Source organism: Macrotis lagotis, chromosome 5, assembly GCF_037893015.1.
Source record: "Macrotis lagotis isolate mMagLag1 chromosome 5, bilby.v1.9.chrom.fasta, whole genome shotgun sequence".
NCBI classification, from domain to species: domain Eukaryota; kingdom Metazoa; phylum Chordata; class Mammalia; order Peramelemorphia; family Peramelidae; genus Macrotis; species Macrotis lagotis.
The window spans coordinates 198789490-198850437 of record NC_133662.1 but is presented as its reverse complement, the minus strand read 5'-3'; the positions used below and the strand labels follow the sequence as shown (position 1 = coordinate 198850437).

At 34.1% G+C, this 60948-nt stretch overlaps 1 long non-coding RNA gene across 1 annotated transcript; it reads right to left on the bottom strand.

The window, feature by feature from the left end:
- Positions 1-18346: 18346 nt before the first annotated feature.
- LOC141490008 (uncharacterized) lies at positions 18347-32273 on the bottom strand. Its single transcript, XR_012469051.1, has 4 exons — positions 32232-32273; positions 22260-22310; positions 18763-18888; positions 18347-18579 (listed from the first exon to the last, which is right to left on the bottom strand). It is a non-coding gene; the product is annotated as an uncharacterized LOC141490008 (long non-coding RNA).
- Between the last annotated feature and the right edge of the window lie 28675 nt (positions 32274-60948).

Sequence of the window (60948 nt, the reverse complement as noted above, 5' to 3'; positions counted from 1 at the left end):
TTAGGTCCACATATCATCCTACTTGAAGTAGTGAAATAGACTCCTAATTGGTCTCTTTGCCTCAAGTCTCTTCCTTTTCCAATTTATCCTCCGCACACTTGCTAAAGTGATATTCCCAAAGTTCAGATATGACCATGTGATACCTTATATACTAAACTCCAAAGGCTTCCTATTGCCCCTGGAAAGAAGCATAAATTCTACTACTTAACATTTTAAACCCATCACATTTAAGAGCTCTCAATTGATAATTGTCAAAGGAAATGAATAAATATTTTTCAGAGAAAGAAATCCAAGCTCTCAATAACCCAAAGAAAAAAATGCTCTAAATCACTAATAATTAGAGAAATGTAAAATTTAAAAATTTCTTATATATTACATCACAATCATTATTTGACAAATATAGCAGAAAGGAAACTGATAATTGCAACATGAACATGGGTGAAAAGGTACTTTAATTCATTGCTAGCAGAACTGTAACTACTTCATCCATTTTGAAAAGCAGTTTAGAACTATTTCCAGAAAGCTGTAAGACTCAGTCTACTCTTTGATCCAACAAAACTGTAACTGGGTCTGTAATCCACAACAATCAAGGAAAGATGCAAATGATTTAAATACAAAAATATTCAAAGCACCTTTTTATTTTTGGTAGCAAAGAATTTGATTATCAGTATACTTATCACTGTAGAGAAAATCATGAATCCCTAGAATATTAGATTTGTAAATACCCACATTATTAATTTATAGAAAAATGAACAATAATAATTGCTTTATGTTTACTTATTTTAGAGAATATTTGAAAGTTTTGAAACTTCTTGTAGAGTCATTTGAATTTTCATATTTTCAACCTTCTTATATTGACCTTCAGCACAGGCTAAAGTTTGGTAACAAGATTTATATCACCAATATTTGAACTAAACTTCCACAATTCTTCTGCTTACTTTATAGAAAATATAACCTCTTCTTTGACACCTTAGACTATTTGATGTATTGTATTGAAATATGACTGCATTAGTTCGATTCTGGCATGTTAGAATTTCCCTGTTGATAAAGGGAGATAAAGATAAGAAAATACAGAGAACAAGATAAAAAGACTCTTTAAGATATGAGTATGACTGCATATTTGCTGCTACAGAAAAAAAGGCATGTAGATATGAATTTTTCATTCAGAGCCACGTTGAGGTATATGACCCCTTTGTACAAGATTTTTATGTAGTCCCTAGATTACTGAAGAAAAATTCTGTTTCCTTGTAGCACACAATGATAACACAGGCACAGATACACAAGTTTAGGCCTAGCTTGATCTAATATCCCTATTTTCCTTGAATTCCAACCTGAAAGAATTTTACACTTAGGAGAAATATCATATTCTAGCTGTCAAATGAAAAATGAACTGCAGAGGCTCTCATATGAATATGAGCTTTATATTGGGAGCTAGATGCAATCATTCCTGTTTGAGATCACTTCCTTCCACATTTTCTTTATAAAATAATACTTTTATCTAGCAAAAGCCAAAACTCATAGATCTGAAACCTAATTGAGACTCACATTTCATGATGCTTTGTGACTTTAACAAGCAACCCCAAAAGGTAATATACCCATTTATTAGCTTGGTTAGACATTATGCCAATAAGCTCTAAAATACAAGAAATTTGCCTTAAAAAGGCATTTACCAGTATAGAAACAAGTTGGTCAAAAGAATAAACTTTTATTTAAAAAAAAGACAGTACAGGTTTGGTAATAAGGACACAACTTAAAGTTAGAGAACAATGACCTTTCTCCTCCTGTAAATATGCTGGTGGAAAGAGCCATTCTCATTAGACAAAACAATAGGAAGAGACCATAATGAGCACAGAGGGTTCATTTCCCTCAGGTAACATCTTTTAGTGGTACTTGCGACTTGACTAACAAGGCATGCTGATTTACGTTTCCTAATATTTCTTCCCCTTCCTTGGTTTTCACCAGAGTGTACTGTTGGGGCCATTTTTCCTTAAATTTTAATTTGCTCTCTGATGTATGAGCTCGTTTTCCTGTTGAAGGAATAGAATACTGCCCACAATACAATGAAAATGAAAACTTCAATCATGACTCCAGGTTATTGGGGGGAAATAAATGACAAGCTTTTTAATCCATAGGTGTATTGAAATATGTCTAGTTGCTAAGTTATTTAACATTTTATTCACTATTACTATTTTTAATGTTTCTTTCCCCTACATTTAGTTCTTTTCTCTGTGATTTTTTTTAAATGAATGATTTTATTTTTATTTGGTATTTAAGGCACATAAATTTGGCATTTAGAGAACATAATGTTTATACAGTATTTGGAAAATCAAAATTTATTGCTGGAGAATGGTTAGTTTAATTTAAACTATGATTATTTTCATTTGAGAAGAGCTGATATTTCAAATGTATTGCTCTCTTATTGCAGATTGTTATGGATATATTAAGTTAAATTTTATAATATAGATTATATATATTCCTCTAAAATAAAGATGGTTCTTTTGAAATGCTCAAATATAGAATTCCAGATTTAACCTCCACTGATAAAATATTTGTGAAAACATCTTGTTTATAATATGTAATATGAAGTTTTTCAGAAAGCATATTTATTACTTGTAGAAGCTGTGACCTATTCTATCTTGGAAAAAATGAAACAAAACTCTTGGTAGGTTAGAAACAGGATCCAGAAATCTTTAACAACAAATTTGGTTTTCGGTTTAATTTTAAAATCTTTGTTTTAATAGTAAGGAATTTTAATTTGAAAGTAAATATTAGGGGGGTGTCTTAAAAAGGTGGTATTGTCATTGTAGGGAAGATAGGTAGTGCTGGGTTGGAAGTCAAGAAGACTCATCTACCTAACTTCAAATAATCCTGTTTGCCTCAGTTCCTCATCTGCAAAATAAGTTGAAGGAAGGAAGGACAAGAAAATGACAAATATTTCATTGTCTTTGTCAGGTAAATCCCCAATTGGAATCATTTGTACATGACAGAAATGACTGACAATGAGTGACATTGTGTCAGAAATTAGAAATCATGAGTTTTACTCTTTTCTCTGCTACTTAACTAACAATTCAACTATGATTGTCCTTTAATCTTAATTTTTTTTCATCTGTTAAAAGGAAGACTTGGTCTATATTATTTCTTTTTTTTCCTTCTTTATTTTTTTATTTACACATTACTAAAATATTCTTGTTTAAGATTAAATATAATACCCCTTCCCCCATAAAAATATAAAACCTCATGAGAAATAAAGTAAAAGAAAGAGAAAAAAATGTGTTTCAGTCTGTTCTGATACCATCAGCTCTGTCTCAGATGGATCACATTCTTTATCATAAGTCCATCATAGAAGTTACTTTCATATTTTTCCAGAGTTGTTATTGCTGTTGCTGATTGTAATTCTCTCCATCCATTCCTCTCCACTACCATCTATTATATTTTCTCTCTCCTTTTACTCTGTCTCTCTTCTAAAATATGCTGTAGGGTAGCTGAGTGGACAGAGCACTGGCCTTGGGGCTAAGAGGCCCCAAGCCCACATTTGGTCTATATTATTTCTTTTTTGTTTTTAGGTTTTTCTTCTAGGCAATAGGGTTAGGTGGCTTGCCCAAGGCCACACAGCTAGGTAATTATTAACTGTCTGAGCCCGGATTTGAACTCAGATACACCTGACTCCAGGGCCGGTGCTCTATCCCCCATGCCACCTAGCCGCCCCAGTTTATATTATTTCAAAGGTCTACTTTATCTCTAATAATTGTATGAGCAAACGTTGCCATATTTGATACTATTGATTCAGTAAAAGAAAAGTTTAACAACAAACAGTATTTAAGTGAATTGTGCTATAACAAGCTTAAATTGTAGAAATCAAGAAAGGAAGAAAAGGCATTCTATTCTCATAGAAGAGAATTTAAATTGGCTTGAAATCTAGACATTATATAGTTCAAACTTCAATGCATAGTAAGAGTTCTTTGACTTCTGCATGGCTATGATCAGATTTGGATACAAAACAAATTTCATTATTTCAGGCATCTTTGAATTTGTTAGTATGAATATTGAGAGGTATCATTGAGAGTTGCTCTGAATAGCAAATCTATCCCCCTGAAGCCAACATGTTGCTAAAGATGTCATAATTTTTTTCAAGCCATTGCATTTTCAAGTTTAAAAATCTATTTGTCAATATAGTGCAATGATATTTATATGAATATTAGTAAATTTAGCAATATTACTACCATGGCCCACTTTATCCTTGCCTATAGAGTTTATTGAAAACTGGGGAAGAAAGAGCAGTGAAAACACTGTTGCAAAGAATCAGGGAATTTAAATCAATCTTTTTCTAATTTATGCTGTTTATCTTATTTTGTCTGACTTTGAGCTGTTCACCAGATCAAATCTCTGTTTTCTACTCTTTGTGCTAGTTAATATTTCCTACCCTTTGTCCTGTGAATATTTATTTTCTCCAATGGGGAGTGAAGAGGAACTGCTTCCAATTATTCCTCATTCCCTTTTCTAAAACAAATTTATCCTTAATTAAGTAAAGGATTATATAAGCTGATTAATTTTAAATTCATTGTATATCCATTGCATTGCATATCAACCACTGAAGTGCACAAAAATCTTATGCTTTTCAACAATGCCTTAAAATAATATAAAAAGAATGGGTGCCTCAGAATTACCACTATAAAACAAAGAATATATTTTATAGTCTAAATGACTCAAGCTCTACCTTCTTAAGGCACTTTAACAACTAAAGTTCCATTTAAAGAAGTCAAAGCACAATTCTGAAGGAGTGTTGTGACACAGGTTTTACCTTTCCACCCATGCAGAAAATTAGCCCTAATATGTTTTAAGAAGCATCAAAATTATCTAAGAATAATCAAGTTATGAATAAAAAATACAGCATGACTCTAGATTGATATTTGTCTTTCTTTAAGAAGAAATTCAAGCTTAATTTGACTTATGGTTCTACTTTATATTGAAACAAACCCTTATTTTCTTTTCCATTTTTGTAATGAGTATCATTACAAACTGCCCTACAAATTCCAACTCCTTTGTTTCAGCCATGATACTTCAACCTTTCTGATGACTCAACATTATTTTTTTTCTTAGCTCTTGGAACTAAAATGTTTGACCTCAGTTTTGAAAATAAAATAGTTAAAATAAATGAAATTTTCATTATTTACAATGTATAGTTCTATGCTCACCATACAATGGAATCATTATTATTTTTTGAACATAAATTTCCTTATATTCTTCATAATTACTTTTGATTCCAACCTTGATTACTGTAGCATCAGATCAGGATTAGGTATATTTCAATAGTTTTTACTGGATAAAATTAGCATCTCGGTCATTGTGTTATTTGCTATGAGAAATAAATAGAAATGCACGTATAGTTAGTTTCAAAGAGCATATAAAAGGTTGATCTTCTATCTTCCTTATATGAATTAGAAAGTTTTTTATTTTTGTGTTTTTTTCTTCTCCTAAATAATGCTTCATTTCCTCCCTTTTTAGTACATGATGTAATACACTCCTTCCATTAATGGATGCTTCAAGTTGCACACATATCCAGGGATGTCTTGGACTTGATGTGGTGTTTGGGTCATCTGAGTGTCACCAGTTGAATTTCTGGTTGGATTGGTATATATTGCAGGACAGTTGATCAAAGGATAAATTGAGATTTTAAGAGCTATGACATATAGAATGTGAACCCATCTGAGTCAAAGAAGAGAAAGGGAAGGAGGAGGAAACAAATGGTCAAATGTCTTTGGATGTGTTCTTTCTGTCTGTTTGCCCTTCTCCATCTCATTTTGTTTTATTTGCACACAGCCTCTACTAAAATGTCTCCATCTGGGGCTAGCAGAAAGTGCTTCTTAGCCACATTTAAATCAAGATTATTAATACTAAAATGCTTTGTAAAATATTGGAGCATTACCTCTTTCATGCTAGTAAGTAGCAATCATCTTATAGGTACATCCATCAGAGACATAACAATGAACCTGACATCACTACCTCAGTATTCACACACTTGCCAAGCCAACACAATCTTTGTCTCCTCTTGTTATAATACTTTGAAGATTCAGCAATGTGGAAAGGATAAGCAGACTTTTACTCTTTAAGAACTAAATGTTTGAGAAAAGTTAGCATAAGCAAATTGACATCAGATTTTTTTGCTGTTTCCTTAACCAGTCAGAGTTTTAAGTCATAAGTTTAACTTATCAAACAGAGAAATTAGAATTAGAAAATATATAAAGAGGGGCGGCTAGGTAGCGTAGTGGATAAAGCACTGGCCTTGGAGTCAGGAGTACCTGGGTTCAAATTCGGTCTCAGACACTTAATAATTACCTAGCTATGTGGCCTTGGGCAAGCCACTTAACCCAATTTGCCTTGCAAAAAAAAAAAAACCTAAAAAAGAAAAAGAAAATATATAAGGAAACATGCTTTGGCTCAATATAAATAAGAGTACCCTAATAAATGGCTATTAACTCTAAAGAATATTCATATGACATACTCAGTTTTCCAATTATGCTTTAACTGAATATGTTCAAGTAGAAAGTTAAATACACATGTATACATAATATACATTTTTAACCTGTATACATTTTGTATTGCATAAATATTATTTACATATGTGTGTATATATGTATATGTTTACATATGCATATATATCACGAAGTTCTACTCTACAAAATCCTGAAATGTGGTCATCTATATGTTGACATTTATATACATATAAGTCTGCACACATGTATACATGTATTTACATGTATATAATTCAATGACTGGAATAGTGTAAATAGACTAGTTAAGTAAATCAATATTTCACTGAAAATATGATAAGCAGGTCATATAGGAAGGATTTTTTTTTTTGCAAGGCAATGGGGTTAAGTGATTTGTCCAGGATCACATAGCTAGGTAATTATTAAGTGTCTGAGGTCAAATTTGAACTCAGGTCCTCCTGGCTCCAGGGCCAATGCTCTATCCACTGTGCCACCTAGCTGCCCTAGGGAGTATTTTGCAATAGATATTCCAGTCCTCTAACTGACCATATCCAATAAAATCCATTAGGATTTGTAAAATTCCTTTGGTAAACTAATCACCTACTTAGAGAGAAACTACATATTCCCATGTCTGCCTTTTCTGCTTTCACCTCCTAATAATTTGAGTATGTTTTAGAATTAAATAAGGCACTAGAAATCATCTATTTCAATTCCATTATTTATTATATAAGGAAAATGAGACATATTGATTAGGTTAGTGTCCAAAACTAGTCTTTACTATCACAGCTAGAACTTAATCCAAGATCATTTAACTCCAAATCCAGGATTCTTGTCACTGTCATCTCTTTAAGATCGAAGTGTTCCTTAACTTACCAGGCACAGTATTGATTTCATTGTTTTTTTAAAGATGCTTTCAAGAATCAATCTGAATATTGTCAAATGTTAATAATGATCCTATTGCAGCCCCCTCTTCTTTCACTTAATTTTCCCCAATCTTTTTTTCTTCTTTTTTTTTAGGTCTTTGCAAGGCAAATGGCATTAAGTGGCTTGCCAAAGGTCACACAGCTAGGTAATTATTAAATGTCTGAGGTCGGATCTGAACTCCAAGTACTCCTGACTTCAGAGCCAGTGCTCTGTCCACTGTGCCACCTAGCTGCTGCCCCTCCAACCTCTTTTCAAAAGGGACTGTTTTCAACTCATTGAACTATTTATCATATATAATACAGTAGTTATTAACATTTTTTGGATGTGTTTATTCTACCTCCGTTTTTCTGTCAATTTGTTCTTCTCCATTTCATTTTGCTTTATTTACCCACAGATTCTACTTAAAATCCTATTTGATATCTCATCATCATTACCTGAGTACAGTCTTGGGTTCTAAAATTCTATAGCAGCAAAACATACCCTCTGCATATTCTTGTCAATTTGGAAGAAGACCTAGTGATGAATAATCACTGAGGTAGCTAGGTAACATAGCAGACAGAGTACTGGATCTGGGATCAGGAAGATGTGTGTTAAAAATCTTGCTTTAAACACTTCTCAACTGAATGACCCTGGGTAAGTCATTTAGTCTCCAGTTTGTTTAACTCTAAAATATAGCTATTAATAGTGCCTGTCTAAAAGAGTTGTCATGAGGAACACACAATGCATTTTTTCTTTTTTCTTTTTTGCAAGGCAATGGAGTTAAATGACTTTCCCAAGGTCACACAGTTAGGTAATTATTATGTCTAAATTGAACTTAGGTCCATCTGACTCCAGGGCTGGTGCTCTAATTCACTGTGTATCTAACTTCCCCCTACACAATTCATTTTTAAAACACTGTGCAGTATATGGTGCAGAGTAGGTTCTTAATAAATGGATTTTCCTTCCCCTATCATATAAATTAGCTTAAAACTCAGCATCACCAGAATGTAGGACACAGAGAATTATAAAGCTCTTCTACTGAGTTTTAAAAAGATATATCAGTGGGTAAATACTTATTCTTATCAATGAAATAATAAAAAGTTTGTAATATAAAAAAGTCAATGTCCTTATCTATATTGAACTTTTCTTATAAAAAATCTTTTGTATTTCAAGGTTCCTTTCTAGTTTATTATTTCTGATGTTGAAAGTCTTTCTAGCTATTTTACTAAACTTCTTGAATTTCTGCTCTGGCTGTAAGTAGAAGCAGAAAATTTAAAATTTCTTGTTCTAATCCTCAAACAGATGACTTTTGAATACCTTTATGGGCAAATATAGTGTTTCTATAAAGTGAGTAATGTAAGAATTAGAAGAAAGTTTTGTAACACATATATAATAAACAGAGAGCAACTCAATAGTCAAGTAAGTCCTAACATCATATTTATTTCTTTGACAACTAGGTGAACTATTTAAAACTTTTCATTACTCATAGGGTATGTTGTTCCATAGAGAGAATACCAAGAACCACTGCTGATGGAGAATGAAATTACCAGGAATTTGGAGGATTAGTGTTCTACCCTCTAGTCCTCCAAAGGAGAAAAGCAATTGAGTCGATAAGATAGAGTATCCCAAACCTGAGTCATTCTTCATATTGGTAAGATTTCTGATGATCAATTTATCCCCAGGGAAGAAGGAGCGAAATATTGTCCTAGAGAGACTAAACCAAACAAAGATGCTTAGAAATAATGGGATAATAATATGGAATAAAAATAATAGTACTCATTCATAGACTTTTAGATTTGATTGACAAAAAGGAAATCAAAGCTAAGAAAAATTAGTAATTTGCTCAAGATCTTAAGCTTATTTGATTTGAATTTAGATTTTTTTAAAATTCAAGATTGCAAAGTGAGCCAACGGAAAAGGAGATCAATATTAAAAAGTGCCAATTCTCTGCTAAGTCCAACGGAGAATCACCAAATAAATGAAGCAGAGTCAAGACTAAATCCCAGGTTTATTTCCAATTTCCAATCTACTGCTTTTTCATTAAGCTAAACTACTTCTCTTGTTTCTTCTAAGTGTTATATGAATAAATGAATCGGCATTTAAGAAAATCTTAGTCTTAAAAATGGATATATATAATGGTAGGAAGACTCACTCCATGTACTGTCTCCTACAGAAAACTTTTCCTCTACCCTTTAGTTCCTAATGCTCTCTTCCTAAAGAAATTAGCTTGCATTTATTAATTAATCTATGTAACTCTTGTATTTCCTTGGAAGAATGTAATCTCCTTGACAGGATACTTAGCATTTAGTCTTTCTATTATCAGAATCTACTGATGCTTGATACAATCAATCAACAAGCATTCACTTACCAGAGGACATATACAATACTAACTGATGAGGATATAAAGAAAAATAAAAAATGCATTTCTTACCCACAGGAAGCTTTAGATTCAAATGTAGGTCAATGTATGTATATATATAAAATATAAATTATAAAGGGAAAGATATTAGCTGTTGGGGAAATTAAGAAAGTCCTATTGTATAAGGTGGAATGGAAAGGTCCAAGAGTCCAAGATGGCTAGATTGTAGACTGTTTAACATATTTAGTTATTTAATAAAAAATTTAATATAATGCCATTATTATTATTAATTATTAAAAGCATGTATGTTTCTTTTTCCAAAAGTCTTTGGGAATTCCTATATCTTACAATGGGATACCTTGAAGGAAATTAAGAATAAATCTATTCTGGAACCCCCCCCTTCCCCTTCCCCCCCCCCCCTTGACCACTTAATCAAGGAAACAAACCCAGAGAGACTCTAAGTTGTACAGACCACATAGTTAATGAGAGGCAATCACTAGAACTTGTATCTCTTTTAATTCCCAGAATACTAGTGTTCCTTATGGCTCCTGACCTCTCCTCACAGAGATTTAAACGTAAACTTCATTTTTTTTTAATTCAAGTTCTCAAAGTGAGCCAATGGAAAAGAAAATTAATATTTTGAAGAGTCGATTCTCTGCTAAGTCCTATGGAGAATCTCCAAATAAATGAACTACATAATCATAATTTAAGATTTCTTCAGGAGAATTGGGACCAGAAATGCAACAGCAAAAATTCTGCTTCTCAACCTCCATCGGTAACTTGTTATGTGGAGAAAGATGTGAGTAACAGGGAACAGTAGGTGAAAGGAAGAATCTATGTTACTGGGCTCCTCTAGTCAGACCCTACCAGGTTTCTTCTTATCACTACCTGACTGGTTCTGGTATCAGATTTTTTGCTGTTTGTGGTGAAATCTCCTGAGAGTCAGACCCAGGGTTCTTTGCATTTCAACTTGAGCCTAAGCCATTCAAGCATATGTTTTTCCTCATGCATATTTGATGGAATTTAAAATTAAAACACCCTTCCAGTGGTCAGTTGGCAGCAGTTTAGAGACCATTGCACTAGATGACATGAACACAAGGGGCTTAATTTCTGTAAGAGAAGAGAGAAAGGATGGGAGAAATCCATATATTATCTTAGCTTTCACTATAATTAGTGAAATAGTCTTCCTTATCCTAACTCCCCTGATGTTAAATTTATAGAAACAGTGCCAAATTCAGTCTGCAGGTTTCTTATTAATAAGAGAATTGTTCATCTTTCAGATTTTTTTGCATAATTCTATTCATTGGGCATTTAAAGCTTATGATGTCCCTTTAACTCCCTGGAGAAAATGCATCACATAAAATAATAATAAAACAATAATACACTTGAGGATAACAGTGTTTCTATGCACTCATACTGTGAGCATCATGGCCATCTTTCCACACAGGTTGCCTATAAATGAGACCTCTGGCTGTGACAGGGAAATTCAGATAGAAAGAGGAGTAAAAGGAAGATAATCATCTTGATTATAAAAGAAAACTATTTCTAGGGAAAAGGAAGCTGGGGTGTTAAATACTTTCCTGCAGTAAACTGCTCAGTCAGTAACTCTTTCAAAGTACCAGATGGCAAATTACCTATTTTGGGGCACTAAATGATACCTTGATATCTTGAAAAAAAATTAACAGGTAACTAGTTTACTCCCAGAACATTTTATTCCCTATGGGTCAACATAAGATTGTGCCCAATTAAGTAGTGGCAGGCAGAATTTGGCCTAGAAAGAGGAGCTTAAAGGTCTAGAATTATATATAGTGGCAATATTGAAGCTAGTCCCTTATGTCTAGTGATGGTAGGGCTCCTCTCTGTGGCTAAGCCTTTCATTATCGGCAGAGTTATTGCATTTCCCTCAGTGACCAAAAAATAAAAGTTCACCATTAGGGAAACGAATAGATTGGCACAATATTTTTTTTTATTTGCCTGAATTCTATCAACTATTTCTGGGTTTTACCTAAAATGCTCCAAGGACTTTGCATTATGATTTCATGGAATCACTAAAAGAGGAAATGCTATTAGAGAACTAGGTGAGCAAACATCATTCTTGTCTCTACAAACATTTTCTTAGTTCTTTTAGCTTAATAGTTTAAGAATGCATTACAACAGCTTTGGAGTTAAATGTGTAAGCAGGAAATAGTAGTAGATTTTATATTTTTAAATGTTTATTTCTTCAAAAATAAAGGGGTCATTTTGTTTTGGTCTGATTGTTGTGAAGGCACATTTCTAAAACAGACAATTAAACTGGCAATCAAATTAATGATTTTTTTTTTCTTTCAGGATGGTAGGCTTTAAAGAATATGGCATGTTTGTGGTTTTCGAAAAAAACAAATGAGAGGTTTCTTTTTTCCTTCTTGAGAAAGTATTTTAGAATTCTATAAATTCAATTCAAAGGGCTATATTTTTAAGATATTGCTCATAAGCAATAGTCTACAATATGTAACAATAATAATCCCTCACATGATATAAAGCACCCGCTCTTTCTCTCTCTCTCTCTCTCTTTCTCTTTCTCTCTGTTTCTTTCTCTCTCTCTGTCTTTCTTTCCCTCTCTTGTCACCTGCTCTCTTGGTCTCTGTCTCTGTTCCTCTGTCTCTGACTCCTTGTATCTCTATCTGTCTTTCACTATCTTTCTGACTGTGTATGTTTCTCTCTCTCTCTCTCCAGTTATCTTGGATTTATTTTTTAACCTGCTTTTGGAAAATAGATTCATAAGATTCAAGATGAGATCATCTAGTTTCATCCTACAGACAAGAAAACTGAAGTTCAGGGAGGGGATGTGACTTGGGTGAGGTAACATTAGCAATGAATATTACAGAATTTGGTTCAACATTCTCTATTTCCAAGTTCATATTAACAACAGCAACAAGAACAACACTTTTCTTGATTGGATGTTGAGGCACAGTCACAAAATAGTGAGATGTCTATAAATAAAAGGGAAATGGATAGAACTAAGTTCTTTGCAGTCTACAAATATCCTATTGTCTAATCCAAAATCTTCTTAAGATGATAACCTTTCTAAATGCTTGTACAAAGCTATCATACTTCTTCCCCCCACAAATCTTCTCTGGGACTATGTGAAAAACGACTAAAGTTTTGTATGTGGAAATAAAATGAAATTTAGCAATATATAGCAATAGCAACTCATCTGGGAAAAATATACATCTCTCTCTCTCTCTTTTTTAGGTTTTTTTGTAAGGAAAATGGGGTTAAGTGGCTTGCCCAAGGCCACACAGCTAGGTAATTATTAAGTGTCTGAGATACATCTCTCTTTTTGTTGAAGAGAATGGTGATGTGGATTTTTGAAAATGAATGTTTTTGGATCATTAAAAATGAATTATTTGTGGGTTATTTGTGTTAGTTCATTTTTTTCTCTTTGTTATGAAATAGTCTGATGCGGTAGTTAGAGAGTTGAAAAGCTTTCAATAAGCTTTGAGTTTCTCTCTGGAAATTTGTTATTGCATGAAATAATAGATCTGGTAAAAAAAATGTCAAGCATGTTGTGTCTCATTTTTAGGATTTACCTCTACATATAAATGTTTTTAAATGGATAGATGAATAGTTAAAAAGATTAAATCTTTAGAGGATATAGAGAAAGGGGCTGAACTTTCTGAATATACATTCTGAATCATTTCTGAATCATACTCCTGAATATCCTTTCTGAATATATTTTTTGCTGGTCCCTTATCCACTGAGTCTTCCAGTGCAAAAATATTTTTGTCTTTCAGACCTGTGATTTCATTGCTGAAGGTAACTCTAAAAACCTATTCTTAGGGAGTTTCCTGGTAAAGTGAGAGGAAAAGTTAATTGTCCAAGGTTACTGGCATATGGCCATGATGAGAGATTTGAATGAAGGTATGCCTAAGTACTGGATTAATTTTCTATTTGTTGTATCATACTAGTTCTCATAATAATGAATAAAAACATTCACATCAGCAAGACCAACTAGTTCATCAACTGTGTCTGATAGCATTTGCTGTATTACATCCTATTTCTTCATTGAAAGGAAAGAGGTACATTTTCCTATATATTTTTCTGGGACTAAGTTTGGTGGTTATAGTGATATAATGTTCACTTTCATTTCATTATTATTTCCATCTTCATTGCAATCATCATGTGTATTTGTTTTTTCCTGGCTATGAGTACTTCATCCATTCTGTCATTCTTTCAAATTACTGATTTAATTCATTTATATTTATGATTATTAGGTTCAGGATTTTCCGTTTTGTATTGATTTTGTTCACTTCTTTTTGAAGATAACATTTTGACCTCATGACCACTATTATTAATGCTAACTCTATTTTTATCCTTTTCCATTAGACTAACCCATTATTTATGACATGCCTAAAGTACTTGAATTTAGTTAAATTGTTATTTAATGTTACTTCAATTTCCCTATCTTTCTGTTTATTCATTAATTAATTCTCTCACCTCTCATTTTCTTATAAACCCCCTAAAATCTGTTTCCCAATCTTATCATTCAATTGAAATTGCAGTATTTGACGCTAATAACCATCCTTTTCTGTGTATTATTTTGTCTCTGTTTTCATGATTGATCTCTACAGTTTTCTTACTTTACCTTCTCATTTTCTTTTGCTAGATTTTCATCTATGTTATGACCACTTAGAGTGGTATTCCCCAAGGCTTTGTCCTGAATTCTCCTCTCTCTTCTTTTTTTTGCTGCCTCCCTTCTGGGATCTTTTCTACTCTCAGTAGTATTAAATTATCATCTCCAAGTGCATGATTCCCAAAATTGTTAATTCAGCCCAAATCTGTCTCCTAAGTTCTATCACCAGTGACCCATTGGATAGTTCAAACTGGATGATCCATAAATGTCTCAAAATCAAAATATCCAAAACAGAACTCAGTGGATTTTTCATTCAAATCCCTCTCCCTCTTTCAACCTCTTTTATTACTATCAAAGGCACCACTAAATTTCTAATCACTAGGTTTCCAATGTTGATGGCATACTTCATTGTTCTTCCTTGCTCACTTCAAATATTCAATTAGTTGCTAAATCTTATATATATATATATATTTATAATATATATATATATATCCTCTTTTTCATATAAACACCACTCTCAATCAATTTCTCATAATCTCTGGATGATTAAAAGTGCTCCAATTGATCTCTCAGGCTTATGGTTCTTGCCACTCCATTACTACTGTATAACTGATCCACACACTGTTCCAATAAACTGCCTTACTTTTTTTTCCCCTCAAGAATAACACTCCTCTTCCCAGGTCAATGCCATTATACTAGATGTTTTACATAACTAGAATATTCTGCCTCCTATTTCTTTTAAAATTCAATTCTTGTGTAGTTTTTTGAAGGCGACTTTTCCCAGTCCCCCAGGCACTTGTGCCATCTTCTGTAATGTTACCTCCTTTTATCAATGATCTTATATTCTGATATATTTATGTTATTTCTCCCATTAGAATGTTAGCTCCTTGTAGGTAGGAACTAGCATTTTAATTTATATCCCAATGCTTAATACAGTACCCGGCATATACTAAAATTTTAAAAAATGCTCAATGACTGATAGATGAATTAAAGGATCTCTGGGATTTTTGAACCTTCTTTTTTACAACCCAGATAATCATGTACTTTATTCTTCCAATTCCTTGGCTTAAATATAATTCTTTTGTGGCTTATTTTGTTGACTTTATTTATTTGCTACACATCCTTATTTTTATCCCAGTCTAAATTGCATCTTTGCTTTGAGGGCAGAGTTTCTGGATTACTGTTTTGAGTTCTCTTTTTCCATCTCATTCTTAGTACTTATGTACCTCTCACCACATCCTTTCCTTCCCTAGTTATTTATCTATCTCTTTTTAGTTTATATTTTGGTTTTCGTGGGGCCATTTTCTGCTCTGCCTTACTCTCAGAAATAGCAATTCATTAAGAAGTAATGTGAAATAGAAGCAGTGTAGTTTAGTGATGTTCATTATATATCTCAGGTTGTGAAGCTAAGATGTCCTCTTTTCCCTTGGACAAGACTGTTAGCCTATTTCTTCTATATTTATTCTTCCCTAACCATATTCTTCATGTGTCATTTCTCATTGGCTATCTTTTATTTTCTTCTCCAGATTTTCTTTCAGGTTTACAACTTTGAGTTCCAAACATTTCATTTTATTTCTATTCAAAGCCTGTTTCTATGATGAGATTCTTACCCTAAGTTCTCTGGACTGGTTTTTTTAAATGCTGATTTGAGACCTCTGATTTCTGAATATTTTCTATGCATATATATATATATATATATATATCATATAGAGTTCTGTTATCTATCCTCCATATTTTCTATTATCCTATTATTGGTATTCACACCACCATCATTCCAGTCATTTAGGTTCCCAAATCTGGCATCATGCTCATCTTCTCATTTGCACTCATCTCACATTGCCAATCTATTGAAAAATCTTACCATTTTTACCCTTATGACATCTCTAGTATATTTTTCTCTTCATTATCACAACCATCATCTTTATCCTCACTACCTCTTGCCTATGCTTTTGTAACCACTTTATGTTTTCCTGTTTCAATGTTCCTTCCTGTTTCATTTTTCTCCACCTCTAATTTATCCTCCACTCACAGTGATGTCACTCTACACCACTCCTTTAACTCCATAAACTTTAACTGTTTCCCTGTTACTTACAGGATCAAGATAAAATACTCTGACATTTGCCCCTTTCAACCTATTAATTTTCCTGCCTTTCTAGTGTTAAATTTTCTTTTCTTTTTATAGATTATTGTCCAGAGCCATCAATATCCTAGTTCTTCCTATAGGATGCTTCATCTATTGACCTCATGCCTTTGCACTTGTTCCCAGTGCCTTTAATTTTCTTCCTCCTCTCCTCTACCACTGAGTTTCCTTGGCTTTCTTCAAAAGTCAGCCTCACCCCCCAAAAATACTCATTGTTATATTTCTAGCTCAAAGCAACTTTAAGTTCAAGTCTTGAAGGATCTTATGGCTATTCAGACTATCATGTGGGGAATCCTGGTAGTGGCTGAGAGCTATTCATAACTGAAACTAATTCTGCAGAAAGGGCAAGCATGTATCATATATGAAAATTATCATGAATATAGTTATTTCACAGCTTTTTGGTAAACTGTTTAGTCTTCAATTACTTTGGGCATCTGTAGTTTGCTCTCTTCCTATCAATATCTAGTTTTATGTTAGTTCCACAAATGCCTCTTCCTTTATTTTTGCTTTGTATTTTGCTATCACTCTTCTGGCAACTGACTCTCCTGTTGCATATGATTTTTGAGTCTTATGTTCGGGTCTTCATTAATTTACACTTAATTACTATGGATTTTTCCATCTCAACTTTTCCAGCCCAATTAACATTGCTCCCTCTGTATCTAAACTACCATTATGGAGGAATCTTGGAAAAGTCCCTAGTAGATTTACTCCTGGTTTTACTCTAGGAGGGACCTATAAAAAGTTAGAGACCACAGACTGAATGGAAGGAAAAGATCTGACTTTAGAGGTTTTAGGATGGGGATATTTGGGTTAAATATTTTTAATGGATATTATTTAAGTTAAACTGCTCTGAAGACTTTTTAATATTTTCTTGTTGCAGTAACTCAAAAATTTTCCAATATTTTATGTTGGTCAAAATTCAGAATATTTTAAAATATATTTATTTCCATCTGAAACATAACTTCAACTCATGTTTCTTCTGGCAGTTCTAAACCAATATAGGTTCCAAGCTTTTTCATGTAAATTTTCTATTTAGATAAATCCCTACAAGCTACAATAAACCTCCACATTCAAATTCCTTGCTAGATTTTTCCACATAACAATAATGCCACATTTCAATAAAGGTTTTTTTTTTTTTAGGTTTTTGCAAGGCAAATGGGGTTAAGTGGCTTGCCCAAGGCCACACAGCTAGGTCATTATTAAGTGTATGAGACTGGATTTGAACCCAGGTACTCCTGACTCCAGGGCCAGTGCTTTATTCACTGCCACCTAGCTGCTCTTCAATAAAGTTTGACAAAGCACATTCCTCTCAGCTAATCTACGAAGGAGCTAATGTAAATAGAATTATCCCCATTTGGAAGGTAGCTGGTGGTACAGTGGAGAGAGCACTAAGTATAGAGACAAGAAGACTTGAGGCCAAATATGGCCTCAGATATTTATGTATCCCTATGTAAGCCATGGCAAGTCACTTAATCTAAATCTCCTCAACAGTAAAATTAGGACAATAACAAAAACCTCCTTCAGGACAGAAAAACTTATTCCTTTCCTCTTCCCCATTTTACTGAAGGGGAAACTGCAGTTTTGTGAGTTTAAGTAATTTGCTTATGATCCAAGTCAATAAATATTTGTGGGCACCTACTATTAGGACAACACTGTGTTAAGTAGAGAAAATTCTAAGCCCCAGATAAAAATAGACTCTGTCCTTAAAGACCTCATATTTTCTACTTTTAGTTCACAAATACCAGCCAATAAGTAAATGCGAATTAATTTGAGGAGGTTAAGAGCATTCAAAATTTGATTTATAATGAAATAATTTATAATGAAATAATTCAATCAACCAGAGCTTTGAAGGTAATAATTCTAAGGTGGACGTGAAGATGTCAACTAGTGAATAGTTATGTGGCAAAAGGTTGAGTCAGAGCTGTTGGTTGGATGGAGGTCCTTTTCTTTCTTAGAGGAGTTCCTTCGAAGTTCCTCAGAGGTATATCACTTTGCTGGGTTTTGAGAGTTGATAATCTTGTGTCATCCTGAAGCTGTCTTTTCCATGTTCTCTCAACTCCTCATGCAAAACTCTCCCCTTTCCCCCCAAAACAAAAAACAAAAACAAAAGCTGCCATAAGTTACACTTATTAAAGGAACACTGCTACTGTTATTAATCAATAATAGCAAATCCAAATTTTCTGACTTTTCTGAGCACATAAAGTTATTAGCATGTCAAAGATGAGGAGCAGAGACCTCAGTCTCGCCATCTGACCCCTACCCTTGCTTCCTTCTTCTTTCTGGTGTCAGGGTCTCCTTCCTTCAGTCTAGTCCTCATAGCCATCACTCCGGAAAATACAGTTATTGGAGAAGGATGCAGCCTTCCTCACCAACCATTGACTAACTTCTACTTCCATGACAGCCAAGATTAAAACAGCAAGACCATGTGAGGGAGACCAATGGTCACTGACAGGTAGGTATGTACAAGAGTCCTGGAAGTTTCAGGTTCCCTAAACCCCAAGATCACCTGTGCTTTTGCAAGCCCAGACACCATAGAATCATCACAAGAAGCATCTCCTATAGAGTAAGAATCTAAGATATTGCAGTTCTACTTCCTCAGCAGCTACACTTTACTGCAGACCCAGAAAAAAAGGGTTGTCACAACCGAAGTCTTTGACACTTCAGATACTTCATTAAAAACTGATATATTTTTATTAGTAGAAATGACATTTAAAAAGATGTATTACCATCTGTTTTTGCCTAAGAAAGAGAGGATCTTTCTATCTAATTTGCATCTGACTTCTTTTATGTAAGTTGTCTCCCCATTTCAAATATGAATTCCTAGAGAGCAGAGGGAGCCTTGCTTTTCTATTTGTATTACCAGAAAAAAACAAAATGTTTTGCATATAGTAAGCATTTAATAAGTACTTTTCCTTTCATTGGTTTATATTCACTGATTTTCAGTCATGCATTCTTTGGGTTTTTTTTTTTAGGTTTTTTTGCAAGGCAAATGAGGTTAAGTGGCTTGCCCAAGGCCACATAGCTAGGTAATTATTAAGTGTCTGAGGCTGGATTTGAACCCAGGTATTCCTGACTCTGGTCCTGGGGCCGGTGCTTTATCCACTGTGCCACCTAGCCGCCCCCCTCAGCCATGCATTCTTGAAAGCTCTTGGTAAATCTGACTCCCTTTTTGAATCTCTACATAAGTCCAGTGGTGAATCAAATTCTTTCAACCAATTCTAACATATTTACTGTGCAGTGTTATTTCATTCATTCATCTAAAGTGCTTCTCTCTTCCCATAATGATTAAAACTTGTTTGAACTCAGTTTACAGCATTCCATTATTCAACAGAAGTGTCTATGACTTCCACATTTAGTTTACCTTTATATTAATTGATTGTGTAATATGGTATAGGAGGCCTTCTCACCTGAGAAGAGTATCAGGGGATAGAATACCCTGTCAGCTCCATTTTGGAGATTTTTCCAACAGTACAATAGTACAACAGGGTGAGACATTGCTCTTATGAGTACAGATTTCCTAACTTCTAGGCCACCTGTACTCTTTCAAGACCATACACAATAGACATCATCTCAGTAAGCATCCACTGTAGAGCAAGAATCTAAGAGAATTTCATTCAACTATCCCCCAGCAGCTGCATTTTACTGCAAACTCAGAAAATAAGGTTGTCACCATCGTTTAGAGTGCCACTGTAAATTGCATACCTTAGTTTATTGTGTCTGCTTTATTATAATTCACAGATACTGTTTTTATTTTGTTTGGTTTTTGTTTGTACAAATGGAAGGTTTTTGACAATTTTGGATTGAATCATTCTAATAGCATCATTTTCCCAACAGCATTTGCTAACTTCACATCATGTCTGTGCCAAATTTTCTTAAATCTTGCACTATTTCAGACTTTTTCAATATTATTACATATTATGGTGATCTGTGATCAGTTATCTTTTCATTTACTATTGTTATTGTTTTCAAGCACCATGAACAAATTCAAACAAAATGGTGAACTCAATCAAGCAATATTGCATTTGTTCTGACTTTTTCACTGACTTGGAATTCCCTCATCTTTCTCCCATCTCCTTCAGAATTTAAGAGGAATATTTGGGACAACTATGTGGCAAAATGGATAGAGCACTAGCCCTGGAGTTGAGGACCTGAGTTCAAATTCAGCCTCAGGCCCTTAATACTTACTTAGCTATGTAACCTTGGTCAAGTCACTTAACCCCAATGCCTTGCAAAAAAAAAAATAAGAACATTTGGGGAATTCTTCTGATCATTTCTCACTGGCTTTTTTCTTTAACATCATCTCTAGAAACTCAATATTCTGTAAAATAAAATTACCTCAGGGCAGCCAGATGGCACAGTGCATAGAGCACCCACCCTGGAGTCAGGAGGACCTGAGTTCAGATGCCGCCTCAGACACTTAATAATTACCTAGCTGTGTGACCTTGGGCAAATCACTTAATCCTAATGCCTTGCCAAAGAAAACACACAAAAAAATGAAATTATCTCTAAACCTCATACCTTCTTGAGGACAGAAGCTGTGTCATGTACCGATTTTGTATCCCTAACACTTAGTACAAGGGTTTAAAAAATATTTATTGATGTGCAGGCCTTCTGCCCTAAACCAATACTTTATCCACCATTTTGTGCATATGATAATCTGATTATTCTATGGTAGAAATGCGATTTCTTGTCTCATAACTTCACCTGTAATTGAGAATATGATCTTCAAGTACCTGGTAATTCTACATTAACTACAGGCCCATTAGAAAAAATATGATGGTTATCATTTAAGTCTACACATAGAATCAGACTCTCATTGCAAAATCAATTTTAAATAAATGTGAATGCTGTGACATATGGGCAGTCACTTATTTCATTTTCTCCATAAGATTTATGAATTCTTATGGTTTATCTGCCTATGTTTCATGAAAGGACCCTGGATTCTACTACAAGTTATCTGTGTGTCATTGGTCAAATTACTTCACTTTTTTGACTATTATTATTTATAGAACTATAGTATTCTCCTTAAAACATACTCAGGTTCCTTTTAACCCTAAAGTAAAACAACTTTGCACAGAACTATTATTATTAATCATATATATTGATTATTATCTATAACTATTATCTATAATAGAAAATTAGGCTGAGATAGACTACTGATTTTGGAATCCTAGTTCTGCTCCTTATGATATTTGATCTTGGTAAAATCATGTAACACTCTCAGTCTTATCTTCCTCTTCTGTAAAATAAGGATAGTTGGATTAAATGATCTGTTTAGATTTATTTCATTGATGAGCCTAAAAATGGCATCATTTGTGTCACAATGTTTCTTCTAAGTTTCCTTTGCTGAAACCATTTCCCTTTTACCTATTATGTGTGGATGCTCTCCAAGGTTTTTCTGTAGCTCATCTCTTCTTTTTCTGTACTTTATCTTTTGGTGATCCTAACAGCTTACTATGATCTGTTATTATTCCTAAGCAAATGACTTCCTAATCTATATATCTAGCCTTAATCACTCATAAAATATAGCTGTTACTTGTTGGATAGATATTATCTGTATGTCCCATTGCCTTTACAAACTCAAAATATCTAAAGCAGATCTCATAATATTTTCTCCTAAGTGAACCTTACCTTTATATGTTTCTACTTTTTACAAACAGTTGACATAGAGTACTGAACATGGGGTAGGGAGAATCAGGAAGGTGTGACTTTGACTCAGACACTTACTGTTATATAATCCCAAAATTTATTACTCACCTTGTTTTTTTAACATATAAAATCACTTATTCCTTTCCAATTCCAAATCATCTGTAAAACATAGGTAATGATTGCACATGACTCATGATATTGTTTTAGGAATACATTGAGATAATATCTATCTATATCATCTATATCTATATCTAATCTATATCTATATCTATCTATATCTATCTATATCATCTATATCTATATCTATATATCTATATATGAAGTGTCTTATAAATCTTATGGCATGCTATAAATGTTAGCTGTTATTTTCATCAATAATATTATCTTTCTGTTCTTCTAAGTTTGAATAATTTGAAGTCATCTTTGACATTTATTTCTTCTTTATCTTCTCCTTATCCAATCAATTGCCAAGTTTTGTTGATTTTTATCTTTATGGCATTTGTTCCATTTTTCTCCTTTCTCTCTACTCATACAGCTATTATTCCAGTTCAGGCCTTTGATATCTATTATTTTGATCATTGTAAGAGTTCTTCAGTTAATTTTCTGACTCTATTCTCCATTTTGTTCAAGAAGGCCTTCAAATTGCTACCAATTTAATGTTTTTAAATAAAAATTTTATTTGTTTTCCAATTATATACAATACTAGTTTCTACCTATCATCTTCTTTTTAGGTTTTTGCAAGGCAAACAGGGTTAAGTGGCTTGTCCAAGGTCACACAGGTAATTAGTAAATGTCTGAGACTGGATTTGAACCCAGGTACTCCTGACTCCAAGGCCGGTGCTTTATCCACTACATCACCTAGCCATCCCTCTACCTATCATCTTTGTAAGGTTTTGAATTTTACAATTTTTCCCCCACCCTCCCTTCCCCCACAGAAGGCAGTCTGATAATCTTTACATTGTTTCCATGCTATACATTGATCAAACCAATTTAACATTCTTAAGACATAGATCTGACCACTTCACTCTATTGCTCAAATATCATTATAACTCCCTTGTGCCTTCCATTATAAAATAATAATTCCTCTTAAACTAAACCATAAAACTCACTGGCATAGCAATTTCTTTTTAGTAGAATTCAACATTTCCCACCTATGCAAGGAATGGGCTAAAATGGCAAGAGTGAGCAAGAAGAGAGATCTTTTCAGACTCTTCAGGGTCTGCTAATATCTAGGATTAAGAGAGATTATGCACACAACTATTCTTTAGGTATATTAAAGTAGAAAAGGGAAAAAAACTGACATGTAGAACTTTGATCATACTCTTTTTCCAAGTTTGCTACACTAGAGACATTTTTGATGAGATTTCTTCCTCCATCTCTTGGTTGAACTGTTTGTTGAAACTGTTTATTGATTGGACTTTAGACCAGAAACTGTATCCAACATACTGTTCACCTAATGACTGGATTCATATTCTCTTGATAACTCATTCCCAAATGAGAGAGCTCCTTCCATCTGTCTTGTCTGGTATATTCTCATGTATATACTGTCAGGGTTTTCTTTTGCTATTGACTCAGATAAATGGTTTTATTTGCTACTTGCCAGGGGTACTTACTGTAGAATTGGCATTTTGTGGGAAGAGAATGAAGTTTCTGTTATAAATCTTTTCCTCATTAAGTAATAGTGATCAGGAGTACAGCTTGAAAATTAAAGTCATATTCTCTAGGCTAGAAGTATTTGAGGGAGCAGAAAGATGATTCTAACTCAATATTCCCTCTCTTTGATAAGAATAAATTGTCCAGGCTCTGAATTCAACCTCTGCCTTTTCGCTTCTTCTCCCCCATCCCCTAAAAAGAATAGAAATCTTTGGAAAAGGAGTAGGAGATGTTAGAGACGTCTAGTCTTGCTTCCCTTTGAGCCATATTTACAGCAACTCTTGCTACATTCTTTTTTGACATTTCCGCAAGAAACTATCTTTTATAAATTATTTATCTTGCCAGATTTATTTCATATTAAACCATTTCACACTGTCAACATTTTTGACAAACTGCCTTATTAGCTATTCTGTTGGCAGTTAATCACTCAAACCTTGTTTGCCTTAGTTTCCTCAATTGTAAAATGGGGAAGACACCTGCCTCACAGTTATTTTGAGATTCAATTGAGGTAATTTTTTGTAAGATATTTGCTTTATTCCTTTCCCATCCTTGGACTTGGCATTTCATTTCAACTCCTCAGGTCTTTATACAGGTCATTTCCCTTCACCCTACCCCAAGTCTGGTAGCACACTTCTACTCATCTTGCAGAATACTTAGCTTCCTCTAAGACTTAGACAAGGTCATGCCTCCTACATGGAACCTTTCCCCAGCCCCCTAATTAATAGCTGTCTATCTCTTTCCTTCCATCTCTCCTTCTCTCTCTCTCTCTCTCTCGTCTCCTTTTCTGTATAAACATATGCCCTTTAATCCTTTACTTTCACCCCAGGGGAATGTAAGTTTGTTGAGCGCAAAGTTTTTAAAATTTTTAATTTTTTAAATAACATATGTCTTACAAATTCATTTTATATAAATATTTTCAAATTGAATTGAACTAAAGATAAGCTATTTCCTTTGAGCACTAGATAAAGCAGAATGTTTCTGCACTTGCCAGAGCAATCAGGTGTTGAGATATATATATATATATATATATATATATATATATGTATATATATATGTAAGATATATATCTTACTTATACCAACTAATTAATACCAGCAAAGTATCTAGTGTTGTCTATTTGCTTATGGTGAATAAGTTCTTTTAATATGATCATTAATATGAGAGTCAGTAAAAATATAATTCATTTTATTTGCAGCTAGACATATAAAATTCAATTTTTATCACTTCATATTTACTAATATTATTTGTTGCTATTTTGTTATTGTTAAGCTTTACAGTAGCCATTGATAACATTATTACAAAATTAGCATAAATTACAAACTTATCCCAAAATACTTTTTAAAAACAGATAACTCTTAATCCAGAATTAATAATTATTATCAATAATTCAGCTTATAATATCATTTCTAGAGTTTCTACTTCTACAATGTTTCCCAATGCTGTGAGGCCATCATTAGATTTACTTTATTAAAATGTCTATAAATTTTTTTGAACTGGTGATAGTGTTCTCTCATTACCTTTATCTAAATTTCAGCAACTGTATCAGCTATGTCCTCATCATTTTGAGACAGAGGAGTTTTCTCATGTCCTGCATCTTTCCCCATTCTTTCTAAACTTAATTCAACTAACACTAATTATGATAATTCTAGGGATTTATTTCAGTTTCTTTTCTAAGGGCAGATGGAATTTAGGAACAATGAAGAGATATCCCTTCCTAGATTCACATTTCTTTATCTTCTTAACATTTCCAGGCTGCTCCAGACGCTCTGGAGTCATGATTATTACTCCTTGAGCAATTGGCACTAGTGTCAGGAGAGATATCTTTCTCATCTCCATTCTAAATATAAACAGAAATTAAACTTTAAAAATGAGAGAATTCATTTTTTTCCACACTGACATTGGTTTTTTCCTAGAAACTACAGCTACAACTAGCTTTTAAAGTTCATTTCTCTTACAAATATATGATGTTGGGGCAGCTAAGTGGCACAATGGAGAGAGTCAGGAGGATCTGAGTTCAAATTCAGCCTCAGATACTTAATAATTATCTAGCTGTGTGACCTTGGGTAAGTCACTTAGCCCCATTACCTTGAAAACCCAACCCTCACAAAGCAAATATATGAGGTGGTCTTCATGTTGCCTCTGTCCTTCCATATTCCATCTTGGAAACGTTTCCTACATTATAGGTCTTCTTACATTATAGGACTAATAAAATGTTCTCAGAAGTTTATCATTTTGTCTGGTGCATAAAGACATGGAATCTAAATTAATCAAATTCTAGATCCCAAGAAATATACATTGAAATATATATTACAAAATATTATTCTGTAAAGTATTTTTTAGTTATATACCACTATGAATGACATAAAAACAATCAAGGATGCATGTTCTAACCATGTATTTTGATCTTCCATTTTTAAAATCTTTTTATTCCAGTTGATTGATAGAAAAGCAACATATATGCTAGGCTCAAGAAATTCTAGCCTTATTTAGAATCCCATATCAAATTTGAGAAGCAGTGAATGAGAGGAATTGTCTAGTTCTCTTATATTATTCTAAAAAGTCATGATATATGGAGCCTTTTTCTAATGCACAAGTCTAGTTCAATCTTGAAGTTCTTATACTAATACAGTAATAAAAGTCATACAATTTATTAATTACTTATTACATTGTGCTTTGGAGACTTAGAAGAAGACTTTAAAAAAAAGGTGACTGGGAGACTGCCTTCTTGTATCGATCAGTAACTCTAGTTAATTCTATGAATATGTGTCTCTCTTCCCCATGGAACACATTTTATCTGACAAGAATTGCAATTTATGAGGAAACTTGACATGCCTATAACCATACATTATTAGTATAAGAACTTCAAAACAAATCTGAATGTGTAATTCTTCATAGGTACATATAAATAGGTTTCTATTTAATATTTATTTAAATTTAAATTAATTTAATATTCAAATATTTTTTATTTAACATATTTAATAACCAACTAGTTTTTATTTTCATTTTCTGGAAGTATCTCACACTCATCTTGAAAATTTGTGTATTCCCTGAAAGGCAACATACTGAAAAAAGTACTTCTCAAAGAGTTATTGATTTTACTCATCTATACACATGACTTGGAATTGATATAAAGGGTTATGTGGATCTGTTTGTTTATTCAATTACCAATTAACTCTGACCTCCAGCCCCTAGTGAACTAGTTCTCTGTTTTGAACTGGTTTCAGTGTGCATTAGACACATGACCTTGGCATAGTAGAATTTACTTTTCACAGAAGTAGAGAAACATGCTTGGATGTTGGTTTCTATTCAGTCTACCCATCTTTGAAATGACTATATCCAACAATTTTTTAAACCCGGGATGTTCCCCCAAGCATAAACCTGATCTGAACTCAGGAGTTATGGAACATGCATTACTTCAGTTTATTTAGTTCTCCATCGCTCTGCTCTTTGTGAGCATGCAAAAGTGTGCAACAATACTGTTTCCATTAGATAGTCATTTCACACTTCTAGGAGGACCAGTTATCAAAAGAATAATTAAGAATGCTAAAGAAAATTTATCTTTGGGATTGGCATAGGAATATGAAATTGGAGGTCTCATGAGAACTGGAATTTGGAAGGGTTAGTAATTGTACTGTTTGTCTAACAGGTCAGTACTAATGGATTCCAGTCTCAGATAGACAATCGCAGAACAAGGAGAGAAGACTTAGCTACTAACCATTGTTGTTACTATTTCCCTTTGCTTTACAAGCTGCCAAGGTTTCATTTCCCAATACCACTTCCTTATCTTCTCCAACCCCAGGCACTCTGCAGCAGGGTTGGGGGGATAAGGAGAGGGAGAGTCAGGGTGAGAGCAGTCTTGGAGATAAAAAGTGAGTGAATAGGTATGAAGAATCTTATGATTTCTATTGCTCTTCAATTTTAGAATATATATTTTCAAATCAGGCAATGGAAGTAGAATTTCATTGTCAAATACTGAAGACAAATGTGTCCTTACCCAGAAGAATGTTTCCTTAATAGACATCAGATTAAATTTGTTTAGGCAAAAATTTTATCGTCATTCCTCTGATCAATACTCCTTAGTGCCTTCTTATTTCCTGCTGAATGGATTCGAAATTTCTTTGTATGACATTTAAGGCTGTTTTAGTGCCACACTACTTTTTGGGTTTCATCAGATAGATCTATAACACAATAACCAAATTGAATTTTGTGTTTTTGCTCATGCATGTAACATACACATTCACTTCTGTGTCTTTTTTTTCTTTTTTTAGGATTTTGCAAGGCATATGGGGTTAAGTGGCTTGCCCAAGGCCACACAGCTAGGTAATTATGAAGTGTCTGAGACAGGATTTGAACTCAGGTACTCCTAACTCCAGGGTCAGTGCTCTATCCACTGCGCCACCTAGCCGCCCCCTGTGTCTTTTCTTATGCCTTTTCCAATGTCTCTATTGATCGTCTTTTGCAATCATATAAGCAGACTTACCAGATTCCCCTAGTCATTTCTGACTACGACTCCTTCCTAGGAATTCACATAATATTTTTCCAATGTTACATTATGTATTGGTGGATGTGTTATATCACTCTAATAAAATGTAAATAAAGCATATCTTTTTAATGAATTTATTTTACTTATCTTTTAATGCATCAATAGATCTATTATTGGCTTGGTTTTTTACACCTTCTGTTAATGCAGTTTGCAACATACCTATTACTTCTCACTTGAGAGAATTCTTGGTTATAGATTTCTTTAATTTCTATATAGAGGATCTTCTCAGAATGTCGGAAACCTTTCATATTTTGTCAATATGACAATGTGAAGCACTCAGGCTGTCTTCCTGTGATTCCTCACTCTCACTACATCACTAGCCCACTTCCTTTTCTAGTTATGCATATTCTGAAATATGGGTTGTATACCAGTGTGGCACAGTTCAAAAAAGCACTAGATTTAGAAGAATGATACTTAAATCTTGTCTTTGCTAATGTTTCTCCTTTTCTCAAAACCACATTAACTACTGTGTGAAATTTCTGAGTCAATTTCCTACTCTGGATTTCATTTATAATATCACACATTCAACGAGATGATCTCTGAGTCCCTTCCAACTCTAACATTTCATGTAACTTCTTGGGTGCATCAAATAACCTTATTTGATAGCTGTTATTAAAATAAAAATGGGGTCATTTGTAAAAGCAAGGCTGAGCTAACACTCAAATCCTCATGATATTGGGTCATTGAAAGTAATCATTACTGTGTTTTTCCTTCTGACCCATTGGAAAATTACACAAAGTGCTAATGTCCAATCATCCTCTGTGCTAGCTTCATCCTGATTAAAATCCAGGATTTCATTGAGGATCTGTTTTTGTAAGTCATCAACAAAATAATAAATGCTTTCCATATAAGTAATACTCAGTATCTGGCTTCATAATTCAAAGAATCTACAGTTAATAGGGGAAGCTATAAAAATAATGTTAGCCAAATGATACCAATAACAATTTTCTCACAAATGACTCTTCTGGTAAGGACCATCAACTCTTACCAAGCAGTACTCTTATCAAAATGTAATTTATATTTAGTCTCTTGGGATTTTCCAATGAAATGGTGGAATTTCCTATCTCTTTCTGTAAAGCTTTTTGTTCTATATTATTATTTTTTACATTTATAGACATCACTAATGATGACCAGGGTGGGAATCTTTGATTGGTCTTGATGTGATACAGAACCACTCTTAAAGGGTGTGTGTGTGTGTGTGTGTGTATACATATACATATATATATATACATATATATATATATATGATTTTCCTCTCAGTACTGCTACTAAAGGGTTAGTAACTTCAAAGTCACCAGAAAAATTTTCCTTCAGGATATTCTTTTCTAATATCATATTTTCCCTTTCTTTTCTCTTATCCTTAGATTTTTGCTATATAAGTATCATTTCATAGTATTTTCAGTGAAAGTAATTAGACCTATGACAGTAGAGTTGCAAATTACTTTCCTACTTTCTTGACAAATGCAGTTTCTAATATATTCAAAATTTCCATTGTAAGCATCTTCCCTCCACCCCACCATCCTCTCACTCTGCCCATCTATTTTTATTTGAAAATTTTAACACAAAATCTCATGCCAGAAAAGATTTCCCTCCACCTACCCCCAAAAAGCTGTAAGGAAATGATTTCAAGTTCCAAGACTGTAAAAACTGAATATGTTTGACTTTTTCCAAAAAAGATTCATAACACTTTTTTTTAACCAGGCACATTCCAGAACTAGTTACTTTAAGATCAAACCTTACAGATGGTACCCACACTAAACTAACAGGTAAGGTATTTTCCAAGAGTGTCAAGATCAAAAACTGTAATTAAAGGTTATTTTGGGAAAGGCTTGAGTCCATATCACTAGTACAAGAGGAAAAGGGAAAAAAAAATTTTGCCAAGTAATTACTGACAAAAATACTGTCACCCAAGGTGTCATTTGAAAACAATTGAATTCCTGGTATTTCCATTGTGGAATTTCACTTTTCAAAAGTGATAGTTAGGGTTATCATCTAGCATGCTGAGTTTTTCTAAAGATCAGGGGTTATTTCACAGCTGTCAGAGTTACAGGGCTGTCTCCCATGTTGCTGGCCACTATAGTTCTTCCTTGTTGGCTGATAACTGCATGCAACCCTCATAATATTTAATCATCAGCAGAGGAGAGGTGGCATTATTGTACTCCTGTGCTTAAAGTGATGAAATTTTTACCTTCTAATAATACACATGTTAAAATTTTATGCAATGGGGCAAAAGTAGCCCGATAATGAATGTCTATAGTTAATTTCCATCACCATTACTATGGAAGTGATATAAATATCAGTGTAAAATGAATAGTTAAATGAGTGGACCAAAGGATTAAAGAAGTAAATTAATATCCATGATTAAAATTGCATATATCATTGCCAGAGGCTGTGAAAACATGCCAATTTTCTGCCTATTAGTTATCAAGGCAAAAAAAGGGAAATTTAAACATTTAAATATATCTTATATTTGACAAATGTTGTCTTGTGAATAAAACTACTTCTGAACTCATACATTTCCCTGAAGTCCACTAAAAATGGATGATTCCATCAACTGGTCTTGTGGGATGGTTGCTTAGTTAATGGCAAAAAGTTGATGAAAAATTCTCCCCACTTTATAGCCAATGGTTACAAACATCAACTTTGTTCTATATATAATTTTTTTTTATTATTTGCAACTTCCTAAAGTTTAAATCACCATTTTTGTGTTATCTATAAGGTACATGAAAGAGCTTTATGATCATAGATTTTTTTAATATAAGATTTTTAGTGGTCTTGGGCAAGCCACTTAACCCCGTTTGCCTTGCAAAAACCTAAAAAACAAACAAACAAAAAAAACCCATAAGATTTTTAGATAGCTTTAGTTCATGTTTTTTTTTTTATAATTAGGATAATAAACCCATACCATTTCCTATTTCTAGGGTACATACTAATCAAGGTATCCATATGTTGCTTGTCCATAATTGAAAATGAGACTTATGAGATTGGAGCAATTGATATCAGGACAATGAGTTGATTATGAAATATTAACATCACAGTAAAATTTTATCATACCCTCACTCCCACCTAAACCTTAGACAGTTTTCCCTGAAGAGCAACTCTATGATGTTGTCTACTGCATAGGAAAGAGAAGTGACTCTTCATTGATTAAGAGAATGAAGACTTCCTCTCTTTTTTCTAGATACTTGTCTGAATATAAATACGTTCCTTTTCCACTTTTCAGCACTTTCTCAGACAATTGAATCACATATTTTTCTGCCTATATAATACAACTTTATAGGACAATTCCTCAAAAAAAAAATCACTTAAGGTTTTTGTGGGAGTGAGGTTCCAGTACAGCTAATTTCAGATCTTTTCATAACATACAATTAACTATTTGGCCTTGGAAGTTTCAACAGAAAGAATATTGGATTCAGAGTTAAGGGAATCAGATTTTAATTCTGACTCAATCATTCTATCTCTCCATGTCTCACTTCTTCCATCTGTAAAGTAAGAGCATTGAATAAGACAATATCCAAGGTCCTTCTAGTTTTGATTTGATTCTATAACATGATTTTCAAAGGTGTATCTTATCTTTGCATATCACAGTTAGGTATGGGAAGACAAAGATGAATAATAATTTCTGAACACACCCACTTACATACATACTACCGCTGCCCATCTCCAAATACCCATTCACATAAAAAATGATTTTTTTTCTAATTATCAAATGATCATTTTTGAAGGATAAAGGATATTTCATTTACTCCAAATGAAATTTTCAAGTGCTAAATTTTCAAAATGTTATCTTTTATTAGATAGACATTTTTAAGCTTTGAAAAATTACCATTAAAAATTTATGTGACCAAATTCTAGCTTAACTCTGTGCCTCCTCTGCCTCTTACCCGTGGAGAAGATAAGTACTGTACCCTTTGTCTTATTCAGAGTGGAACCTCAGTTAGTACTCAACAAAAAGTAAGTCATAATGATAAGTACCAAATCTAATTTGAACTGGCAGGGGGGGAATTCAAGTGGCCCCATATACTGGTGTTTAAAGGGTTAAATTCCTCTTTGAAAAAACTCCAATTGCAGGATTTTATGTTCATGAAATAATTTAAATTATTCTGTTCTATTTTTATTCTCTGGATGGGCTGCAGAGATTTTCACACTGAAGATTACAGCCGTGGCTCTCACCCAGCTGAAACCCCAGCTCTAATGGGATGATCCAGACAGGACCAAACTTTACGAGAGAGAAATGTAGGGTGTTGCTATGGCAATTCCATTTGTTGGGTCTCTCTCTCTCTCTCTCTCTCTCTCTCTCTCTCTCTCTCTCTCTCTCTCTCTCTCTCTCTCTCTCTCTCTCCTCTCCTTTCCTCTCCCGTTCTGCTTCTCCCTGACATTACATTCTAAAAAGAATCATTTGAAAAGGTGTGGTAGCAGCAAAGACATGCATGCAGCCCAGGAGAGGGAACATTTCTCATCTTTCTTTCTCCAAAGAAAGTTACATATTGTCAGATTTTAATTCATCACTAATGGAGCCAGGGCTTGTCAGAAAGGTACCATCATAAGCAGTGCCTGAAATCTTGTATACTTTCCTTTTTCAATATGTGTTTGTAACTGCTTGCATGGTCACTGGAGAAGATGGACTAGAATAAGTTACAAGGTCCCTAGGCTCTAAGAACTTACAATTTGGATTTTATCTCTTGGCTTTTAGTGGGGCTTTAAATGCAGGTACTTAAAAGTAAATTTATATGTGTATACACACATATATACACATAAATATATATACACATGCATATTCACATGTATATGCCTATATAGATGCAATACATGTATCTCTACAAGTACATGCAATTCATATAGACATGCCCATGTAAAAATACCCCCCATAAATATATTCATACATATTTATCTAATCTATCTAGCCATCCATTATCCATCCATACATCCATCCATCTTCTGTCTATCTATCTATCAATCTCTATCTATCTCTTTACCTATCCCTCTAACTGAAAGTAATAGTTGGGACATTTCTTCAAGGAACAAGGTACCTTCACTCTTAGGTTATTTTGCTGTTCTTCTAAGCCAAAATTATTCATCTATTTTGAGCACTGATCCCCTTTGAGGGTCTGGTAAACATATGAATCCTTTCCCAGAGTAATGATTTTGAATGCATCAAATAAAATATAAAAGAACATAAAGGAAACCAATTGTATTTAAGTGCAGTGTCAATATACCCTTAAAATACAACCATACCTTTAATGTCTCTGGTTGGTCACTTGTAGATTTTTTAAGTTGTAAATCCTTCAATCTCAAAGAAGACCATGATATCAAGGGAGTGATACCATGAGAAGCACATGAATTGGATTTGAGTGAAAGGAATGCTGGGCGAAGTCACCAGTCTCACTTTCTCCTCTGGAGCCATCTGGTCCAGTAGTCAGATATCAGTTAGGACAACTGGAGATGGCCCTGTATGTGAGGCAATCAAGATTAAGTGACTTGCCCAAGGTCACACAGCTAGTAAGTATCAAGTGTCTGAGGTTTGATTTGACTCCTGACTCTAAACTCCTGTCCTCCTGACTCCAAACTCCTGTCCTTCTGACTTCAAACTCCTGTCCTCCTGACTCCAAGGCCAGTTCTCAATCCACTTCACTACCTAGCAGTTCCAATTTTTTAAGTAGTATTCACATCTTAGGTATGGCTTAGACTAGGAAATGCCTTGCAAATCCAAGATTATATAGGCTAAACAGCTCTTTTTCACCTAACCCCTTACATGTATATAAGAAAATGATCATAGAAAGATGATCACTAAAAGAAATATTAGATATAACCAAACAAGTTCAAAACTAAAATGTAAAATATGAAAGGGAGAAGTTAACAACTGAGCCTTATAGTAATATCCTTTTCATCAGGCAATTATAACTAACTAAATAACTAACTTAATGATAGAAGCTTATATACATATGTTTTAAGATTTTAAAAATATTTAGATTATCTTGCTAGATATGTATAACAAGTTTGGGATATAGTTATCATTAACCTCCCATTTTATAGATAAGGTAACTGGTGTTCCTGTGGTTTATTTGTCCAGAGGGGAGGAACTATTGAGTTTCTAAGGTGGGGTTTAATATTTAAATATTCCTGACTCCAGGTAAAGTACTCTCTCCATGATACTGAACTAATTCGAGGTTTAAGATGTACATTCCACTGGGATAAAAGCAGTCTCCATAAGATTTTATGATGGTATGTGTACAAACCAGCAGAATCAAATGTACTCCTACTAGAAATATGTCAATCAGGTTTAGGGGCCTACAGAAGAGGAAAATTTCCATTTAAATCTTTCAGCAAAAGGGCGAGGCACAATTCTCAGTAACCAATTTTTATGAGGTCCTTTAATAACATTTTCTTATATCATCAAATAAGATTTTCTTAAAGTAAGATTTATTACCACATTAAAAGGAGAAAGGTTTTGATCATGAATCTGTGGATTCATTTCTTGTGATTTCTCCATTGCTCAGATGGTTTTAGTTTCCCAGATTCTGAATTATTTCTGCTCACTGAACATATATCAAGCCTTTGCTAAATTCAAAGTAGGCACAGCAAGGCCGAGTGGTTAGAGAGCTGACTTGGATGCTGGGAAAATCTGAGTTCAAATCTTGCCTCTGGCTCTTGACAGATATGTGACCATGGGCAAGGCATATATATATATATATTTTTTTTGCTAGGCAATGGGGTTAAGTGGCTTGCCCAAGGCCATACAGCTAGGTAATTATTTTTTTTTTTTTTTAGGTTTTTGCAAGGCAAATGGGGTTAAGTGGCTTGCCCAAGGTCACCACACGGCTAGGTAATTATTAAGTTTCTGAGACTGCATTTGAACCCAGGTACTCCTGACTCTAAGGCCGTTGCTCTATCCACTGCGCCACCTAGCTGCCCCATAGCTAGGTAATTATTAAGTGTCTGAGGTCGGATTTGAACTCAGGTACTCCTGACTCCAGGGCCGGTGCTCTATCCACTGTGCCACCTAGCCACCCAAGGCATTTATATTTTGAATCATCCATGTGACATCCTACAACGAAAAGTCTCATGTAAGTTGTCTTTTGAAAAAAATAAGGTATTTCTATAATAGGGAAGTCCCACACACTATTTGAAATCATATTTCTGGACAAAAATATTAAGAGAAATTCATACATCACAATTTTTGCCAGTACTTTGCCTTTCTCTGTCTTTTTTGTGAAGCAATGTTTTAAACCAAGAAAAACTACAATGGAGGAGAAAAACAGTCCTACAAAATTTAATTGTTAGACATTTGCTTAGAAGAATAATCTTTACCATTTTTTACATGTGTAGCCCCTTTTCTCTCTCAAACAAAAAAACATTGGCAAGATTATTTTAAAAAATTATAAAAAATGACTTTTAATTGGTAAATGGTAGGGAGAGTATCCATAGTGATGACTTTTTTCATTAGGACAAAGGGTAGAAATGTTTAGCTTGATTTCTATAGTTTCTGTCATATTAATTCATTCTTTTATTCATTCTGTATTTATGGAATATCTACTATGACCAGGGAACTCTGCTAGTTAATGACATAATATCTGCTGCTCAGAAGTTTAAAATTCACATAGCCACACACCTAATAAAATGAAGGATGAACAACATTATATAAGTATATACAGTATGTTCAATACAAGCAAAGGTTTCTGGGAGTGAAAGGACACTAATAATTTGAAGGAGTCAGGAATGACTTCATATAGAAGATGGCATTTAATTTGAATCTTGAAGGAAAAAAAGTGTTTTTTTTTTTTTTTTGTTTTCTTTTTGAGGTATTGCTGAGGACTTAGAGCATTTTAGGCACAGGGAAGAGTCAATCCAAAGTCACAGAGAAAAGCAATGGATGGAGGATACCATGTGGGAGGAAAAGAGAGTCCTACTTTGACTTAATCTTAGAGAGTGGGAAAGAATATAATTACCCCTTAGGCTAAGGCTGCATTTAAGGAAAGGATGTTATTTGCAAGATTTGTCAACTGATTTGATAAGGAATCAAGGCTATGCACTACAATGTGCTATCTTTCTTTAAGTATAGTGCAGGCAATAAAGGATGTGCACAAATGGCTATACTACAGGGCCAAATGAGATAAGTGCCCATGAATTCTTTAAATGGAATCACAGAACTTCAATGCTAGGAGAGACTAGGAAAGCATCCTAAATTCAACTTTTAAATTTCATACATGAATATACTGAGGCTGAGACGATTGAAGTCATTTTCCCAGGGTCAAAAAAGGTTCTAAATGACAGTTTTGATTCTGCCTTCAAATCATTGTTATTTTGTTTTTAAAGTCCAGGTCTTATTATTTCAGAAATCCAATCAACAACCCAGTGTTTCTCTGAACTTCTGAGCTGCAGAGATCCTCCAAGTTAAATTTCACTATTAACAGAAAATATTGGTGTAAACCAACATGCTCAACAATCAGTTATTCCTACTGCTGTATAGTATAGAATATGGTGACCCAGCGTTTCAGATTTTTCAATAGTTTTGACAGTACAAAGTGAAAGTATATCTTTAATCAGTCTGCAAAAAAAAAAAGAAAATACAAACACCATTTGTTTAGAAAATGTAACCACTACCACTGTAAAGTCTGAGAAAGATCCCAGCTGTTTAGATTGCTTAAGGAAAGCATAAGGGAAGAAAACTTGAGATTCATAATAGGGTTCCTCCAAGAATACTCACTTTTATTCATGTAAAGTTTTCTTCTATCAGGTAACAGATTGGACAAATATATCTTCATATTAGCACTTAATTTCTTTTAAAATAGCTGAATAGCTGAGTTCGTCAGGGCTTCTGAAGATGCTTTTGATCTTTGAGATTTCCTATATTGGGTCAAGGACCAAATGAGACAATGGAAAAGATGTCAAGCAGTGGTTGGGGTGGCAAGTTAAGATTCTGAAGGAATCATGATCTACTCAAATAGAATATAGCTGTTAGTTACCCAGGAAAGGAATAAGAGTAGCAAGACTGAAGGGTACACAATAAATGTAGCCTGGATGGCTGGACTGAATCAAGAATGGGGAGACAGAAGATCAAGTAATATCGAATTATTTAACATAATGTAAAAAATCAAATTAATTAACCTGCAAAACTCTTTGTAAACCTTCAGCCTTTACTTTATCAATGTGCTATTATGATTATAATTGTGATTATTGTGAATATTATGGGCTATTTTGAGGAATAGGGTTTCTACTGTAGGGGCAAACTAGGAAAGATCTGAAGATGACCCACTTAGCCTTTGAATCTCAATTTTTGAAGATTAGTGCATTTCCTGAATTTATACCAGGAATCCAGTATTTTTTAGTCTAATTCTTCTTCTTCTTCTTCTTCTTCTTCTTCTTCTTCTTCTTCTTCTTCTTCTTCTTCTTCTTCTTGTTCTTCCTTCTTGTTCTTGTTCTTCTTCCTTGTTGTTGTTCTTTTTCTTTCTTCTCTCCATCCTCCTCCTCCTCCTCCTCTTTCTTGTTCTTGTTCTTTGTTTTCTTCTCCTCCTCCTCCTTTCTTCTACAGTGCTTTATACACTGTACACCTAACTGCTCTTCCTTCTTATTTAAAATGATGATCTTTGTGGGATTTCCTACATCTGAAATGAAGTAATTCATCCCATAAATGTTGGAAATCTTTGCCATCTCCTATGAGAGTGATCTTGGTCACCCCAAAGAAGTCACTGCTCTATCTTTGCATTCAATCTCTCTTTCCATTACCAGTAACTATATGCTATAGGCCACAATTGTGTTTTTCTGAAAAAACCATTTATGAAGAGAGAGACAAGGAACATTTACAGAAGAAAAACCCCAAAATAAATTATCATTGATCAAAAGGAAAATCTAAAAAATTCTGATCAGAAATTAGACTACTGACTCATAAGATTATTTAGATATCCTTATTAGTTAATTTCCAGTCAGACTGAGCCCACCATGAGGCAGTGGTATGTAATGGAAACACAGCTGGATGAATGAATGAATTAATCAATGAAAAAATATTAAGCTCTTATGATGTGGAAATTACAACCCTAAATCCTGAGGATACAAATAAAAATGTAAGGCAGTCTTACTCTCAAGAAGACAGAATGTTCTTATCTCAATTAATACCTGTGTTCCAGGACCTGCTCTGTCATTTAATTGTTCACACACTCCTTGCTGTTTCTCAGTCTCTTCATCTATAAAATGAAAGGGTCAGTGAGATTAATTTTTGATTCCTTTTGACTCTAAAGTCAATGATCATAAAATCATATTATTTTAAATCTGGAAAATATATCAATAGCTGAAAAATAATACTCTCTATATCTTTACTTGGAGATGAGTGATATGAACCCATTGTCTCTCAAAGTAAGCAATTTTACTTTTAGAAAATTTGGTCAGGTAGCTGTTTTTCTTTATTAATACTAAATTTGTCCTCTTATTCTCCCCACTTTCAAATTTGATTAATGTTGCTTGCACAAACAGATCTGCCAGGTCTTTTGATGGTTGAGGCTATAATTCATCTAGGCATGATGATTCAATTCACCAAGGGTAGCAAATTACCTAAATTCTATCTCTTTTTTTTGTTGTTTTTTTCCCCAAGGCAATGGGGTTAAGTGACTTGTCCAAGGTCACACAGCTAGGTAATTATTAAGTGTCTGAGATTGGATTTTAACTCAGATCCTCCTGACTCCAGGGCAGGTTGCTCTATTCACTGCACCACATAGTTGCCCTCTGTTTTCTATCTCCTAACTTATCTTGGTCATCAAATTTTGTTGGTAATTTTATTATATTCTTTGTGGTTCACAAGTCATTTTTGTTACAAAAAATAGAGGCAAAGAGACAAAGCACTCTGCCTTCTCTCTCGACAGTTATCACCATCCCATCCACCCCACATGGGGATCCTAGCCTTTCTTTGATGCTTCTCTTCTCTTCATCAGGTGCTTCTCTCCTCCATCATAGCTTCAAAAATATTTTGATACCCAAAACTTTTCTTGCCAAACTGAACTCATTTTGAGTTTTAGCAATGTTGACAACATATCTTACACCACACTTTTACATGCATTTTCCATTTAGCTGAATAGATAGTATCAGTCATTAGATAGAAAACTGGCTTCCAAATAAAGAAGACTTAGATGCAAATTGTGCCTCTGATCATATTAACTTTGTAACTTTATACAAGTCATTTATTCTCTCAGTGTTCCAGGAAACTCATGAACGAAGCGATAGAGATAAATTGCAGAGAAGGTGTTGATATGAATTAGTGAAAAGAGCTTCCTTATCATACTTACATACCAGAGAATTCACAATCCAGTCCACATCACCAGTTACTTGCTCTTTTCTATATCTTGTAAATCTAATTAGATCATGTCTTTACTGTGTCTTCACACAATAACTCTGATAATTCATTCTATTTATTTCCTTAGATTAATTTCCCATTGTATCTTCACAATTTCATTCCTAGGAGTGTCCTGCCTTTTCTGGACTTTCTCCTACTATAAAATATTAGTTCAAGAGATTCTACTTTCCCTTCCTCTTAGCCCTTTGAAATTTTCTCTCTTAAAATATAAGGTATGGGGCAGAAGATGCTATATTGTTTTCTCTTCTATCACATACTCTGAGGTTACATCCTACTCTTATTTCATACATACCCCAAAGCAGTGTATTTCTTCCTAGAATGTACCCATAATTGCTATGGTCTTTGTCTTGGCAGATCCATGAGGAAAGGCTTTTTTTCTTGGATTGTGACCTCAGATTCATCTCACACCAATTAGAAGATATTATGTTTTGTGCTCTAACCATCTCTAGATTAGAGGAATGGTTATCCATGTAATTGGTTTACCATGCCCTTTCCTTGTTACAAATAGCCAACATTCACAAAGTGCTTTAAGAGTTACACTATATTCTCAAAATATTGTCTCATCTTATCCTTATAATAAACCTTGGAGGAAGGATTTTTTTCTCCATTTTATAGGTAGAGAAACTAAGAGAGGGAGCATTTAAGTGCCTCTCTTAGGGTCACATGCCACATTAGTGTCTGAGGATGGATTTGAACTCAGGCTTTTTTGTCTCCAAGTCTATACAATTAGCTTTTACAATATATCATTACAGATCTGTGTCATCCCAAAAGCACAGAGACAAAAGGACATTTTTTTTTTTTTATCTACGGAGAAAGTAAGAGGAAGATGATGATCAGCAAAGGTAGTTCACATATTAACATCTTAAGATATTGCAGATGCATCAATGAGGAAGAAAACATTAGAAAAAATGAGGAATAACCAGCAAGAAATGTTTCCAGAACCAAAACCAGCAAGAAGTATGTTGTAGGAAAAAAATGAGTTCTCTAGCTGAGCCTCATGGACTTCAAAGACTTAGAGCAGTATAGTATTATGGGAGTCAAAAAACCTGGCACGATTAGGAAGCTGGAACCATTGGATGGTCACTTAACTCATTGCCTTGCAAAAATAAAACAAACAAACAAAAAATCAGTGGGCAGATAGAGTCCTACAAAGGCCTAGAGGCCTAGCAGGTAAGAAAGACTGACTCTAAATCAAGTTATAAGCCAAAAAACCCAGTAAAGAGGATTAAGAACAACAAGGCTTGGATAAGCAGCTGCAAAATACATTGACTGTTCTTTCTAGCCCTGGGAATCTTTCCATGCCACCTAAAAAAAAAACCTATGCATATTTCCCCTAGTCACAGAATTCCAAAGTTGCAGGAGACCTTGGAGGCCATCTGGTCCAACCTGTGCCTAAGATCATACCCAAAGAGATTCCAACCTAGACTTTCTCATTTGGGAGTTAATAGTTTATTTCTTTTATATCAGTTGCCTCATAGAAAGCTTGAATATTATTCACTTCCAGTTGGGAATATGTGCTACCTTTTGAATGGATAAAAACTATCATACCTTGTTCTAGAAGTTATAGAGAAAGAATTCTCTGAATTGCAATGAATAAGCTTTCTTAAGTATAATAAGGTTGAATTGGACAATAGCAACCATTCCATGTAGCATGCAACAATTCCTTAATGTTAGATATTGAATATTGAATTCTGTTAAATACAGAAGTCATAGACCTGATAAACTCCATCTATGAAATTAGATTAATTTGTCTTTTGGAATCAGATATAACCCTAGATGGAAGGAATATAATAAAACCAAACCTGCTTTTGCATTTAGTCTCAAAGTCTAGCCTTGAATTAAGAACCAATAAAACAATGACATAAAATTTCACTGATAGTAAAAGAAATATCTATACTGTCTTTTGCATAGAAAATAAAATAAATATAACATGGAATGAAAAATGCCAGATGCATTTTTAAAACCATATAAAAATCTTCATTGTATTCCAAGGCAGATGAAGCACTGAGCTGATGAGCAATACTTACGATTTCATACTTTACTAAATATTCATTAATAAAGCAACTTTCCAAATATAAGTTGTGTTGGAAAATGGAGTTTGCCATTATTCTAAACATAAGAACCCAAGAAAGGGAGTGAGCAAAATAACTAGATCAAAACTTCTCACTAAATTAATAATAATGATAGAAAGAATAGCTTGAATTAAAATACTTTCAAATTTACAAAGTACTGTGCATATGCTATCGAATCTGATATGCACAATAAATTATATCGTGAATCAGGTGTTATTATTATCCTTATTTTACAGATGAGAAAACTGAGACAAAAGGATGTTAAATGATTTACCCAGGATCACACAGTCAATGCGTATATATGGAAGGATTTGAATTCAATTTCGATTTGGATTTTACTCCAAATCTAATATTCATCTCTCTCTTTCTCTTTCTCTTTCTCTTTCTCTTTCTCTTTCTCTTTCTCTTTCTCTTTCTCTTTCTCTTTCTCTCTGAATCTCTCTCTCTCTCTCTGTGTATCTATGTCTCTGTGTTCCTATTTTTCTCTATGCCTCTCTGTCTCTAGCTCTGTATGTGTGTGTATGTTTCTCTCTCTCATATATATGTATATATATATATATGTATATATATGTATATATACATGCTCAATACAGCAGTCCCCTTCTCAAGTCTCCTTTTAAGTTACTGTCACTTCAGATAAAAGTCACAGCTCTGTTGCATTGGGGCATACTCAAATCTGGGCTCCATTATAAACTTTGAATTTTGTAACCAAAATCTAGCTTCCACCAAGATATTGTGACTTGAGTAATACTATTGAAAAATATCAAAAATGTATTGTCTTTGTTATGGCATGGTTTAGTATTTTCATTTGGTTAGCATCTCAGTGATGTCCACATGTTCTGTGATCCCCCCTTGTTTAGGGAGGGAAAAACAATTTAGCTGATGATTCAATTATCATCAGGGTAGTACCAGGGCAGAACCAGGCCAAAAGGGCCTTAGAGATGATCTTTTTATCTAGTCCAAAATTTTGTGCAGGGAGGGTAGTGGCCTAAGTCTAGATACAGGAAAGCAGGGCAATGATTACTAATACCTATCCACCACTTCCAATTTTGCAAATTGAATCTCCAGGGTAATTTGCATGACCTTGGTGTTATTCAGGTCAGAATGTATTCAAATGTACATTGCCATGGGTCTTTCTACCTCATATCTTTTGAGAGCCAGTTCTAAGTTTAGTCATTTTTTTCCCCTACTCCACAACTTTGCCTCCTTGACTCAAAACTCTGTCTTATTGATTGACTAAAATGTAACATTGCTAATAAACCTGCCAGTAATCTAAAGTCATGGTACCACAGCCTTAGTGAAGCCTAGGTTTTATATATCTTATATGAGGGGATTCTTATTCCAGATGGGAATAACCAGGAGGAGGAATGGCAGAAGGCTCTGAAGAAATATACTGGAACATTTAGAAACCTAAGCTAGATCAAGAAAGCTTGAGAGTCACATAGCAATACCCTGAGATGACAGGTTCTTGCTCTGATCTGGTAATTCTCAGAATATACTAAAATAAAATTATAATAGGAAAAACTTATGAGATAAAGAGGCAAGAGACCTACATTAAGATCCCATTTTTGCCATTTGCTACCTGTGTTTTCTTGGTTAAGAAATTTAACCTCTTTGAACCACATGTGTTTTCTCGGACCAGATGTCCTTCAAAGTCCCTTCTACTTCTGAATTTATGGTATGATTTTTTTGCATTGTCTTCTCTTCCCTTTAAAAAATATTTTCACATAGGAAGCATTTTCCATCACTTCCAACTTTTCCTCACTGGGAAAAAAGAAAAGAAGAAAACATAAGATCTTCAACAATTAAACATAATCAAGCAAAAGAAAAAAAAAAGAAAGAGAGAGAGAGAAAGAGGGAGGGAGGGAGAGAGGGAGAGAGGGAGAGGGAGAGAGAGAGAGAGAGAGAGAGAGAGAGAGAGAGAGAGAGAGAGAGAGAGAGAGAGAGAGAGAAAGAAAAAAGAGAAATCATTGGTCATATTCATTGTCCATGTCTAAAAATGCGTAACTTACTCTACATATTTTGGCAAACACTTTTCTATCAAGAAGTGGGCAGTACTCTAAACCATCTGTTTTCTATAACTGTGGTTGATCATCATACTAATCAGAATGACAAAATTTTTCTTTATTTTTCATCAGTTAAAAGTGAGGTTTAAGTGAAACACTTTCTCTGTTCTTATTTATATATATGCTTTTATTTGTACATTAAAGTTAAATGAAATGATAATCCCCTTTCATTTCTTTCATTTCCTTTCCTGTCAAAACTTTTTCTGCTCCTGACTTTCCTTTTTATTTTTAAGATAACCCAAAGTTAACAACCAAATCACTCTCAAATCCTCCATCTTCCATTTTCTTATGAAATCTACTCTCTATAAGGATGCTTATGTCATGTCTCTTCAAAAGTAAAAAAAAATCACTTCATCTTTATGAAGTATATGCTGATTGTTTTCTTGTGATCATTTTATGTTTCTGTTTTAGTCTCTTATTTGGATTTCAAAATATTCTATTAAATTTCCACCTATTTATCAAAAATACTTGAAAGTCCTTTATAGAGTTCATCTTTTTCCTTTGTAGGATTATAATCAGTTTTTTTTCGATGTTTTTTTCAAGGTAATGGGGTTAAGTGGCTTGCCCAAGGCCACACAGCTAGGTAATTATTAAGTGTCTGAGGTTGGATTTGAACTCAGGTATTCCTGACTCCAGGGCCAGTGCTCTATCCACTGTTGCACCTAGCCACCCCTATAATCAGTTTTGTTGGATAAATTATTCTTGGTTCTATCTAATATCTGAAAGATATTCTACATATTTTGTGTTTTGGAAAATCATATTATATTCTTTCCGTGCCCTTTATAGTGGTAGCTACTAAATCTTCTGTGATCCTATAGTTTCTCAGGACTTTAACTCATTCTTTCTGACTAGTAATAAGTTTTTTCTTACCTTGGAAGCTCTGGATTTTGACTATGATTTTCTTGGCAGTTTTCATTTTGGTATTTCTTTCAGGAGATGATTTGATTTGTTCTATTGCAGTATGGCCTCTGGTTCTAAGCAATTGACATTTTTCTTTCCTGATTTCTTGAAATAAGATACTTATACTTTATTTAAAAAAACATTGATTTTTCAGTCCTATGATTTCCTCAGTTATTTCTTATTGATAAGTTTTCAGTCCATTTTTTAAAATGAAAAAACCCCCTTTTTGACTTTTAGTATATCTTGCTATCTTTTGATGTTAGTAATTTATGGCTAGTAATTCCTCTTCCAGTATTCAAATCTGGCCTCAGAAACTAACTATGTGACCATGGCAGGGTATGTAGCTATTTGCCTCGGTTTCCTCATTTGTAAAATGTGCTGGAGAAGGAAATGGCAAACTACTCCATTATCTCCAAAAAAATTCCAAATAAGGTCATTAAGAAATGAAAAATGACAGCAAGAACAAAAAATAGCAATGACAGCCTGTTTCATTCTAATGTTCAGGAAGACTTTTGAGTAATATCAAAATATTAATTCTCATTCCAAGACTCTCCTTAATAGTTCACATTTCTTTTTAAATTCTTTCTCCCATTAATGGCATTTTATTTTTTTAAAAACAGAACTTAAAACTTTACATTGGTTGCACATTTTTTCCAAGTAATTCTAATTAATCTTGTGAGCACGCTGTTTTACTTTGAGGCTTTTCTTATAAGTGTTTTGAATTGTTCTTCTCTTCTGGATCTAGAGTTTAGTCCTGGATTTATAATACCTTCTTATGGTTTATTTGTTTGTTGGCTTAGTTATTTTTCCATGAATATACTCTGGGAAACTTGGAATTACTATTGTATCTGGGAAGCTCTTTCTGGGATACCTCAGTCCCTTTTATTGCTTTTCTGGGCAGAGACAGGTGTGAGATTTTTCTCTTGATAGCAAAATTGGAGTATTTAATCCTTAATTCGGGTCCTGAGTGATTGGGGTTGAGGGCTGCTATGTTGAGAGGAGAATGGCACTGAGTTCATGTTGAGTTCTGGGAATTTCGTGCTCCTAATCTCATTTTAACTTCTCACTCTCAGTGTTACTCCTGCTTTGGTAATTTATATGTAAATCAAATTTGTGATCTTTGCCTGTAAAGATAACCAATTCTGATTTCTCCTACAATATCCTAATTATTTCTCCATTTGACATACTTCTTAGATCATTATTGAAATAGTCATTGGGAGGAGTTGGGCTGTTCTGATTCTCCCACTCTGACATCTTGACCGATCTCTGTGCTTATGAAGTTCTTGTTTAAGAAGACAGAGGAGGGGTGGCTAGGTGGCTCAGTGGATAAAGCACCGGCCCTGGAGTCAAGAGTACCTGGGTTCAAATCCGGCCTCAGACACTTAATAATTACCTAGCTGTGTGGCCTTGGGCAAGCCACTTAACCCCATTTGCCTTACAAAAATCTTTAAAAAAAGATAGAGGAAACAAATGCAAAAGGAAGATACACAGTGTGACTAAATAGTCATTTATGTGAAAAAGAATTGGAGAATTTCATGAGATACAATCTCAGTAAGAACTGTCCATATAGTTTCCAATCATATCTTGGTAGAATTAATAGAATTATAATGTCCAGATCAAGGCAGGTAGGGGTTTCACTTTATTCTTTACTGATTAGACTGACCTTTATAATATCACACTTTAGGCAACACAATTTAGAAGAAATATTGACGACAATAATTTTTTTTTGCAAGGCAAATGGGGTTAAGTGGCTTGCCCAAGGCCACACAGCTAGGTAATTATTAAGTGTCTGAGGCCGGATTTGAACCCAGGTACTCTTGACTCCAGGGCTGGTGCTTATCCACTACGCCAACTAGCCTCCCCTGACAATAAATTTTTAAAAAATATATCAAAGACCTGCTATGTGTAGAACAATGTGGAAAGCTCTAGAGATACATGGACAAAAATAAAATGATCTTTACAGTTAAGGAGCTTACACATATATGTTCACATGAGGGTGTCACCATATCTAGGGGCGTTATGATCTGCAAAGGGAATGGTGGTTTATCAAGGAATGTCAGTTTTTAATGGGTCCACAGGGCAGTCAGTTTTCATTCACTTTTAAAAACAATATATATATATATATATATATATATATATATATATATATATATATATATATATATATATTTAGTTTTTTGCAAAGCAATGGGGTTAAGTGGCTTGCCCAAGGCCGCACAGCCAGGCAATTATTAAGTGTCTGAGGCCAGATTTGAAACTCAGGAGGTACTCCTGCTCTATCCACTGCTCCACCTAGCTGCCCCTAAAACCAATATTGATTATGTTGATTTGATCTTTTCCTACTTAAGGGGAAGAAAGAGAAAACCAGGATTTACTTCTGCGAGGATTGTGGTATATAGAGTGACAGAACAGATGGTGAGATACCCGCCAAACTTCCTGGTGGTAACTGAATAGGTCAGTCAGAAATGTGTCAAGAACAGAGCTATTGAGATGACTGAGGCACTGGAGTAGGTTGATGGAAATAAAGAGGATTATTTTAAGAAGAGAAGGCATAAAGGGACATTATCTTTAAATAAGGCTATTATGGGGAAGAAGAATTGAACCTAATCTATAAAGCTCAAGAAGACAGAATTAGGAAAAATGCATGAAAAAGGGAAAAAATAAATGAGCACTTACTGAGCACTTATTTTGTCATCTGGAGAAGAAAATATCAAACCACTTCAGTATCTTTGCCAAGGCAACCCCATGGGAAAAAAGTGCACAGGGTCACCAAAAGCTGGATGCTAATAAATGACCAAATAACAGAAACAGCAGCAGCAGCTTGTCAAGGGTTGTACAATCATTTCAAAGATACTGTATCATATGATCCTTAAAACAACTCTTATTATCATCATTGTTTTATAGTTGAAGACATGTCCAGGGTCATATAATTAATAAGTGTTTGAAATCATATTTGGACTCAGGACTTCTTGACTCCAGACCCAACATTCTAACCACTGTGCCATTTAATTGCATGAACATTATAGAGTCATATTTTCCAGTTTAAGGAATAACTTTTTTTGAAGCACAATTTTATTTAATTTTTTATTAAATTTATTTATTTTTAATTTTACAATTTTCCTCCTAATCTTGCTTCCCTCCCCCCACCCCTCACAGAAGGCAGTCTGTTAGTCATTACATTGTTTCCATGGTATACATTGATCTAAGTTTAAATGTGATAAGAGAGACCTCATAAGGGAATAATTTTCTAACAATTAAAAGTCTATAGGTACAACTGAGTAGGTTAATATCTAATAATAATGATAATAATAATAATAATAATAGAAATAATCAGTATTTATTATAATTCAATTCACTAAACATCAATTATTTGCCAGACACAAAGAATACAAAAGAGGCAAAAGATAGTCCTTGTCCTAAAGGAGCTTACAGTCTAACAGGGGTAGACAACATACGAATATGTATACACAGACACACACACAGACATATGCAAGTTATATACAGGATACATAAGAAATGATTTAAAGAAGAGAAACTCTGGAATTAAGAGGGGTTAGGAAAGGCTTCTTATAGAAGGTAGGATTTTATTTGGTTCTTTTTTCTTTAGTTTTTTTTTTTTTTTTTTGCAAGGCGATGGGGTTAAGGACACTTAATTATTAAGTGTTTGAGGCTGCTTTTGAACTCAGGTCCTCCTGACTCCAGGGCTGGTGCTCTATCCGCTGCACCACCTAGCTGCCCCTTCTTTTTTTTTTTAATTTGGGTCTTAAAGGAAGACAGAGAGGTCAGTATTTAGAGAAGAAGGAGAAGAATGTGTCAGATAGTAAGAGAAACTTCCAGGAACCAAGATATGGAGTGTCTTGTGTCTTTCTCATGGAAGAGGCAGGAAACCATGGTAGTATCCTATGTGTTAGTAAGTAAGGTGAAGCAAACTGGAAACATAGGAGACATCTAGGGTATAAAGGACTTTGAATACCAAATATAATAATTTGCATTTGCTTCATTTATTAAACAAGTCCTTTAAGGTCTGCCAACTGCTTTTCATCTTATTTGATCCTTATATAATCCTGCATGATGTTTATTTTTCCCATTTTATATTGGTGTTGTTCAGTCATGTCCAACTATTTGTGACCCCATATTTGTGAATTTACTGAAGTTTGCCATTTTCCTCTTCAGCTCATTTTACAGATGGGGAAACCAAGGCAAACAAATTAAATGATTTGCTCAGGGTTATACAACTAATTAAGTGTCTGAGGCTAGATAGATCTTAGCTGTCTATTCCCTATTTTATAAGGCAACTGAAGTTAATAATAGAGGCTAAGTGTCCAGACACTTGTTAAGACATTTGTCCAATGTCTTACAGGTAGTAAGCAAGTGTCTAAAGTGAGTTCTTATTGGCTCCATCTCCAGTGCTATCCTGCAGCTAGCTATTCAAGCAGACACCAACAATACCTAGGAATTGAGTGTCTGAGGCAGGATTTGAACTCAGGCACTCCTGACTCCAGGGCGGGTGCTCTATTCACTGTGCCACCTAGATACCCCATTTTGGTTTTTTTGAACCTCAACTTCCCTATTTGTAAAATGGAGATAATTATATCTGTACTCTCTAGCTCAGAGGATCTTGGCCAGCTTCAAAGGACAGAGAGTATGTTGAAGTCTTTCCAAATCATAAACTACTATAAACTAACTACTGTTTCTTTCATTATTATTATTATTATTATTATTATTATTTCATTTTGAAGCAATCATACAAAATAAATTGAAATGTGAAAATTTGATATATAACTATAATTATGTACATATCCACTCTAAAGACTTTCACTTGGGTCCCCATCTTCTCTGCCAATTGCTTCTAATGATTTTTACTCATGTTTGTCCTTCATTTTAGAAGAGGATCACAATATCAGGAAGCTGATGCCATGACAAGCATGTGTTTTGGATTTGAGTGAGGGGGGTTCTGTTCTAAGTCACCAGCCTCACTTTGTCCTTCAGAGGCATCTGGGTCCAGTGGCCAGAAATGACTGGAGATGACCCTGGATGTGAGGCAATCAGGGTTAAGTGACTTACCCAAGGTCACGCAACTAGGAAGGGACAAGTATCTGAGGCCTGATTCGAACTACCATCCTCCTGATTGCAAGGCCAGTGTTCTATCTACCGAAACACCCAGCGGCTGTAATTATGATTTTTATACAATGAATTTCTACTTTTTCCTAGATAACTACATAGTAAAAATAGAAATAGAGATGGAGATGGAGACAGATGTGGAAAATATATAGATATATGTGTGATTGTGTAAATATACACACATATAATATACATCATATGTAGAGACTATTCATTTTATTTAGCAGCTATGTACAGTTTTTTATCCCCTCTCTTTTATCTCTATTTTTAGATTTTCATGTTGTTTAATGTATAAATGTGAATGCCTTATTTTCCCAACTAGATTACAAACCCTTTATGATTCACAAGTTCTCATCCACTGTGTTCTTCAAAGTTCCTCATACAATACTTGGAACACAATCGATACTTTTACAACATTCAGCAGGGAATATTTGAGCTTTGCCTTTCCCCTTTACCTATTGCCCTCCTCTGCAACTTCCCAATGTGACTGTGAATGAGAACAAAGTAATTGTTTCCTTGGCAAAATGGAACTCTTTACTAAATTACTGTCTCCTTTTTGTGACAACAGACATCCTAGCCTTTCTTTTAATTCAAGTAGCTACCAAGTTTCTCATCTAAAAGTTGATAAATGTTGCACTAAAAAAAAGTAGTCAGTCAGATTTTGTTTTTTTTTAAAATTTAGTTAAAATAGATCTGTTCCAAAGCTTGTGTCAAGATTTACCCTGTAGTGAATTAGTGAAAATTTACATGTGAATCATAGACCAATATATGTAAAATTTTATATTGAAACAATGACAGATCCCTAATTATGAGGTAGATTTAATAAAAATTACATGTAGAAGACAGATGGGGTTTTTGTTGAATCTGATTTTCCCACAATACTAAAAAATAGAGGTAAAATCACAAATACTCTGGATAGGGCTGGATATTTCTATTTAGGAGAACAAGTATTTGCCAGTTTCAATGAAAAACAGTTAGTTTTGAGTTAAGATACGCAAATTTCTATTTTTGAACTGATTAATAGTTGAAGGTCACTTGAGGAGAAAGCCTTTAATATGAAATCTTAATGACTTGAATTATATAACATGCTCCCTTCTAGCAGGTTTGTTTTTCAGTCCAAGCATACTCTGAAGCATCTTGATCATGAGAAAAAAAATTTACATGTGAAATTTAGCATGATCAATGATAAAGCAGCTATTTTTATAGCATTAGTTTAACATATTTCCAAAGCAGAAAATTTAATAACTGGTATAGTTAAATCAGCACAAATATTAATTTGGAGTATTCAGGACATGGAAATGAGAACTGAATTCTTTGGAAATAGAAAACTTGCATTTTGAAATCTTTTTTAGCAAGCCACACTTTGAGGTCTTTAAAATAGAATTCTGTCTTTGAAGACTTTCAAACTGGAAGACCAGCACTGGGTAACAATGGATGCAGATAATATCTCTCTTATTGTCCCAAATTCTGATGATATTATTCCTTAGAATTCCTCAGGATAACGCTCATACTGACAATAGCCAGATTTGAGTTTTCCAGAGAACTGCAAAAACTAACTTTTCATCCAGTTGGATAAATGCTTCCATACTGTCTAGCCAGAATCCAGGAAATCAATGAGATGATGAGGTCACCTGTCATTGTCTCAGTGTCTCTAGTACTGACTGTATTACTTTGGAGAAAATGTAATATTTGAATGGCTATGAGCAGCCCAGGATTTATGCTTCCAAAGAAGCAAATGAGCATGTTTTTTTCAGCAAAGATGCCCTTCTTAGCATTTTACATTTCAGAATTGATGTAACAAAAATAAATCTGGAGCAATGATCCTGAGGAAAAAGGGGCTGCTTTTTTCTGTCTGAGAAGCCACTATGACCCAGGCACATCTTGGCTTTTCTTTGTTGCTATTGGTGATGCTATTTCCCTATTCCTTTAGTTATCAAGACTAAAAAAAAAACTTCTCTGTTAACATGCCTTTAGCTCCACCTTCTTCCTTCTAATAGCCAGACCAGTTCTGTCATCAGCATCATATTAGACATTTAGCCTTTCCTTCCTTGCCCCTTTACTACCCTTCCATCAAAGCCCTGAGGAGTTAAAATTATTTTTTCTTCTTTCCACAGGCTCATTTTTTTGGTAATTCCCAAGCTCCTTACTTTTTCTGATAAACCATTTAAATTAAAATGATGGACTATATTAGAAGTGATTATTTAAATTGCTTTAGTTTCATGAAATTACAGAAGACAAAGCGAATCTTCATTCTTCCCTCCCTCATCTTTGCAGCTGAGAACCTTCTGACTCTGGGCTGCCAACCAGTCTGACCAGTGTCCACTAGATGACAGTGTTGTATAAGGACAGTCTTGTGGGGCCCTGCCTCTGACAATAACTAATTTATCTTAGAAGCATATATATGTATATAATTAGATATTGTCAATGTCTCCCTTTTTAGATGAAACAAGCTTAGCATTTCTAATTGGACATATCTGTAACCTCAACTTCCCATGGTTTAAGGTAAAGCTACTCTCCTATGTTAAAATGTGGGGGGGGGGAAGATATTTATATCTATTTCACAATACGCAGGTCTTATTATTTTTACAATAGATGTAGTCTTTAGAATGTGTGTATTTCACAGATCAGAATGGATATTATTATAAATCTGAAAATGTACTTTAAATTGAAGCAGTGGTTATCCTATTGGCAATGTTTGTTTTTCCAGGATCATTTTTAATGTGCTAATTTCATACCAAAATAGCTCTTTTCTCTATTCTTACCTCCTTCTTTCCCTCTGTGTTCCTTTGCTTTCCTCCTTGATTTTGATCTGAGCCACATAAATGTAGTACAAAAGAAAAAATCAAAAAAGAAAAAGAATAATCAATTTGTTTAAGAGGCTAACAACAGCTTCTACACAAAATTCTTGTTTGACTAAGAAATCTCAGCCTTCTAAAAAGCATAAGAGGTCAGACAGACATATAATGCATCTGCACTGAGAGAACCAATTGAGGGAAATCAGACTCCCTGAAATTGTATATATTTTCCAGATGAAGAAATTGAAATGTAAAATCCAGCATTTGGGGATATTGCATAGATTTGTAAGGATATATAGAAAACTAGGTCCTCTCCCCACACATTCGTTTTTCTTTTGAAGCTCCATATCCTCGTCCTATTAAGCCTTCTCCTTGTGGTCACAATTTGGAGGTTAATGCGACCTGGTTAACTAATGCCCAACTCATTTGTGACTCCTGTTTACCTGGCCATCTAGAAGGAGGGATGAGTTCTACATGGAAATTACTCTGACAAATTGAGAGAGGCGATGGAAGTGTTCAGTGGCATGTGACATGTCTCACTGGGAAGTGACAGACATGTCACAGTATTTTTTCCTTCCCCTCCAAGCCAGAAAAGTCATAGTCAGTAAGACAGGTTTGGTTTGTTGTTGTTTTTTTAAACATTCCTTTCACTTTGTTAAGAAACAGACCATATACTGCGTCAAACAGTAACCTAAATGGAATCAATTATTCAGTATATCCCTGAGATTTTTATTAAGGTTTGAATTTGTAGTAAGATTTGCAAAAAGGAAGCTATCGTTAGTGATGGTATTTATTATTATTAACCTAGACTTCTGTCAATGTGAGTAACTCATCAAAAAGGAATTTCCTCTACCACTGAGAATCTGCACTACTTCTATCTTTTACAGTCTTAGAGTCTTTTCTCTTACAACGTGAGGGTAAGTGATTTGCCTAGGATCACCCAGTCAGTATATGTCAGAGGTGGTCCTAGAAATCAGGTTCTTTAGACTGGAGGGCCAGCTCATCTCTCCTCACCTCACCTCACTGTCTCTGTATTTAATTATTAATACTGTCAATTATATTATTATTTTCACTTATAATGATTATTTCTAGATTGAATCTTATCCTGCCTGAAAAGTTCACATAAGAGAAATAGTTCTGGGACTGTTTATATTTGATCTTCTTTAGAGTATTGCACAAGGGGATAAAATAATTAACTGCTTTTAGGTAGATGTATAAAAGAATGAGAATATAAGCATATGATTTGTATGTTCACTAAAAATGACTATGGCATAATTCCAGTAACAAAATGAATAGCAGTAATATGCCCAAATAATTCTATTTCTAAATAATTCTGATTTCTTCTGCTAAGTTCCTATAGTTTTATCCTATTCTTCTTGGGAGCTATGAGTATGTGGTAAGGAGATGTCTACCAAGAATATTGCTCTTATGGGAAAACGTTACATCTAGAAGACTGTGTATAGTCTAAAATGTTGAATTTTCCAGGATATTTTGAAATCTGCACTTGTTACATGAGACTTTATCATCTGTCCACCCATGCAAAGATTTTGATATGTAATTCTAGGCATCAGGTCAGGAATTATTAGATATTTGGTAGGTGCAATTTGTTGATGCGATTTCTATCATTCCCTTGCATAAACTGTATTTAACATTGTCAAGATTTTTTAAAGAAACCTTCTGTTACTTCTAGTAGTCATAACCTGGCCCTGAATTGACATCATAAACCCTGAATCCATAAACAAATTAGCATGACAACCATTTGTTCAACTCTTCTCTGTCAGTGGATTTTTGGCTGAGTTCATGTGGATTTTGCCTGTGGAGGGCCTTTTGATTCCACTCTTGGAATTTTGCCATTTCTCTCCATCTGGAGCTAAAATGCTTTCAGGTACATTTAACAAATCCAATGACATTTACCTGTTATCAGACTTTATTATTGTTTGATGATGTAGTCTGTTTATTCCAAAATTATTTGAATCAGTTAATGACCTGTTTATTATATATGCTCTCTTTATATATACAAATCTATATCTATAAATAGATATATAGATATCTATATTTAATCAATTCTTTTTTCTTATTTGACCAAGGATAGTTAAGCATTCCAAAGTCTTCTTCCTCTTATATACTCTGTGTTTCATAAGTAATGTGTAAGATTTTGTGAGAATATTGACTAAATATGTTATGGTTTAATTTACAGCTCTAAAACTACAGAATGTTACAGCTTTAAACAAATATAGTAAAAGGACTAGTATTACCTATTTGTTAATTACTTTTAACCTATCATTACTACACAGTTTTGATTCTGGTATGCTAGTTAACTTCCTTGAAATATTTAGTCATAACAATTTCCTTGATAATTTCTGACACTTTGAAACTTTCAAGAAGGTGCTTGCAGTCTTTGTAAGTATTGACTTTCCATGAGTCAGGATTCAAGTTCTAAGTCTCTAGTCCCTCTCTTTTCTTGTTATATGTTATAATTTTACACTTACCTCGTTTTGATGATTTTTTTCCATATTGTTGAGAAAAGATTCTACAAATCAGGCTAATTTAGTGTGAATGGGGTTTAGGAAGAGAGATGATGATTTCCCAAAAATTAAAAAGAGGAAAAAATGTTTTAATGGAAAATTTCAAAATACTGTTAAAGCTATAAAGAACACTCATGATTTCAGAGGACACATGATGAAATTTGCCGTCCATTATAGAGAGGCGATGGATTCAAGATACAGAATGATGTGCGTGTTTGTGTGTGTGTGTGTGTGTGTGTGTGTGTGTGTGTGTACAGCCATCAAGGGAATTTACTTTGATTATATATATTTTTTCAAGAAAAAATGTTTTTTCTAATGGAGTGGGAAGAAAATTGATTTCTGTTATTTTTTTTTAAATAAGTGAGAGGGATTATAAATAAAAATTGTTGCATGCACTTTCATATAAGGTCACTATTATTAATTTTATTTAACTTATATATTCTTAAAAGAGATCTCTAACAAAGTGGGGGGACTTTGTAAATATCTACAATTTGAAAACACATTTTTTAAAAAAAGTGTAGAACTAAGCATAAAAGAAATTCAGGCAGGGAAGGGTTCGTACTATTTTGTTAAATTTAATCTCTACTTTCAAAAACAAGCTATATGTAACAGATCACAGTTTTCTATACACTTCTCCTTTTCATGTCCTTTGTGTAGGGAAATGTTTATAATTTGTTAAAGTTTGTCAAGAGTATTGTAAAAAAGAAATAAAAAAGATTGCATAAAATGAGGGAGTTGTTATTTTTGGTGGAGCCATATTGCTTGATATCATTCATGTACATCAAATGATTAATGCTATGTTTTGGTTCAACTCCCCTTTTAATCTGAAAGCCATATTTAATTCTATTTAGAAGAGATGATAATGGATTTGAGACTAGACAGAGCCAGGATGGGTTTGAAAAATCTCCCTGAAAATGCCATGCTTTATGTCAATTGTTCTTGAAATTATTATGTCGGTGGCATGTATTAAACAGATAATAGTTTGTTTGTACATATCAGATTCTAGAATTCTCAATATACTTGGTCTATTTTATTTATATTTAATTATCCACAAATGGAAAACTTCATCAAAGGCTGTGTGATAATCAATAAAGGCACAATAAATCCACAAAACTTTTAGGTAGCTTCTTCAATAATTACTTAATTGATCAACTGCTTTGAATGCTTTTGGGACTCTGACACATTTTCACTCCCCAACAAATATATTGTTTTCTTACAATTGTGCTCTCCCCCTTTTTTTAGTGATACAAGTTGTGATGGCTTCATGTAAAATTATACATAAACACAGACTTGTCCTACATGTGGATAGATTCTGGTGTGCTTATCTTTTGGTACTTGTTATGGAATTACTTCTGTTAAGAAAGATGAGATCAAACTTGTGGCTAAGAGGAAACTGGTAAAATGCTTTGCTTCTATTTCACACAGTGCTGTGAAGTGTTTGATCCAATAACCGTGGATTTTATCTGGCCCAGTTTCTTTCCAGTTTACAAAGAAGAGTGTCCTTCACTGCCACGGACATAACTATTCCATTGTTCGTTGTATCAACAGAATGCATTCATTCTGCTTCTTAGCATTATATTACATTGACCTTACAAACATAGATGAAGAATTCTCCATACTTTTGTTCTTAGGGGTGCACTTTTTTTTCTTATTTCTTTGCTTCTTGAGCCTAGGTAGAAAATTTGTTGGTTGGTGATTTTTTTTAATTGGGCAGGTAGTTGCCCAAATGGATAGAATGCCAGGCCTGTTGTTCAAGACCTGAGATCAAATTTGGACTTAGACACTTACTAGCTATGTGATCCTGGAGAAGTCATTTGCCCTCTCTCTGCCCCAGTTTTCCTCTCTGTAAAATGGGGATGATGGCACCTATCTCCCTGGGTTGTTGGAAAGATCAAATAAGATAATTGCTAAAAACTTAGCACAGCCCAGGCTATAAAAATTGCAGCTATTGTTATTATTTTTCTCTTTGCCCTGTTAATGGTTTGCAAGATTTTAAACTCTTGGCTTTACCTTTCAAACATCGATCAAGGGAATGTAGAATTTTTGTTATCCTTTTCTTTCTTTTGTGTTGCCTCAACTTGGGTAATATGATATTCACATTTCCCACTGCACACATTAATCTTCCCCTTCTTTCCCACAGATTTTTAAAGAGTTTTCCAAGTCACCTCTACCATGGTTTTATTCAGCAGTCTGTGTTTTTGTTATATTACTTAGTAACTTCCCCCCCCCCCCAGTCTTTCCTGTAGCAATAGCCATCTCAAATACTGTTATGTCCTAAAATGTTTTCATTCTTTCATAAAATATTATGGAACAATGCATTCATTCTTAGTGGTTATTGTAAAAACTAGCTTTTCCAAAAGAAAGGAAGGAAGGGAAGAAGAAAAGAAGCAAGCAAGGAAGGAAAGAATGAGAGAAGGAAGAAAGGTAGGAAGGAGAGAAAAATGAATGAATGAAAGACAGAAGGAAGGAAGGAAGAAAGGAGGGAAGCAAGGAAGGAAAGGAAGAGGAAAAGAATGAAAAAAGGAAGGAAGGAAGAAAAAAAGAGAAGGAAAGAAAGAAGGAAGGAAGGAGGAAAGAAATAAAGGAAGAAAGGATGGAATGAAAGAAGGAAGGAAAGAAGGAAAATGAAAGAATGAAGGGAAGAAGGAAAGGAAAAAAGGAAACAAGTATTTATTAGTATTTATTACTAAACTTTCTTATAATCATTATCTCATTTAATCCTCACAAAAACCCTTCAATGAAGGCATTCTAGAGATAAGGAAACTTAGGCCGACAGGGTTAAATGATTTGCTCAGTCACCCAGCTAGTAAGTATCAGAACTGTGGATATGATAGCCAGGTGGTTCTCAATACCAATGTAAATCCTTCCTCAGGCTGAACATCCTGGGTAATAATTGGTCAAGATAGAGCTTCTAAGGATCTGTCTCATTAATAATTCTCAGAGCTGAAAGAGTCCATGGAGATCATCTATAGTAATCCATGCTTCTCTTTAGAGGAGTTTAAAGACAAGGTGAGTCTGTTTTTAATTTTTTTTAATGTAAATCCTTCCAAAAAAAGGAGAAATTTCTATCTCTCAATGCAATTCATTAAATTTTTCTCAGTTTTAATTGTTAAAGTTTTTTTCCACTAAAAGTCTACCATTTTGCAACTTTAACCCTTTGCTTACAGTTTAGCACTCTGGGACAAAGGAGAACATGCAGAAATCTTCAATTTGACAGCCCCTCATAAACTTGAAGGACTGAGATGTCTCTAGGATTCCCGTTTTGTCTCCTCTTTTCTAGACTAAGCTTTCTTAGTACTTTCAATTTTCAAGTACATTTTTATAGGGCAAGAATTTCATTGCCTTTCCTATCTTAGTTACACACACACACACACACATATATACATATATATATATATATATATATATATATATGCATATTCATTCCTTTCTCAATGACCTTCCTTCAAATAGAAATGGAGTTGGAGGGATACATTCAAATCTGGCTTTAGACATTTACTAGTTGTGTGAATCTGCCCAAGGTCACACAGCTAAGCAATTATTAAGTGTCCGAGGCTGAATTTGAATTCAGATCCTCCTAACTCCAGGGCCGTGCTCTATCCATTGTTACACCAGCTTCCCATCACTCACTCCTAGAATATAATAGATATTTAATAAGTGATTTCTCATTAATTGATTGATTGAGATCCACATGTTCACATAAATAGCCTTAGTTATAGAAAGAAATTTATGTTAGACATCAGGAGAAAATCTCTTCCTCTTATTAGGTGGCATGAAGTCTCAGAAATGTTATCACTGAGGGGGGGGCAGGAATTCCTTTCTTAATTTTAAAGAATGAGATTTTAAAAATCTTATCTAAAGATAGTGAGTTGGACATCTTAATCTATTTACATCTCAGTGCACTTATGTATACAGAGATATTCTTTTTCTCTGGCAATGGGATCATTTAGAGGTAACTGATTTCACCAACATCCCCTTCATATATGCTGCTCAGACTTGCTCTTCAGAGGCTGATCCTCAGCAACATTGTTGTAAGTAAGTTGTTCCCTATAAGACCTAGGGGATGACCATGAACACCATAATACATGTACAGGCTTTTTCTACCTTTCTTGCATTTGATTGACATCTGTTCTAGTCTGCTATGAGGCCACGGCCGCAGCCACAGCCATAGCAAGATGATCTTGGTGGATGAGAGAAAGAAAAGAGGTGCCACATTTCAAGAGGAGAAAATTTACAAACTGTGAAGGAAGGTAGCAAAGCCATGAATTCCCATCTAAAGAACCATGGCTAAAGACACTCATCAGGTACTGACTATATGCTAGTTATTGTCTGAATCACGTATCTTACACATGTGCACATCCTGTGTGGAAGTGAAAGGATGAGATTTAGTCAAATTTCAGCTTCTGCTTCACTCATGAAGGTATATGTGATCAAAAATAGACTCTACTTTTATTTTCTTTCTTTCTTTTTCTTTTTTAGGTTTTTTTTGGCAAGGCAAATGGGGTTAAGTGGCTTGCCCAAGGCCACACAGCTAGGTAATTATTAAGTGTCTGAGACTGGATTTGAACCCAGGTACTCCTGACTCCAAGGCCGGTGCTTTATCCACTATGCCACCTAGCCGCCCCTACTTTTATTTTCAAAAGATTAATTTCAAATAACTTTTTCACAGTTGCATCAGTCAGCAATTACTAACCATGTGGTCAAGGATGAGTTATGTAACCAATTGAGTCTCAGTTTTCTCATCTATAAAATGGGAAAAACATACCCATAGCAATTTGCTCAGAGGTTTGTTTTGATCCTTAAGATAATGTACTTTGAAAATTCGAGAGTACTTTAAGAGTGTCAGTTGCTATCACTGGGTCAATATAATTCAATTCAATTCAATCAAACTTCTATTAATCACCAATGTTCAGCCACTGTGCTAGAATTACAAAAACAAAAATGAAACAGCCCCCAATAACTTACATTCTAGAAGAGAGAAGGGAAATGTACAAAGAATATTTAATAATATAAATTATACTATACTTATACAGATTCAAAAACTTCAGAGGAAGAATATATTTTCAATATGAGGGGCAATTTGTTAACAATAAAATGAGACTTCCATAGGGTACACAGAATTATATTGAATGGGACAGGACATGTTTGCTATGGATTGACATGATTAGGTACAAGGGACAGGGATTATGAAAGCCACAGTTCACTAGATTATCACACCTTTCATAGATCTTTTTAGTGTGTTGCTACCCCAGAATGGAGCTGAGAATATTGTCAAATAGTGATCCATTTAACACTAAAGAAATTGGACTGAGGGTTGAAGACCCTATAGGTTGCATATTGATTTGGTGTTAGGTAAGAACTTATTTCAAATCTGACCTCAGATATTTACTACCTATATTAGCCTAGGTGAGGCACTTAAGACCCTTTTGACTCAGTTTCCTTTTCTGTAAAATAGGGATAATAATTCCTCCCCCCCCATTGCCTAGGGTTGTTGTGAGATCAAATGAGATGATAATTGTAGCACATAGAGAATAGTGCCTATCACATAGTAGATACTATATAAATATTAGCTATCAATATCATCATCATCATTATCATTATTAGTTAAAATACAACAGAATGGATTTCTATTTGGAGGAATAATCAGCAGTATTAAATATGGAACCTCCTAAAGGTAGTATCATTTAATAAAATATTGTTGAATGAGTGAATGGTTTCAAAGGTCAAATCTAAGATTCTCTGGGAAAAATAGAGTACCTTAGGTAGACTAAAAAGGACTCCAAA